This window comes from Lepus europaeus, chromosome 3 (genome assembly GCF_033115175.1).
Source record: "Lepus europaeus isolate LE1 chromosome 3, mLepTim1.pri, whole genome shotgun sequence".
Classification (NCBI taxonomy): Eukaryota; Metazoa; Chordata; class Mammalia; order Lagomorpha; family Leporidae; genus Lepus; species Lepus europaeus.
The window spans coordinates 71,602,621-71,674,709 of NC_084829.1; the positions used below are offsets into that span (position 1 = coordinate 71,602,621).

The 72,089-nt window shown below is 38.0% G+C and overlaps 1 long non-coding RNA gene across 1 annotated transcript; it reads left to right on the top strand.

Moving 5' to 3' along the window:
• Positions 1-696: 696 nt before the first annotated feature.
• On the top strand, positions 697-41,584 carry LOC133756962 (uncharacterized). The gene is made up of 3 exons (XR_009865552.1): positions 697-753; positions 1,222-1,275; positions 41,510-41,584. It is a non-coding gene; the product is annotated as an uncharacterized LOC133756962 (long non-coding RNA).
• The last annotated feature ends 30,505 nt before the right edge of the window (positions 41,585-72,089 follow it).

Genomic DNA, 72,089 nt, shown 5'->3' on the forward strand with positions numbered 1-72,089 from the left:
CATGGTGTGTCATGACAATTGCAGTTTTTTTGGCCAAGGTGCATGTAAATTTTTTAGATATCTGGTCTCAATATGAGAGACTTCTGAATTTTATATATCTTCTATACACCACCAGCTGACATAATTTTTTTGATCTGAACCTAGGATTGGCAATGTTTCTACTCTATGTCACTCATAAAAAAATCTCATCAGGGGATAAATGTATTTCCTGAGGCCATTCACTGTGTAGTTGTGTAAATCAGAGGGAAACAAAAACACCTGGATAGATTAATCTAGAAACCAAATCTACTAATATGAATTGGCAGGAAAAATTCTCAGTTTCCCTCAGAACACTAGCTCCATGGCAAAAGGCATTTAGCCCAAAGCTGCGGTCCTGTAAGTTTGAAAGAGTACAGCTTTAACTAAATGGGAGGTACTTCCATGATTGCTTATAAGACAGTAATGTGTTTTGTGATTTTTTAAAGTTTTATGATTTCGCAAGCTGTTCTGACCACAAAATCCATTTTAAAAGAAGACACATTTCTATGGAACTGTACTTTGATACCAGGCGGCTTCACTATCATTTGGGAAATAATAAGATACATAAATTCCTGTACACTATCCTAGATGTCCTGAGTCATGGCCTCTTGTGAAACAAATTGGTTTTAAAAGCCTTCCAGCTGCTTCTGATGCATGCTACAGCTTACCAACCCAGCTGTGGGTCCCATGGTATATTCCTATGCTTCTTTGCTGTAATCTCATTTTGGGATATGGGTAATAAAGTCAGCCACTAATGGTAGCACTAAACTATGTCTCACAGTCCTCAGATTCTGTACCCTTTTGAGGGCCCATGCCACGTCCTTGTGAGTCTGGCTCTGGTGCATGTTGAGACATGTGGTAGGGGATTGCAGATCTTCACCTGCTGCTGGGGCAAGTCTAGAGGCTCCATTGACTAGCGCTGGCCTGAGGACCAAGGCCTTTGTACTTTAACACGTTCTTATCACACTGGTGAGCCCTACCCTGAGCTCCAAGTCAGAGGCTTAAATTCTATTTTTTGTCCAACTACCTAGCTCTGTTTAGCTCAGTCAGAGGCTGGAGGAAGGGTGGTAGAGGCACAAGGGTAGGATTGTGGGGGCCCTATCCAGCTCTGGCCTTTATCATGGCAGGCCTGCTATTGGGAGTCAAGTCTGAAGTTTGTACCTAATTCTCTCTCACCCTCATCTCTCCCCAACCCCCTAACAGGAGGTGAGGCATCTTTACACACTTTGCTTTTGGAACTGAGCAGAGATGACCCAGGTAACTCTTTCATTCCTGTTTTCTTCAATTCATGTTTTCTTCTTATTAGAACAAAGCTTGGTACTATGATCTTTTCTCTGGCTTCCTTAGCTCTTGTGAAAGACCTTAGTATGTGAATAGCTGTTCAAATCAGTATTTTTCTGGGGAGATGATTGCTGAACATCTTATTTAACTGCCATTTTGATGTTGATCTTCTTCCTTATTTTTTAAGAAATAAAAGAATGTAACAAAAGTGATTTGTGGATGTTTTGTCCAGTTTTGACTTTGGGTTATGTATTCCTTCTTAATTCTTCACTGTTTGTAGCTAGATCTCGAGTTCTATTTCAACTCTTCAGTTCTCAGTGTTGCATTCTCACCAATATCTTTCCTCTTCAAAATATAATGGTTAGCATTCCTTGGAATATTGTCTTGCAGTGTCACTTAATTGTTTTGGATATGCACGCCTTACTGGCAAATGTGTTAGTCTTTAGAAAGGCAGAGTTAATGATAGGTAGACAGTCTGTGCTAGTCTATTCTGTAGAATGAATGAACTACACTCGGGTTTATTTTCCTTCATTTTCAAAAATTTCACTTATTTTCCATCCCCCCTTAATTCACTCCCCCCAAATACCTACAGTGGCTGGGACTGGTGTGGGCCTGGGACAAGGTGATGGGAATGAAATCCAGTTCTCCTGCACTGGGGGCAGGAATCCAGGTACTCAGGTTGTTCTGGCTGCCTCCTAGAGTCTGTATTGGCAGGAACAGGAGCCAGTGGCTGGAGCCAGGAATTGAGCTCAGGGACTCCATATGTGATGAAGGTGTCCTAACAGCTATGGTAGACACCCAGTTTTCTCAACATTTTAAAATTACAGATGAAAAACAAGACAAAGCCCTTGGGAGCCAACATATTTTTATTTACTTAACAATGTGTTGTTTAATGTCTATTATTACCAGCAAAGTGCCTTATAAACATTAACTTTTTAAAAAAATATTTATTTTAATTATTTGAAAGTCAAAGTTACAGAGAGAGGGAGAGGGAGGGGGAGCAGGAAAGAGAGAATCTTCCATCCACTGGTTCATTCCCCAGATGGCCACAACAGACAAGTCAAGGCCAAGCTGAAGCTAGGAGCCAGGCATTTGTTCCAGCTTCCCTATGTGGGTGCGGGAGCCCAAGGACATGAGCCATCTTCGGTGCTTTCCCAGGCCATTAGCAGGGAGCTGGATTGGAAATGGAGCAGCTAGGACTTCAGCACCCATATGGGATGCTGGCATTGCAGGTGGAGGCTTTACCAGCCATGCCATAGTGCCGGCCCCTAAACACATTAACTTTTTTTTTCATATTTAAAAAGAAATTTTATTTGCAGCTGAGTTTAATGACCCGACATGAAAAAAAAAATTGCCATCTGGTGGAACTTTTTTTTAAAAAATGTATTAATATAGAGAGAACAGATTTTATGCATTTCATAGGTACAGTTCCAAGATACCCAAGATTTTTCTCATAAGTCAACTAGGGGGTCAGAATCTCATTTTCCTATTTACTACCTATAGAACCTTGAGCAAGTTCTTCCTCAGTGTCAGCATTCTCAACTACACTGTGTTGGCAAAAATAACCTCTTCAAGTTGTTTTGTGAGGACTAAATAAAATGTCATTTGTAAGCTCCCTGGTCTAGAGCAGTCCTTTTTTCTTTACACTATAAATTTTGATAGAAACCATCAGATAGTTAAGTGGCAATGCAGAGTATTTTTTTAGCACGTGTAATTCACTTTATTTTTCTTGAGTAAAATCCTCTGTTGCAGACACAGCTGGAGCCTCAGTCCTCCACAGAGACACTCTGCTGTGGGCCTTCACACCTTGGTGAACACAGTCTCTTTACAGAATTCAGGGGTCAGAGAGCTGTAGGTCTGGAGATGGCATCAAAAGTGGCCTTGGTAAACTTGTCCAGCTTGGCAGGGCACCTGTGGCAGAGGTCTGGCAGACATCAATGCCAGCCATCAGCAGCAGCTTCTTGGGGAGAGGGACTGAGCTGATGCCAGTGTCCTTTGAGGGTGGGGACAAGGAGCACCAGCACAGAGCCACAGCATGCAGTAACCTCGTAAGGCATGCTGAGGAGCTTGCTGACTTTGTTCCCCCAGTCGCTTCTTCTCATGGGCGGAACAGAGAGCTCGACCAGGATGATGGCCGCTTGGATGGTGGTGGCTACCCTAGTGGGACATTTCACACCCAGGCCGACACAGCCATTGTAGTCACTGATAGCAACAAATTTTTTTTTCAAGATTTATTTATTTGAAAGTCAGAGTTACACAGAGAGAGAAGGAGAGGCAGAGAGAGAGAGAGAGAGAGAGAGAGAGAGGTCTTCCATCCACTGGTTCACTCTCCAGATGACCACAACTGCCGGAGCTGCACCAATCTAAAATCAGGAGCCAGAGGTTCTTCCTGGTCTCCCACACGGGTGCAGGGCTCCAAAGACATGGGCCATTTTCTACTGCTTTCCCAGGCCATAGCAGAGAGCTGGATGGGAAGTGGAGCAGCTGGGACTCAAACCGGTGCCCATATGGGATGCCAGCAGTACAGGTGGTGACTTTACCCACCATGCCACAGAGCTGGCCCTACAAATGTTTTGAACCCGGTTTGCTGGCCAGCCGGAACCTGCTTTTGTACAGGCACTAGCTTCAAAACCTCATCTTTTTCTTTTTTTTTTTCTTTTTTATTTTTTATTTCATAAATGTGAATCTACAAAGTGCAACTTTTGTATTGTTGTGGTCCCCCCCAACCTCCCTCCCTCCTGTGGCCCTCCCCTCTCCCTCTCCCATCCCACCCTTTATCGAGTTTCATTTTCAATTACCTTCATATACTGAAGATCAACTTAGTATATACTAAGCAAGGGTTTCAACAGGCTGCACTCACACAACCGCACAAGGTATAGGGTATTGTTCGACTAGTAGGGTTTTTACGTTTCATAGTAAAACACATTAAGGACAGAGATCCTACATGGGGAGCATGTACCCAGTGACTCCCGTTGTTGGTTTAATAATTGGCGCTCTTATTTATGACGTCAGCAATCACCCGAGACTCTTGCTATGAGCTGTCTAGGCTATGGAAGCCCCTTGAAAACCTCATCTTTTTCCACCAGGATAAAGGCATTGATCTCAGACTCCTTGATGGGCAGGTAGAACCATCTCCAGGGACTTCATTTTCTTGTCGTTGGCCAGGGTATGCAAATTGGTGACATGGAGCCACTGCTTGTCCTTGGCATTGCCTCTTCGAGCTCCATGGCTTGGGCCCTACCATTGTGGGGACACAGGCCCCATGTGTCACTTCCAATGCCTTTGCAGAATTGCATGGCCTCTGACTCTAGGGACCTGATCTTCCTGGGGCACCAGCATTATCTGCCATTTGGTATTCTCTTAGAGATGTAAGTGTACTTTTACCGCCTCCAAATCCTTCAATTATGCACATTTTGTGGGAGCCTGGTGATTTGCATAACGGAATGTCAGTCAAGGGTGGTAATAATCTAATCAGAAAATATGAAATAAAAATACTGGTGCACAAATAGGAAAGCCACAAGTGGTCTATCAAAGGAAAGATTGCTAACAGACATATCAGGGGCAAGGTCTAAGCATATAAGCACGTTGCAAGAGAAGGAATTAGCATGCAGACTATGTCCCCCTCAGAGGTCACAGCCCTAGATGACAACTACATCAGTTACGAACAGCATTTCCACCTCTGCTTTGGTTAAACCCTGCCGAGGTCTAACACAGCAGCTGGAGATTTGGGGAGTTGGTCAAACAGAAATGTCAACACTGTGGTCCTCTTCTTTTTTTTTTTTTTTTAACTTTTATTTAATGAATATAAATTTCCAAAGTATAGCCCATGGGTTACAATGGCTTCCCCCCTCCCATAACTTCCCTCCCGCCCGCAATCCTCCCCCTTCCCGCTCCCTTTCCCCTTCCATTCATGTAAAGATTCTTTTTCAATTCTCTTTGTATACAGAAGATCAGTTTAGTATATATTAGGTAAAGATTTCAACATTTTGCCCATATAGCAACACAAAGTGAAAAAACTACCATTGGATTACTAATTATAGCATTAAATAGCAATGTACAGCACATTAAAGACAGAGATCCTACATAATTTTTTTTCAAATTAATTAATTTTCTATGCCATTTCCATTTTAACACCAGGTTGTTTTTTTTTTTCATTTCCAATTCTCTTTATATACAGAAGATCAATTCAGTACATAATTAGTAAAGACCTCATCAGTTTGTGCCCACACAGAAACGCAAAGTATAAAAATACTGTTTCAGTACTAGTTATAGCATCACTTCGCTTTAGACGACACATTAGGGACAGATCCCACATGGGGTGTAAGTACACAGTGACTCCTGTTGCTGATTTAACAATTTGACACTCCTGTTCATGGCGTCAGCAATCTCCCTAGGCTCTAGTCATGAGTTGCCAGGGCTATGGAAGCCTTTAGAGTTCGCTGACTTCGATCTTATTCCGATAGGGTCATAGTCAAAGTGGAAGTTCTCTCCTCCCTTCGGAGAAGGGTACCTCCTTCTTTCATGGCCCCGTTCTTTTGTGGTCCTCTTCTCTACCACTAGCTTATAAGAAAGAAGTCAGCCAGAGCATGGGATGACAAGGCAATTTAAATAAACTCTAGAATTCTAACATTATGTGGGGATGAACTTTTTACTACCTTAGAAAAAAAAGAGGTTTGAGTGCCAGAAGAGCTATCAATATTGCTCCAAATTCTGTCTGAATGTGAGAGCAGATCTTGGGACAGGTTGACAATGTTACTGAAAGGAAAGAGTATAATTGCTTTCTTTTATACCATATGGATGTAACTCCTTCAACACAGTATTACAATTGAATTAATCAAATCTTGATTTGATTTTAACTTCTTTATAGTCAGATAATAAAATGAGATAATTATTATTTCTCATAAGTTTTGCAGTGTTATAGGGGAGACCTGTCCAAACCTGGAGCAAGGTCCAAACCTGGTACACAGAAGGAATCAGAAGTCTGAGAGCAGACATTCTTCTTTCTTTGGTACCAGGCTTTGAAATGTATTCCCTTGTACATTGGGTCACTACTAAATACATTACTGATGCATTTATGCTAAAACTGTAAAGCCTAAGAGCAAGCTAGCTTTTCTGAACTTAATAGAAAACTCCTGCTTTATTTCATTTTAAGATTTTATGGGTACTTATGTTACATAAGTGCCAGTTTTAGTCTATAAATTTATGTACAAAAATAATTTTCTTTCCCTAACAATTTATACATTCTGACATATTGCTTTTCTGGAGGGGTTTCCAGTTCCAGAGGTTTCAGGGTTAGGTGTTGTAAAAAGAAAGATCTGGTCCTTGGTCATCATGTATTGATGATAGCATCTGCAAGACAGTAAGTTTCCATCCTTTGCTCGGTCACTGTTAATCCCATTTTTTTTTTCTGTGCAAAAGGGCACCAGTACTAACAGGGCTAATTGCAATGTCCAAACTGCCCTTAGTGACTTAATAAACTGCATTTTTCTGCTGCTGGAAAGCATGGTAGAATTTATAAGCATGCATAAAATTCTGTGTTCATAGGGGTCTCTACAAGAAACTATGGCACACTCAAATTAATGTACTTTAGGGAACGTTTATTTACACAATGGCTAATTACAGAGATATGGGTAATTTTTAGGGTTCCACAATGGGTAATGCTGCATACAGAGCTAGCAGCACACCCTGAAATTGAGGGAAGTTGGAAACAGGGGTAAGAGAAAAAAATGTAGACAGGAGTGTAAATTTGTAGCAAAAAATACAAGCTATTTGGCAAGGGTTATTGGATATGTCTTCTTAAATACCATATCTGGTGATTTAATATCTGATGCTTTATTATTTCACTGAGCCCAGAATTTTGTTTGCTTGTTTCTTCAATTTCATCAAATATTCCATGGTTTTTTTTTTGGGGGGGGGCATTATTGGAGATGATAATTCCATTTCCTTTCATTGTAGATCCTTCAAAACTATCTGAGGTTTGCCCTCCTTGGTGTATCAAGAGTAGCTCACGTCTTTTTTGGAACACATACCTAAAGCACTTTCACTCCGCTCTTCTTTCTTCACTCCCTCCCCTTAAAAGCTTTTATTTATTTATTTATTTTTGACAGGCAGAGTGGACAGTGAGAGAGAGAGACAGAGAGAAAGGACTTCCTTTTTGCTGTTGGTTCACCCTCCAATGGCCGCCGCGGCCCGCGCTGCGGCCGGTGCACCGCGCTGATCCGATGACAGGAGCCAGGTGCTTCTCCTGGTCTCCCATGGGGTGCAGGGCCCAAGCACATGGGCTATCCTCCACTGCACTCCCGGGCCATAGCAGAGAGCTGGCCTGGAAGAGGGGCAACCAGGACAGAATCTGGCGCCCTCACTGGGACTAGAACCCGGTGTGCCGGCGCCACAAGGTGGAGGACTAGCCTGTTGATCCATGGCGCCGGCTAAAAAGCTTTTATTTTTAATAGTTGTTATTACTCACATCTGATGATTGCCAAAAATTAAGCAAGGATAAATTATCTCCAGATATATACATTAAAAATCCAACAGAGAACATGACAGGGTCGAACAAAATAAACCCAAGTGGTAACAGAATTGGGACTCTAAATAAAGACTTTGTGGGATGTATGCTCCGCAAGTCAAAACAGTTGAGGATAACTGGTGTTGGGTCTGGTATTTGAACAACCCTCCAGATTCAGAGATTCATGGAACTAGACCTTGGGCTACATACATTGGACTTGTGCTGAATTAAAGAAAATGCCTAAGTCTGTGCTCATATTTTCTACCTCTCTTTTTCCCATAAAGAACTCTTCAAAACCACATGTTGTCTAAATGTGGAATCCAGAGGATTCTGACACAAGTTTGTATTTCAATGTCCAATAGAAAAAATTGATGAGAAATTGTAGTAATAAACAATAATAAAAAAAGGAAGAGGCTAATGAAAACTTAAAAACTTCAGACTTAAGATATGTACCATTCAACTGGATGAAGAATTTGTTCCAACTGATTTCTGGATGGAAGAGAAAAATAAATATCATAGGAGGAAATTAGCAATACCAACTGTAGCTTTGCCAATATTTACGCTTCACTGAACATTAGTGAAGTGTTGACTAGAAGTGATGTTAGTACTAATGCTTGTCTCCTTTTCCTGATCTTGGGGGACAGATATCACTGTTTCAGCATTAAACATGTTTGGTGTAGGTTGTTTTTAAGAAGGCCTTGTCAGATTAAGGACGTTCCCTTCTCTTCCTAGTGTGCTAAGAGATTTTAGAGTGAATGGGAGTTAAATTTGTCTATTTTTAATTAAGGACTGACATGATCACATACCTTTTTCTTTTAATGTTTATGTAGAGAATTATATCAAGTGATTTTTGATTGTTGATCCAATATTGCATTCCTGGGCTAATCCTTGCATAGTTCTAGCCTGATAAATTTATGGTTTGTTCTTTTAATCAGCCAGTGTTTTTGAGTTGCTCATATTTTGTTTAGTACTTTAATGTTTATATTCATGTGAGATATGGGTCTCAAATTTTTCTAACAAAGTCCATGTTATATTTTGGTGCCAAGGGTATGATAGTCTCATTAAAATAGTGAAAATATTTGCATCTTTTTCTGTTCCCTGGAAGACAATGTGCAAGATTAATATAATTTTTTCTTTAAATGAGAGTTATGTATTCAAATTCACCACTGATGCCACATAATTAATGCTTTCTTTGTAGAGAGGTTCTTAAACACTGATTCTATTTCTTTAATCAACATTGGACTATTCAAATATTTTGATTTTTGTTTTGGTAACTTTAATTTCTCAAGAATTTTGTCCAATAAATATAAATTTTACTTTGTCATAAAGTGTTAATAATATATGCTATTGCTAAATAATTTTTACCCAAGAGGTTCTATAAAATGCTTAAGTGTGCTTAAAATTCTATAAAATGCTTAAAGTGCTTAAAATCTTCATTATTTGACAGGATAGATACATCAGGTTTCCTTTAGTTAGTATATGTATGGTACATGTTTTCCCCTATTCTGCTTTAAACATTTCTTGGTCTTCATATTTAATATATATCTCTCACATGAATCAGATAATTTAATTTAATCTAGTCCAAATATTAACATGTGCAATATTTAGGCCATTTTCATTTAACATAATTATTGATACAAGTGAATTTTTATTTATCATATTATTATTTGTTTTCTATTTGATGTACCTGTTTTATGATCTGTTTTCTTTATTTTCTTTTTTTGGATGAGTGGAATATATTTTATTTCTCCTATTAATGTTTTAGTGATAATTTTAAAGCTAGTTTTTATTTTTACTGAAGTGTAAAATATCCATCTTTGCCTTTTAGTAGTTTAGTGCAAATGATCAAATCTCTTTTTCTTCTTTTTTTAATGATTTATTTACTTATTTGAAAGGCAGAGTTACAGAGAGGCACTGGGCAGAAAGAGAGATTGAGAGAGAGAGAGAGAGAGGTCTTCCATCTGATGGTTCACTCCCCACGTGGCTGCATTGGCTGGAGCTGAGAGGATCTGAAGCCAGGAGCCTGGAGCTTTCTCAGGGTCTCCTGTGCTGGTGCAGGGGCCCAAGGACTTGGGCCATCTTCTGCTGCTTTCCCAGGCCACAGCAGAGAGCTGGATAGGAAGTGGAGCAGCTGGGACTCGAACCACTGCCTATATTTGATGCCGGCAAGGAAGGAGGCAGCTTTACCCACTAAGCCACAGCGCCAGCCCTGCAAATGATCAAATTTCTATTGGTACAATAATACATTAACTCTAGAACACTTTAATTCCTTTCACTCCCATTCTGATCTTCATGTCATTGTTGGGATACATTTTATTTCTGGATATATTTTTAAACTACATTAGACATTACTATTACTATTGTTAATAAACTGCTTATTTTTATCCACATATTTATGCCTTCTTATTTATCTTTAGAATTAATTGAATTCTAACTGAAGAGTTTTTTTTGTTTGTTTGTTTTTGTTTTTTGTTTTTTGTTTTTTTTGACAGGCAGAGTGGACAGTGAGAGAGAGAGACAGAGAGAAAGGTCTTCCTTTTTGCTGTTGGTTCACCCTCCAATGGCCGCCGCGGTTGGTGCGCTGGGGCCGGTGCACCACGCTGATCCAATGGCAGGAGCCAGGTGCTTCTCCTGGTCTCCCATGGGGTGCAGGGCCCAAGGACTTGGGCCATCCTCCACTGCACTCCCGGGCCATAGCAGAGAGCTGGCCTGGAAGAGGGGCAACCAGGACAGAATCTGGCGCCCTGAATGGGAGTAGAACCCGGTGTGCTGGCGCCGCAAGGCGGAGGGTTAGCCTAGTGAGCCGCGGCACCGGCCAACTGAAGAGCTTTTAATATATATTTCAATATATGTATGCTGGAAACAAATTCTATCTGTTTTTGTTTGAAAGTGTGACTGGACTTCAGTTTTCAAGGATATTTTTACTATAAATATAATTAAATATATCATTTTGTTTTTGTACCTAAAAATATTATTTAACTTCATGCTTGTTTTATTGTCTCTATTCAGAATAATTTGCAATTTATATAATTTATTTTTCTTTGTATATTTCTCCTTAATATCACCCTCTTTTCTTTGTGTTCTTGCAGTTTTATTATTATAGAACCTGTAATATTCTTTTTTTTTTGCCTATGATTTATAGAACCTCTGGGGTTAAACAGCTTAATATCCTTCAGCAATTTGAAAATTCTCATGCATTGTTTCTTCAAATATTGTTCTTTTCAAATACTCTGCTTTTTATTTCCTTCCCTTGAGCACAATTATAGTCATACTAGATCATTTTATTGTGACCATTTAATTTTTCCATATTTTCTATTTTATAGTTCTCTGTGACACATTTTGAGTTGTTACATTGACTTGACTTCTAGTTCACTGATCTTTTTATTTGCTATGTATAATCACTGTTAATGCATATCTTGTGGTCTTAATTTCAAATATTTTATTTCTCAGTTTTAAAATTTTAATTAATTAATTAATTAATTTGACAGGTAAAGTTGTAGACAGTGAGAGAGAAAGAGACAGAGAGAAAGGTCTTCCTTCTGTTGGTTCACTCTCCAAATGGCTGCTACGGCCGGAGCTGCACCGACCCGAAGCCAGGAGCCAGGTGCTTCTTCCTGTTTTCCCATGTGGGTGCAGGGCCCAAGCACTTGGGCCATCCTCCACTGCCTTCCTGGGCCACAGCAGAGAGCTGGACTGGAAGAGGAGTAACCAGGACTAGAAGCCGGTGCCCATATGGGATGCCAGATTAATCAAGTGAGCCACGGTGCTGGCCCCCCAAAATTTTAATTTTTTATAGATTTCAATATTAAATGTAATTATGAACATTCGCTGGTCTTCCACATTGCTTTCTCCATATTTAAACTAAACTAATCAGAACTTTTTTTCAGCTCCTTGCCACTTAACTTGAAAATCTAGTTCAGTTACTGAATCTGCTTTTATTGTCTTTTTTCTTGTTGATTAGTCTTCTGATCCTGTTTTTTGCCATCTTTATTATTTTTGATTGATTACACACATTGCAGGTGATGTTTTTGTTCAACAGAGAGGATCACCATCTCTGTTGGGCCAAGGGAGTAGGTGTTTGTAGCGACCTCTGTTTCACCTTGGTTATTCTTTTCTTGAGCTTGCAACTGAGATCCTAGCTGATCTTGTTTTTCTCAGTATCAGGAGACTGAAGGAGATTCCCCTCTCCACTGTACAGTTTTTCAGCTTTGATCTTTGGCTTCCTATTCTGTGCGACTTTACCATTCACTGAGAGTGTGTCAGGGGATACGGGCCAAGTGTTTGAGACTTCCGGATGTTCCAATTTGGTTACACCCATCCCAAGTGAATCACAAATGTCTGTTTGCTTCCTTGTGCTTCATGAAATCTTTCCTTCAGGGGACAAGACTGGATTCTCACTATCTGGATATCTAGAATCTGCAAGTGGCCCTAGAGCAAAAACTAGATGCAGCTGCCAATTGATTGTTCTCCCTCAAGACTTTTATATTTATCTTGCTCTGCACACTGGGACCTCTTCCACTGGAAGGTCTTCCTCTGAAAAGACTACTGAGGTTTCCGCTTTGAGCATCAGACATCTTTTATGTCAGTTCTTTATCTTCTCATCCTACACAGCCTTACTCATGGCAAGTATTTTGTAGGAAGAACTTCCTTTGTGTTAAGTTCCATCAAGTCTCTAATACTCTTATTCTGACATTTTAGGAACATAAAAAAAAAATCCCACAAATTTTCTCTATTCTCCATCTAAATTTTTTCCTAAGAGGCTCAGTCTAAATACTTCTATTGAGTCTTTGCCCCAAATTGGCACATGGTATCATGAGAGAGTGGTTGAAAATCCTCAGATCACCTCTGAATGTGCTCTCTTCTCTGAACTGTAGTTCTCCCAATGTTCAGTGATTTTATGTTTTTCAGTTGGCTTTCAGCACACGGATTTTATATTTCACCTATCTTTTAGTTCTTCATTGGGCACGTTGATCTTCTATCAGCTACCATGTAACTCACAGAGGAATTTTCCTTCACTGGAGTCTTATCTCCCCATAGTAGAAAATCTGTGAACATCTTTAGAATGACTTTTATTCTGTCTGCCACTATCTGATTTTGGCCCTCAGTGTGTCCTGTGTGCAAATACATTCATCCTAACCCAAAGTTATCAAAAGTTTTAATCTATTACAGTACAAATTCAAGTGCAAAATGCTATCTAAGCCTCATTTGTCCCAAATCACAAAATCTTGTACTCTTTAACATCAAAATGAGCTCTAAATGGGACTGTAGTTAAAAGAAATCCTGGGAAAACACTTTCTATTGGTGGACCTGCTCCTTCTGGGTCTCCCACACGGGTTCAGGGACCCAAGGACTTGGGCGATCTTCTACTACTTTCTCAGGCCACAGCAGAGAGCTGGATCGGAAGAGGAACATCCGTGACTAGAACAGGCACCCATATGGAATGCCAGTGCTTCAGGCCTGGACATTAACCCGCTGTGACAGTGCCGGCCCCAAAAGTGACACTTTCTACACACACACACACACACACTTTTCTCAAGAATTTTGTGGGTTTCCTATGTATATTACAGAGATTCATTCATTTGACAAAAGATTTTCCCATGGCTTTTTTCCTGGCTCCTCCCATCTCTATCCTTCACTTCTGCTGAGGTGGCTGATCGGACCTGGGAATCATATCCCTAAGCTTTGCACAGAATTCTCTGGGAGAATGAATATTCTGATTTTTTTTATTCTTCCGTGGCACCAGCAAAGGACTTCACACCTTGGTTTGTTTTTTTTTCTTCACAGAACACTTTCCTAAGAACAATATAATTTTATCATCTTTGCAATCTGGACTTCCCAAATTATAAGGTCCAGTTTCCTTTTTTTTTTTTTTTTGCCAGCTAGAGTAGACAGTGAGAGAGAGACAGAGAGAAAGGTCTTCCTTTGCCGTTGGTTCACCCTCCAATGGCCGCTGTAGCCAGCGCGCTGCGGCCGGCGCACTGCGCCGATCCGAAGCAAGGAGCCAGGAGCTTCTCCTGGTCTCCCATGCAGCTTTTTTCTTGTCTTAAATAATAAAGTATAAGAGCAAAGAGATTGCAGGAAGAACTATTAATTAAAAAGGAAACTGGGGCCGGCACTGCAGCTCACTAGGCTAATCCTCTGCCTGTGGCACCGGCACACCAGGTTCTAGTCCCGGTCAGGGCACCAGATTATGTCCTGGTTGCCCCTCTTCCAGTCCAGCTCTCTGCTGTGGCCTGGGAGTACAATGGAGGATGGCCCAAGTGCTTGGGCCCTGCACTCCATGGGAGACCAGGAGAAGCACCTGGCTCCTGGCTTCAGATCAGCGCGGTGTGCTGGCTGCAGCGCGCCAGCCGCGGCGGCCATTGGAGGGTGAACCAACGGCAAAGGAAGACCTTTCTCTCGGTCTCTCTCTCTCACTGTCCACTCTGCCTGGCTATATATATATATATATACATATATATATATATATATATATCTTTGGATAAACTTTATTCTGTTTAGTGCATAAACCTTTAAAGAGTCATAGCATCTTCACCCAAATCCTATAGGATTTGGGGTTTTTAAATGTAAAATTCATTTTTCTCGCTTAAGCTATTATTTAAATTCTAAATTATTATTTCTCGATTGACTTTTTCTTAGAATTTCTGCTGTGACCTCTGTTCCTTTAGGCAGAAGTAGTAGGACGCCCTGGAGGTTGGGCACAGAGCATAATGGGAAAGGGAATCAGACACTTCTTCTGATACCCCAACATATCCCACCAAATCTGCATGTTTTAAAGCTATACTCTCCTAATATTCTTTTCAGTGTATGTATCATTTACTCTTTAGAATCAAGAATTTGACTACTTCTCCGGTACAATATTTGCCAAATTAATAGAATCACATGCGAGAAGATCCCAGTTATCTACTGAACAAAATGAAAAGAAAGAATGTGTTTATTAAAAGATATCTGGAATGTGTTACCTCTTAAGACTAAACGATAGGGCAAAAACAACAACCTAATGTTTTCTTATAATATTCTTGTGACATTATCATCAAACTGTTGAAATCTTTACCTAATATATACTAAACTGATCTTCTGTATAGAAAGAGAATTGAAAATGAATCTTGATTTGAATGGAATGGGAGAGGGAGCAGGAGTTGGGAGGATTGCAGGTGGGAGGGAAGTTATGGGGGGGAAATGCCATTGTAATCCATAAGTTGTACTTTGGAAATTTATATTTACTAAATAAAAGTTAAAAAATAAAGGATATCATTGATAGTTGATATAGTGAAGAAGTTGTGCTACTGATTGAATAATCTCATCCTTTGATTTGGGCTTTGGCATGCACAGCTAGTTAAGATGCAGTAGGGTACTGGTACTCAGTTAACAGCAGTATCTGGGCACCCCCATTTTAGTATCAAAGTCCCTCTCTGGAAGGACTTTTTTAGATTAAAAAAAGTGAACTTGGAATAAAATTAAAATAAAATTTTGACATCTTTGTGCAATCAAACGATCTAAAAAATTGCTTTAGAATGCCTTGAGGAGAAAATAAACTGTAAGCCTATTTAGAAAACAATGTGTCTTAAGCCTTCTTGAGATTAAGAAATTGGACACAGATAGGAAGCAGAGATGTGGAATGAGTAGGTTCTTTGGTTCCGTAATCCACGGAGCTCTGGAGATTTCATGGATGGACACCAGAAGCTGCAGCGAGGACTGAGCGGGCCTCAGTCTCAGGCAAGTCTTCACCCAGAGCACTCGATCTGATTTATGAGTTGGGTCTGGATACCCTATGTTTGAACAGAGGCTTTTTTTTGGATAGAAATTGCATCAAAAAACTTGACCTAACTCCTAGTTAGTCAGTGGCAAAGCCAGTACTAGATTTTAGTCATTTCATTCCTTTGCTTAAACCCCTTCAATGGCTCCCCGTCAACTTAAAAAAAAAATCTGTATTCTTTCACTACAGCATGCACATTCTTCTTAACTTGATCTTTGGCTGGCTGTTTAGCTTGTGTCTGGTCTACAGTCCTCGCAATGTTCTGAAGATTCTTTTTCACATTATGCATTGTACCTGAAATGCTCATATCCCTACATACTTGGCTATCTTCTTAAATTTCTTTTGAACTACAAGATCAAAGAAAAATTTTAGAGTGAACACTGACATACATCACTTACCTCATCCCTCAAAATCTTTAAATTTACTTTTCTGCTATCTTTGATTGCAGATGCATGTTATTTTGTAAGGAAAATGATAAAACAAGTTTGATCTTAAAAAAAAAAACTATCATTGTGACTTTTCATGTTCTGTACTGTAAAAGAAACCCTTAGCAATGAACATAATGGGAGATAACATTTGCAAACAATGCAACTGACAAAAGGTTAATTTCTAGAATCTATAAAGTGTTCAAGAAACTAAACAACAAAAAAGCAAATAACTTAGTCAAAAACTGGGAAAAGGACCTGAACAGACAATTTTTAAGAAAGGGAATTCAAATGCCCAACAGACACATGAAAAAATGCTCAGGATCACTAGTCATCAGGAAAATGCAAACCAAAACCACAATGAGATTTTGCCTCACTCCTCATACAGAAATCAACAAACAACAAATGCTGGCAAGGATGTGGGGAGAAGGGTGCCTTCAGCCACTGTTGGGAATGTAAAGTGGTACAGCTACTGTGGAAGACAATATAGAGATATCTCAGAAAGCTGAATATAGACTTACCTTGTGACCCAGTCATCCCACTCCTGGGAATTTACCCCAAGGAAATGAAATCAGCATATGAAAGAGTGATCTGTTTCCCCATGTTCATCCCAACTCAATTCACAATAGCTAAGATGTGGAATCAATCCAGATATCCATCAACTGAGGACTGGATAAAGAAATTATGTTATGTATACACTGTGGAATACTACACAGTGGTAAAAAAAAAAAAAAGAAATCCTTTCATTTGCAAGAAAATGGATGCAACTGGAAACCATTATATTTAGTGAAATAAGTCAGTCACAAAAAGACAAATACCATATAGTCTCTCTGATGTGTGGTAACTAATAGAGTACCTCAAATGTAATCCATAGGAGCAAAACTGTCACTTTGAGATGCATTGATTTTGAATAGCCCTTGTGTTGTCTGTCAAGGAACAATATATTTTTTTTGATTGTTTGTTTGGTTTTGTTTATTTCTTCATACCTACTAATTGGTTAATTTAATGAGTATAAAATTAACTGAAAAATTGATATCTGTAAAAATTAAGAATGGTAAAGGGAGAGGGAGGAGAAAGAAAGGGGGGAGTATGAGTGGGAGGGAGTTGGGGAGAGGGAAGAATCATCATGTTCCCAAATCTGTATATATTAAATGCATGAAATTGCAGTCTTTAAACAAAATAAAATAATAAAAAAGACATATCCACTAAATTACCATGATCAATGTAGAGTAAGCATTTTTAAACTTTAGATTCTGTACTTAGCTTTGGAGATGTTTCACTTTGATTTACAAATTTCCTCTGAAACATACAAGTTCATTATACATAAATTTTATCAATGCTTCTTAAATCTTGATGCTGGCCCATTTGAATGAGGAAAATAACTCATTAGCTACCTATCTTCCATGTTCCTATTTTCCACTCCGAAAATCCTGATGGTGACACAAAGTTAAATACAAGAAGAAATAACACAGTGCACAGTGATTAATGAAGAGTGGTCTAACAGTAATAACTTAATTACCTAGCAGCAATTGATAACTGCTAACAATGGGATAAAACGCTGAGAAATAATGGAGAGATATCCAAGATATAGGTTATGAGCACATCTGGAGGTCTGTAGTAGGCCTTGCTTTTTATTTAGTCCCATACTTGTATACAGCACATCACTTGTGTGTGGCTCCTGGGCCTTGAAGACTGAGGTGGTCAACTCAGACCATATTTTGGTGTCTAGATCAAACCCTCTGACATATCTCTTTATATTTGTACATTAGCTGAGTAAAATCCAAAAGCTGATTTTTGTCTCCCTATTTTATTTCCCCCCACAAAATTAGATATGAATATGTATTATCTATAGGAAACTTCCATACAAAGCTTAAAATTGTACGATCTCAGAATGACACTATATTCCAATACAGTGTGTGTAGATGAAACGATTGAGTGGAATTGGTAATATCTTTGTTTCTTTAGCTTAGAAAACACAGAGATTATTCTATGAAGTAATTTCCCTTTCCTCTTCCTGCCCACACTCCCCTATTCTCTTTCCTGTTCCCCACCTTTCCTTTGATTTCTCTTCTTTTTATAGTTTTTTAATATGTAAATTACAACTACTGGTTTTTGGGCGATTGTACATTCTCCAGTTTTATTTTGATTTGCCACAAACACCATGTAAACTATTGCTGTGAATGGTGAGAGAGAACAACTCTTGAATGTGGTCATAAAAATGTTGAAAATCCTTTTCCAAGAAACATTCTTCAGAGAAACTGTCTGTTCCTTTTTCTTTGAAATTGCCACCCAAAGAATTCTGATTTTAATATATGCCAAAACCCATTGACAGGGCCCATACCTGAGGACCTAAAGAATAAACCTAATTAACCTGTGTTAAGAAAGTCTCAATGTGGTAATTTTTTTTTCATTTATTAAACTTTTATTTAATGAATACAAATTTCCAAAGTACAGCTTATGGGTTACAATGGCTTCCCCCCTCCCATAACTTCCCTCCCACCTGCAACCCTCCCCGTTCCCGCTCCCTCTCCCCTTCCATTCACATCAAGATTCATTTTCAATTCTCTTTATATACAGAAGATCAGTTTAGTATATATTAGGTAAAGATTTCAACAGTTTGCCCCCATATAGCAACACAAAGTGAAAAAAATACTGTTGGAGTAGTAGTTATAGCATTAAATAACAGTGTACAGCATATTAAAGACAGAGATCCTACATAATATTTTTTTAAAAAAATTAATTAATTTTCTATGCCATTTCCAATTTAACACCAGGGTTTTTTTTTTTTTCATTTCCAATTATCTTTATATACAGAAGATCAATTCAGCATATAATTAGTAAAGATCTCATCAGTTTGTACCCACGCAGAAACACAAAGTGTAAAAATACTGTTTCAGTACTAGTTATAGCATCACTGCACATTAGACAACACGTTAAGGACAGTTCCCACATGGGATGTAAGTACACAGTGACTCCTGCTGCTGACTTAACAATTTGACACTCTTGTTTATGGCGTCAGTAATCTCCCTAGGCTCTAGTCATGAGTTACCAGGGCTATGGAAGCCTTTAGAGTTCACTGACTTTGGTCTTATTCCGATAGGGTCATAGTCAAAGTGGAAGTTCTCTCCTCCCTTCAGAGAAAGGTACCTCCTTCTTTGATTGCCCCATTCTTTCCACTGGGATCTCACTCCCAGAGATCTTGCATTTAGGTCTTCTTTTTTTCACTTTTCCATGGTATCTTGGCTTTTCATGCCTACAATACTCTCATGGGCTCTTCAGCCAGATCCGAATGCATTAAGGGCTGATTCTGAGGCCAGAGTGTTGTTTAGGACATCTGCCATTCTATGAGTCTGCTGTGTATTCTGCTTCCCATGTTGGATCATTCTCTCCCTTTTTGATTCTATCTGTTAGTATTAGCAGACACTTGTCTTGTTTGTGTGATCCCTTAGACTCTTAGACCTATCAGAGCCATCAATTGTGAACTGAAATTGATCACTTGGACTAGTGAGATGGCATTGGTACATGCCACCTTGATGGGATTGTATTGGAATTCCCTGGCACATTTCTAACTCCATCATTTGGGGCAACTCTGATTGAGCATGCCCCAAATTGTACATCTCCTCCCTCTCTTTTTCCACTCTTAAATTTAACAGGGATCACTTTTCAGTTAAAATTTAAACACCTAAGAATAATTGTGTGTTAATTACAGAGTTCAACCACTAGTACTAGAACAACAACAACAACAAATACTAAAAAGGATAAAGTATTACATTGTACATCTAGAGTCAGGACAAGAGCTGATCAGGTCATTGTTTCTTATAGTGTCCATTTCATTTAACAGGTTTCCCCTTTGGTGCTCAGTTGTCGCCGATCAGGGAAAACAAATGATATTTGTCTCTTTGGGACTGGCTTAATTCACTCAGCATGATGTTTTCCAGATCCCTCCATCTTGTTGCAAATGACTGGGTTTCATTGTTTCTTACTGCTGTATAGTATTCTATAGAGTACATGACCCATAATTTCTTTATCCAGTCTACTGTTGATGGGCATTTGGGTTGATTCCAGGTCTTAGCTATTGTGAACTGAGCTGCAATAAACATTAATGTGCAGATGGCTTTTTTATTTGCCAAATTAGTTTCCTTTGGGTAAATTCCAAGGAGTGGGATGGTTGGGTTGTATGGTAGGGTTATACTCAGGTTTCTGAGGAATCTCCAGACTGACTTCCATAGTGGCTTAACCAGTTTGCATTCCCACCAACAGTGGGTTAGTGTCCCTTTTTCCCCACATCCTCTCCAGCATCTGTTGTTGGTAGATTTCTGAATGTGAGCCATTCTCACCGGGGTGAGGTGAAACCTCATTGTGGTTTTGATTTGCATTTCTCTGATGGTCAGTGATCTTGAACATTTTTTCATGTGTCTGTTGGCCATTTGGATTTCCTCTTTTGAAAAATGTCTATTGAGTTCCTTGGCCCATCTCTTAAGTGGGTTGTTTGTTTTGTTGTGGATTTTCTTGATTTCTTTGTAGATTCTGGTTATCAACCCTTTATCCGTAGTATAGTTTGCAAATATTTTTTTCCCATTCTTTCAGTTGCCTCTTCACTTTCCTGACTGTTTCTTTTGAAGTACAGAAACTTCTCAATTTGATGCAATCCCAAATGTTAATTTTGGTTTTGACTGCCTGTGCTCCTGGGGTCTTTTCCAAGAAGTCTTTGCCTGCACCTATATCTTGCAGGGTTTCTCCAATGCTCTCTAATAATTTGATGGTTTCAGGTTGTAGATTTAAGTCTTTAATCCATGTTGAGTGAATTTTTGTGTAAGGTGATAGGTATGGGTCTTGCTTCAAGCTTCTGCACGTGGAAATCCAATTTTCCCAGCACCATTTATTGAATAGACTGTCCTTATTCCAGGGATTAGTTTTGGATCTTTGATCAAATATAAGTTGGCTGTAGATGTTTGGATTGATTTCTGGTGTTTCTATTCTGTTCCATTGGTCTATCCATCTGTTTCTGTACCAGTACCATGCTGTTTTGATAACAACTGCCCTGTAGTATGTCCTGAAATCAGGTATTGTGATGCCTCCGGCTTTGTTTTTGTTGTACAAGATTGCTTTGGCTATTCGAGGTCTTCTGTGTCTCCATATGAATTTCAGCATCATTTTTTCCATATCTGAGAAGAAGGTCTTCGGTATCTTGATTGGTATTGCATTGAATGTATAAATTGCTTTTGGGAGAATAGACATTTTGATGATATTGATTCTTCCAATCCATGAGCATGGAAGATTTCTCCATTTTTTGGTATCCTCTTCTATTTCTTTCTTTAAGGTTTTGTAGTTTTCATCGTAGAGATCTTCAACGTCCTTGGGTAAGTTTATTCCAAGGTATTTGATTGTTTTTGTAGCTATTGTGAATGGGATTGATCTTAGCAGTTCTTCCTCAGCCGTGGCATTGCCTGTGTATACAAAGGCTGTTGATGTTTGTGCATTGATTTTATATCCTGCTACTTTGCCAAACTCTTCGATGAGTTCCAGTAGTCTCTTAGTAGAGTTCTTTGGGTCCCCTAAATAAAGAATCATATCATCTGCAAAGAGGGATAGTTTGAGTTCTTCCTTCCCAATTTGTATCCCTTTAATTTCTTTTTCTTGCCTAATACCTCTGGCCAAAACTTCCAGAACTATATTGAAGAGCAGTGGTGAGAGTGGGCATCCCTGTCTGGTACCAGATCTCAGCGGAAATGCTTCCAACTTTTCCCCTCAATGTGGTAATTTTTATAACTATGTAAATAAAGGAAGAAATACATTTTATTGTTTAAAGAAAGGGGGCTAACAAGAGATTGCCCATCTACTAGTTCACTCCCAAATGACTGCAACAGCCATGGTGAGCCGGGGAGAAAGCACAAACTAGGAACTCAATCTGGTTCTCACAAAGGAGTTGTAGAGACCCAACTCAATTCTTTATGTCATCACCTCATACCTCCCAGGCTCCTCATTAGCAGGAGGTGAGGATCAGGGAAGAGCTTAAACTTGAACCCAGTCACTCTGATATGGGATGCATGCATCCCAAGCAGTATCTCAACTGCTGCCCTTCGAAGTAAATTTTATTGACTTCTCTTTTAAAAAGGTTTTAAAATAATTATTTTAAGTGGAAACTTGTTCTTTTCGTAACATTTAATATTTTGGTTTTTAAGATTCATTTGAAAGGCAGAATGATGGGGGTTGGAGCAGGAGGGAGACAGAGATAGAGACACAGAGTTCATATCCCACTGGTTCACATCCCAAATAACCACAGCCGGAGTTGGGCTAGGCTAAATTCAGTCAAGAACCAGGGACTGCATCTGGGTCTCCCACAATGGCAGGAACTCAAGTGCTTGATCCATCATTGGCTGCTTCCCAAAGTGCCTTAGCAGGGAGCTGGGTTGAAGCAAGGCAGCTGGGACTGGAATAGGCCCTCCGATGAGGGATGTGGGCATCAAACATTGGCTTAACCTACTCATGTTTTAAAGTAATGCGATTTTTATAAGGGAACATTTTAAACATTAAATCCTAAGTAAATATCATAAAGTTTACATTTTGCACACTAATATAGTACTACAGTAAATTAAGAAAGTATATTCCTTAGTAATGTCTTCAGTAGAATATTAGCTGTGTATTTAGGAATACTTTTCTTGAAGTTATTTAAGTTATTTAGCTCAATTATATCCCCAAGGACAATTACTTTCATCCTGCTGTGTTTCATTTAAAAGCAATTGTTTGTGATAGACATTTTATGAAAAACCACATTAGATATATATTATAAGCAAATTTTTTTCCTAATAAAGTTTGTGTTCAATGAATAAGTGATACCTATTTCTTTTAGGCTATATTTTTCTGGATCCCTGTAAGCAAGGAATACTCAAGATAATACAGATGGTTTCACTCCAAATTTTGAACGTTTAGTTTACTTGAAAGTTTTCTCACCAGCTATTATAAGAACTTTGATTGGGGGAGGGGGGATGAACTTTTTTATTATATACTATAAGACCATTAAAATATTAAAAGAGAATATCACTGTTGATTTCTTAGTATAATTCAGATGTAACAAATTAATTAAAAGCTCATGGAATATTGATTAAGCAAGGAACAAAAGGTAAATGACTAATGTAGGCTATTCTGTTCTTCAGCTTGTCTTCATGAGTGGTGAGGTTTTTGGCAAGCTAGTAGTAGTAGTAGTTCTGCATCACAGTTATTAGAAATCCTACCAACAAAGTGCTAGATCAAACTTGATCAAGGTCTTATAGACAGGTACAATCATTTTGCTTTCTGGGGTCAGACTCTGGGCTGGACATACTGAAATACAATTGAGGTAGAACCAGAGGCATTTTCCATCCTTTGTCTTCTGACTGGTATGACTTTTGGTTTCAATGGTTACACCATACCTTACAATGTATTAACACCATAATAATAATCTCTTAAAATTACTTGTCAGGAACAAGGTAGCTATAACTTATCAGTTAAAAATCAGGAAAATGTATCTTATGTGTTAAAATAATAGTAATAAAGATAATAGCTAAACTCTATACCTCTTTTCATCTTTTCCTGTAGGAACTTTTCCGAAGAGAGTACTGTTCAAGTGCTATGTCTTGCACATGGCCGAGGATAAATGATACATGTGGTATGAATAAATAGGATTTAGATTAGCAAATGCTGGGGAGGTTTGCCTGGCATAAAAGCAAGTGTGGAGAAAAGACCATTAGCAATAAAGATCAAGAGATCAGGGTCCTGGCCCAGATCCTGCCACTAACCAGCTGTGTCCTAGAGACATTCACGTAAATCTCTGGGCCCAAATGACTTACAAAATTCTTTGCAAGTGTACCAGTTTGGGGTTTCTAAATTTTTTAGAAAACAAATTTTATGTCTGTCAGGATACTGAAGTTGTGGAAATAAATCAGATTAATAGTCATTTAGCCTCTCCCTTTCATTAAATGGTTTCTTCAGATTTGATGGTGATGGGGAGTACAGGAAAGCTATTCAAGTGACTGCCTTTGAAGCGATTTGACAAATATATAATGACACAGTGCATGAAAATCCTACAAAAGTTGTAATAAGGGACTTGAAGTCAAATCACGGATTTTTAAGTTCAAATACCAAAATATTTCTTTAAAATATATGACCATCTATATATAGTAGGAGAAATAGTTGTATACAGAACCAAAGTCAAAATCAGTTTTTCGCACTAACGAGTTGGATGAAAGCATGGAAAAGATGGAAAATCTAACCTAGTTATTGAGACTGAAAAATGCCTATGTACTTGATATTACTTATTTTTACCTAAACATTTAAATGCTTATTTGAGAATTCAAAGGGTATTAAAAGCTCACAGAGGGGGCCAATACTGTGGCATAGTAGGCTAAGCCTCTGTCTGAGGTGCTGGTGACCCATATGGGTACCTTATCATAGCCAGGCTGCTCCTCTTCCTATCCAGCTCTTTGCTGATGCCCTGGGAAGGCAGGGGAGGATGGCCCAAGTGTGGGCCTCTGCACTCATGTGGGAGACCCTGAAGACGCTCCTGACTCCTGGTTAACTTTATGTCTTTGAGAATTTCATTTTCTGATGTAATTTATAAATCTGATGACATTAAGAGTGAAATAAAATAAGGCCAAATATAGCATTACATACCCCAGAGATAATGATCTGAAAAGAAATATTATATATATGTACATATATACACATACACACACTGTACATATCATATTTATTGTTACTAAGAGAGGGAATAGCTGAAAACATAACACCCATTGCATTGTTTTCATCTTAGGAAATTACTAATCATTTTTGAAAACTGCTAGCATCTTGCAAATTTTTGTCAGAGGCCGTGAGAGATCCCTATAATCTTAACCCTTAGAGAAAGAATCTCCTAGCATACTAGCAGATCCATACACGCTTCTGGGAATTTTCTCCTATGCGTATAGCAACATGTATAGACTGTTACCTGATCATTTGCATTCTAGATCATGGAAAAAAGTGACATAATTATTGTGAGAAGCTGAGCAACTTGAATCCTAATTAAAATTCACTGGATATGCCAACAAAATTCAGCTAATTATATGTTATCTTTCCCATAAATAATGATATTAATAACCGTTAACTCTTACATTGGGCTAATATGACATTGGCCTAAAGGGACAGCCCCAAAACTAAGTAATTTACTAAGCATTATTTTTTTACCATCTTTTATTATTCAGTTGAGAGCAGAGAGACAGAGAGAGTGAGGGTGAAAGAAGGAGAGCACACACGAACTTTCATCTGCTTTTGCTCCCTAAATGCACGTGGCAGCTGGGGCTGGACCAGGTTGGGATCAGGTACTGAGGAAACAGTCCAGGTCTCCTATGTGAGTGACAGGTCCCAAATTACTTGAGCCATCACCTGGGGCTTTCCAGGGTTTACACTGGTAGGAAGACGTAGTCAAGTGCTTGAGATGAGCATAGAATCCAGGCTCTCTGTTTTGGAATGTGAGCCTATTAACCACTTTGTTAAAGTCTGCCCCTAATAAGCATTCTTGGCTCATCTTGGAGGTCATAGATTCTCTTTCCAGACTCCAACAGCAGTGTTCTTCGGCTCTCCTATGATATATACCACATATGATCTTGTTTTAGGATAATGTATATGTGCCTCATCCTCACTCTACTTTCTACAACCTCGTCAAAAAAATCGTGTGTTGGTCTACCATGGCTACTTCCTATAAGATGAGGTTATTGTAGGACACATTCAGGCCAATGAGACAAAAGTAAAGAGGAATAATCTTGTATTAGAGTTTATTTTGTGGCACATAAGGAAAATTGAATAGAGGTGAAGCTAAAGGCGGACATGTGTAGGTAAATTATTCCTCGCAAGGTTTACCACTGTAAGGTATTCTGTATTGGCTCAGAGACAACTATCACTTGTCCCAAAACAGACACTGACCTTAGCTACTGACCTTAGCCTTAGAAGACTTTGGTGTCTCTTCCAAGTGTAAAACTCTGTGATCTTAATCATTTACTCCCCTCCATTGAGAAGCTATTCATCCTATAGACACATTATTCATACTAGGATTGAGACAGTCCTAGTCATTCCAACTCAATCAGGCCACACTTGACATCATTTAGAGTACATTTTGATCAGCAATGCTATAGTGCTCCTCTGATTCAACATGGCCAGGCTAGAGCTCCTAGTCTCTCTATACAACTCATCTGGGCCTGTAAGTGTGGTCATCACCTATCAGTGTCTGTGTCCTGCCAACCTCTTGCATATAATGTGGGGGAAAATCACATTATCTCATGTTTCAACCCATTATTATTTATGCCTCCACTGCAGATACTGTGCATATAAAGACAAAGCAAATTCTATATTTTTCTTACATGTGAGACAGGAATATTTTTTAAAAGGTTTTATTATTTATTTGAGAGGTAGAGTTACAGACAGAAAGAGGGAGAGATCGTCCATCTGCTGGTTCACTCCGCAAACGGCCACAACTGCAGGCCAGGTTTTGTAGATGCTTTGTTGCTTTCCCCCTCTCTAACTTACTTCCTTTGTAGTTTGACCCTTTTCTCTGGGGTAAATGTTTTTTAAATCACAAAGAAGTAAAAGCAGCCTGACCCCTCCTGCAGCTATGTTTTCTTTGGCCTGTGCACTGGTGTATGTGTCTGTGTGTGTGTGTGTGTATGTATTACATTTGTTAATTTTATAAGTTGAGAGAATTTATATAAAATGTGGATTTTAGATCTGCTTGAAAACACAGTATGATTCAGTGTCACAGAGATTGGATATTGTCTCATGGCTGAAATTGAATAGCTACTCCTGTCTCCCCTGGGTTTGTGTTTGCTGGGTCACTCTGGCTGCAGCCAGACTGAGCTCCCTGATCTATGCATCTTATCCATCTGGCCTCTGAGGTTCTGCTTAACTTAAGTCCCAAGGTGTCTTGTTCCCTAAAAAATGACAGCTATTCAACCTGAATGTATCTCTCTAAAGAATACTAATCCAGTTTCTTGAAGTTTTTATTGCCTTCAGGAAGGGTACCTATAGAGTCATTTCAAGAATACAAGAGTAGTTTCAATATTAGAAATATGTGTTTTTTAAGCATCACAATTGCTTTTCTGTTACTTTAAGCCTAAAATGCTCCTAACCATAACACGTATCAACAGGATATTTTTGAAACCATGATGTGAATTATCATTGAGAAGAAGGTACAGTAATATTGAGGGAATTTCTAAAAATATAGACAGGCTGGCGCTGTGGCTCACCTGGCTGCGGCACCGGCATCCCGGGTTCTAGTCCCGGTTGGGGCAGCAGATTCTGTCCCGGTTGCTCCTCTTCCAGTCCAGCTCTCTACTGTGGCCTGGGAAGGCAGTGGAGGATTGCCCAAGTACTTGGACCCTGAACCCTTGTGGGAGCCCAGGAGGAGGCACCTGGCTCTTGGCTTTGGATCCGTGCAATGCGCCGGCCATGGCGGCCGTTTGGGGGGATGGACCAATGGAGGGAGGACCTTTCTCTCTGTCTCTCTCTCTCTCACTGTCTAACTCTGCCTGTCAAAAAAAATAAATATTCAAAAATATAGACAAACTAGTCCTAAAAATAATAAAATATGGTATAAAGTTGCAGAAATTGACACAATATATAATTATTTGTAATAAAACAGAGCCCCATAGGGGGAAAATACAATCCAAACATTCATGAAAAAATGGTTCTTAAATATATGGTAAAATGGTCCATTTCATAATTTGAAAGAATAAAAGTTATGTAATGGATTGTGCTATTACCTATCAGTTCATAAAACAGTATGATATGCATTGTTTTCTTGAGGTTGAGAGAAACATCTTTCATGTATTTTCATTGGGTTTTGATGAGAATATAAAGTGGTACAGCATCTATAAAAATGAGTTTGGCAACATCTACCAAAACTAAAATAATAGAAATTGACATTTTATTTGTAATAATTTATGCTAAATAGATACTTTAAATACACATGAGATGACTTTGTAGAGAAGTGTAGTTCCATGTGCACATATGTCTGTATATATACCTGTATACACACACTTATATGCAATGTAACAAAGTACAACCGATTGTCTACAGAGTGGTTCAGTTACTCTACCAGGAGGAAGTGAGGCAAAAAGACTGTCCTGTGGTCCCTCAGCCTTGACTGGAGCAAAGCACAGCTTGTTAACAGCATTTCTTTTGAGGGGAAAACAATCTTCAGCACCTTCTTAAACCAGCATTTATTGCAATGCTTATTTCCAACTTGTAGAGGGGAACGCTTCTAATTACTGTTGCCACCTGAATTATGAAGTTTTACATATAGCTAATGAAAACAATAGGTGAAAAAATTCCTTATGAAGGGAAGCTCCTTGGATCTCATCTCAGACAGAAAAATATATGGGAAAGAGGAACGTAAAAATTGAAACCGTCCTTTATGGATTTTGCTTGGAAAGTCCTCAGGTATCCCAGGACTACATGTAGCTAAGTTTGAAGACCTTAAAGTCAAATAATATTTTCTATATACTATTTTGTGCTAAATAGCAGAAGTTAGAGAGTACATCTTGGCGGGAGACAGCACTGTGGCACAGCGGGTAAAGCCGCCACCTGCATTGCTGGCAATCCATATGGTGCCGGTTCAGGTCCTGGCTGCACCCCTTCTGATCCACCTCTCTGTTGTGGCCCAGGAAAGCAGTAGAAGATGGCCCGAGTCCCTGGACCCCTATACCCATGTGGGAGACCTGTAGGAAGCTCCTGGCTCCTGGCTTTGGATGGGCGCAGCTCCAGCTGTTGCAGCCAATTGGGGGGTGAACCAGTGGATGGAAAGGAAGACCTCTCTCTCTCTCTCTCTCTCTCTCTCTCTCTGCCTCTCCTCTCTCTGTGTAACTCTCTTTCTTTTTTTTTAAGATTTATTTATTTATTTGAAAGGCAGAGTTACACAGAAAGAGGAGAGGCAGGGAGAGAGAGAGAGAGAGAGGTCTTCCATCCGACGGTTCACTCCCCAACTGGCTGCAAAGGCCACAGCTGTGCTGATCCGAAGCCAGGAACTAGAAGCTTCTTCCAGGTCTCCCATGTGGCTGCAGGAGCCCAAGCATTTGGGCCATCTTCTGTTTTCCTAGGCCATAGCAGAAAGCTGGATCAGAAGTGGAGCAGTTGGGTCTCGAACTGGCGCCCATCCCATAGGGGATGCCGGTGCTTCAGCCCAGGGCGTTAACCCACTGCGCCACTGTGTCAGCCCCTTCTCTCTGACTTTCAAGTAAATAAATAAATCTTTTAAAAAAGAGAGTACATCTTGGGAATGTCTGGAAAAGGCTTAATATTTTTTGTATTTCCCAATCAACTGTCTCCTGACAGGTGTGCAGCTATGACAGCCATGCTTGGAATGAGCAATGCCCTTCATCAAGAAGGCATCATGACCTTTTCTTTTCCTATGATGATAGTGCTCCAGTGGTGTCCTGTTTCCTTTCCAAAGCTCTAATTTCTAGGTTGTTGGTTTCAAAATTGAAGTCTGATTGTTGTGTTAGCTTTAAAACCAGAAAAAATAAGAGCATTGCTAGTATCCCATGAATGTATATGGGGATGGGAGAGGGAGAAGGGGAAGGAGAGAGAGAGGACTCCTTTTTAATAACAACACTAAAATATTGTTGATTGAACATTGAGTAGTATTCATATATATGTTGAAATAAATTATAATATAAAATGCCTTTTGTTGGAAGTGACTTGGCAATAAGCTTGGGAGGAAGGACTTTTTAAATAATAAATCATTGTATAGCTATCATCTTGAAATATTCTGGAATTCAGGATGTAACATACATTCATTTTGCATATAAAAAGTAGAATCAGGAAGTAGAGTCTTTGGCTCCCTTAATATGGGGAAAGAAATAAAATAAAAACAGTGTGTTTACTCTCTTTAGAAATACTAATGCACTTGAGATTATCTATTATATTTTCTATCCAGCAGGGAGCAGTCGAAGTCCATCATGCCTTCCTTATACCCAGGCCTCGTGGCTGTACCCTGAGCCATCTCAGGCAGGTCCTAGCTGAGGAGACTTTCTAGGTTACTGGCTTGATGCTATTTCCTGCATAGAATATTCTTTCTCATCCCTGTTCTTTATTTTAAATTATTTATATATCAATTTATTTGGAAGTTTATTTAGCCACAAATATGCAATTAGCTGGCTGGTGGTCATTGGCCACACTTTAAAAAAAAAAAACTACAGGAACACAAACTATGGTGTTGAATAAAGTTGATGATAAAGGAGCAAAACACAGAGTCTGAAAGTGGTGTAAACTTGTCATTCCTGGAATAAATGCACTAAGAACCACCAGAAAGGTCAAGCTCATAGTTACTAGTAGCTAATATATGACACTCTCCTGGGAAAATTGGTGAAAAACAAGGATCTTTCAATGATAGACAGACTAAGAAATAATTACAATAAGAATCATCAAGAGACAGATGATATAAAGGAATAAGTGTCAGTATGTGGGGACCATCAAACTCATCCGTTATCTTTCCCTTTTCTTTCATGGTGTCAGAGGAGAGCAAGATATGGAGGGCTTTCATCTACGTGTATAGTGAAAAGCGTATCTTGCCATTCTTTCCTAGTGAACTGTGGCTTTGATGGTTCTGATACAAAATCTTCGCGTGTGGGTCACTTCTGCTGTTCTGCTGCAACCACTCACCAGGTTCTGAAGCAGGATTATAAGCAGGCAGCTTCTTGAAAATACTGTTTCCTATTTCCCTGTTTAGCCTCATGGACTGAACCCAGTCTCCCACCGAATAAGTGTGACTGGAAGTAAAGGATGAGATGTAGTAGCAAACTGGCAAAATGAAGAGTTTATTACATATACTTTTGCAGGCTTTTGAAAACACTTTAACCTGTTTATAACATCTATGTGTGCCATGGGTAGATTCATTTATTACTGACAGTGCTGTCTTCACTTTACATCAGTAGCACTGTTGATTCGCCGTCAGTAAGGCACAGAGTTTAAGGTGGCTTTTCCCGGTAGTGATGCTGTCAGAAGCCAGCCACATTCCTTGACTTGTCTATCCTCACAACCAAAGGCATACACTTTAATTGAGAGATGACAATTAGGTATATAATTTGTGGCCATGGAGCAGACGGGAACTAACCATCCCACATGTGGTGAGCTTGAATGTCAGCCTGCTTAGCTCTCCTCTCGCCAGCTGAGCTAGCATTTTACAGGAGTCACTGTTAAGAATGTGCACATTCAAAGGTTCAAATTTTTTGTTACTGAGGAATTAGCAATAAATTTGATTTTGACCATAAAATTTTCCTAAGAACCAATATTCTTCAACAAATAAAGTAAGACTGATTTTTCATAATTTCGCAAATGTTTTCCATCTATTATGAAATTTACTAAAAATGTTATTTTTCTGAGAAGTATTTACTAATTGGAAGCAATGATTAATTTTTTAAAAAATTATAATTTATGGGGCCAGCACTGTGGCGCAGCTGGTTAACGCCCTGGCCTGAAGCGCCGGCATCCCATATGGGCACCGGTTCTAGCCCTGGCTGCTCTTCTTCCGATCAAACTCTCTGCTATGGCCTGGGAAAGCAGTGGAAGATTGTCCAAGTCCTTGGGCCCCTGCACCCGTGTGGGAGACCTGGAAGAAGCTCCTGGCCCCTGGCTTCAGATCAGCGCAGCTCTGGCCATTGCGGCCATCTGGGGAGTGAACCAGTGGATGGAAGACCTTTCTCTCTCTCTCTGTGTAACTCTGACTTTCAAATAAATAAATAAATCTTTAAAAAATGGGGTGAAGGGCCAGGGGGTTGCAGAGGGGCACTTTTGAATGGGCTGGTCAGGGAGTTCATCCCTGAGGAGGAGGACCCTTTTATTCATATGAAAGTCAGAATTATAGAAAGAGAAGGAGAGGCAGAGAGTGAAAGAGAGAGAGAGAGAGAGAGAGAGAGAGAGAGAGAGAGGTCTTCCATTTGCTGGTTCACTCTCCAATTGGTCACCACAGCTGGAGCTGCACTGATCCGAAGCTAGGAGCTTCCTCCAGGTCCCCTACGCAGGTGCAGGGACCCAAGGACTTGGGCCATCTTCTACTGCTTTCCCAGGCCATAGCAGAGAGCTGGTTCAGAAGTGGAGCAGCCAGGACTTGAACCGGCACTCATATGGGATGCTTGCACTGCAGGTGGTGGCTTTACCTGCTGCACCACAGCACTGGCCCCCCATCATCCTTTCAACCTACTCCTGAATTTGGATAATGGATTAATTGCCTTGATTTTATTTAAAATATTATCACATGCAGCATCAAAACAACTGCATAGACACTCCCCACCTCCATTGCAGTTGTCCCCCTAAGGAGAGCTGCAACTATAGAATTCTATAGGCAAGGTCACCTTCTGAAACTTTGAAGGATTTAAGAGTCAGGCTTTGGGGAGGTCAGCTAATCTGAGGCCAGGATGAGAATACTGCCTTGATGTGAGATAATTTGGAGCTGGGCCAGGTGAGCTCTCTGCGAATCTGTTCTCAGTTAAGGTCTAGAGCCACATTCCAAGGAGGCAGGGTGAATGGGATTTCATAAGAGACAGCATATGGCATGGTCAGAAGAAAACGTGAGAGAGGGCTGCACGTTTTCTGGCCTATGAAGGCGGTCATTTTGTGGAGGCGAAAGATAAATCCAACTGTAGACATATCGAGGCCTAAGAGGCCTAATGATCTCTGAGACAGAATGTTCTTTAGGTATCTTCAAACATGGGTTGAAATTCAGGTCAGTGATTACAGTTGAAAGATGACATTGCTTGTCTTTATCTTCTCTCTCATTACTATATTTCAGTTCTCTTTGCTCCTTTGACAAAAACGAGGATTGGATATTTTTGCCGTTATGTCTAGTTCAATCTATTGCATTGTTTCAACAGTTAACAATATGACCTTTAGCTTAAGCTAAACAGGTATATAGTGACAGATTCTCTTCTTTCTCCAACCAAGCCACCAAAACTCTTTCAAAGCTTCGTGGCAGGTCTGGCTACTACTGGAAATTTGAGGAGCATAAAATCTGAAAAAGAAAAACAAAAACAAAATTAATCTCTCTTGTATATGAAATAAGCAAAACAACCAGATACAGAAGGAATTTTAAGATTTTTTTTAACAGCAATTTACACCACCATCCAGATGTGATTATGTTTAATCCCTCCTGCGAGTCTATATTTTGAATCATTTGATTATTTTTTCCAGCAACTATTTGATGAGCTGTATTATGTTCTAGGCAGTTTTCTAGCATAACAGTGAAGAATAAATGGACAGGATCACAATCTACATCCCTTGGGAGTAGAAAGGCAAAATTAATGTGAACCAATAAGTCAAAGGTGATTTGTACACGAAGTTAATGCTATGAATACTGTAAGATGGGGTATTATAATGGAGAGCTTCAGGACGATGAGTTTGATAGGGAAGGGGCAGTCATTATGAAAGTGAGTTTTGAATTGACAGTTGAAAGACAAGAATGTTTTAGTAATGTGAGGACATGAAGTTATCATACCAAGGGGAGTAACGAGAATTATAACTCCAAGGCAAAACAAAGTTGGCTATTCACGGAACACAAGGATAATGTGGCTGAAGTGTAGTGGGATGAGGAAAAGGCAGGTGCGGTTGGAGAGGGAGTTGGAAGGGGGTGAGACAAGACCTGATGAACCATGAAAGATTAGATGGATTTTATTCCCAGTACAGTGGGAATTTATGCAGAAGTGAAAGATTGCATGCTTTGTTGGCCCAGGAAGACTGTATAAAGAATGTTCGCTTTTGCCAGGTGAACAGAGACTGAAGACAGAGAAGATGGAGATAAATAGGCTTTTATTGATTTGATGTGTTGTTGCCTAATCTCTCTCACACATTCAAAGCCATAAAATGGGTGTTTTTGAAACTGTGGCCTGCACCTGAATTTGAATTAAAATATATTTTTGAAGTGGGTGCCTAAAATGTGTAGGACTATTTTAAGTGTTGGGGAAAAATCATTTCAGTATTTTTATTTGATTTCAGGAAGAACTCCAATATGATTTCCACAAATGAATTGGCAATGCCTTTCCCTTAACAATCTGCCCATCAGCAAAACATAATTTTTCTTTTTTGTTGGGTTGGAGCTGACATCTTCCAATCTGGACTTGAGGAATAATGCTTTTCTATTAGAAAACCAAACTGCACTGAGGACATATTCTCTTTTTGGAAATGCAGAGAGGATTTTGTATGTCCATGGTTTTGGTGAGGGTATATGGGGTTCATGCAGATGGTCTGAAACCCTCCAGCTTGGACAGGGAAACCTCATTTGGGTGTATGTGTGTTCATATGTGTTCATAAAGTCTTTTTTTTCTCTCTCTCTGGTGAGTTCCATTATATAAAATTGCTGCAGATACTGAAGATACTCCCCCCACTACACTTCAGCCACATTATTCTTGTGTTCCGTGAGTAGCCAACTTTGTTTTGCCTAAAGCATGGCTCCCAGGGAAAATGCAGGTTTAGGGTCTCACCACACTCTGGTTAGAGCATTTTCTTTAGCTGATCAATACATAACTACACTATATGTGTTAAACTGTTTAAACAAGTTATTTCTATATATTAATCATACATTAAAACTAAGTGCAAGGCTAGCAGCAGTAAAACTATGTTTGGATGAAAGTTTCTTGACCCATATATTTTCTCTGTATGGTACACCACAAATGTCTCATATTTGTGAGTACCAGACAGCAATTCAGCACTATTCTTGGGGTCTTTTTGGAACAGCAAAATCACCAACAAAAATCCCTCAAATACAAAAAAAATAAAATGTGGCACTAAATAGGCCATTAGACACTTGCTTGTACTCTGAGAGCTAATTAGAGAGGCAGACCATAATTTTGTTCAATCTTGGCTGGAAATGTGTGGAGAGACACATTTTTTCATTGCTGTACATGTCTGTGAATGACCACAGAGTGCCTCTACTATTGATTTTGGAGTTGCAATGAATTTTATTGAGTAGGTGAATTTACAAGAACAGAATCTGTGAATAATGAGGTTTGATTATATATACATATACAAATATGCTTTTTTTTGCTATTATATCCAAAGTTTACATCAGGACTAGTGGGAAAATCTTTTCTTTTTTTGCTTTCTCTGCATCATTTTCCAAGAGTAGTAAAATAATTGAAATTTGTGAACTCTGTCCGAATGAAACCTTTCCATCTTCACATGGAAATTAGATTTTTACTCTTTCTAACCAAGATAAATTGTATAAAACTGTGAAAGACCAGTCAGAAAGTATCAGTTCTCATCAGCGAATTCATAAAGTGTTATAAGGTTTTTTTCTTGATAACTTGGGAGAAAAAATTTAGACATATCTCAGATGTTTCAGCAGAAAATTGAAACACTAATTTTTGAGTCATCACTCATACTATTGGCATGTAATGCAACTGAAAGCAACTTGATTTTCAAAAATTTCTTTTCACTTATTTGAAAGCTAGAAAATCAGGACATGGTGGGTATGTAGATAGAGAGGGAGACAGAGACCTTTCATGTTCTGGTTCACTTTCCAAATACCAGTAACAACCAGGGTAGGGCCAAGCTGAAATCAGTAGGCTGGAGTCATTTTAAGTTTCCCACAAGGGTGACAGGGATCCAAGTAATTGAGCCATCACCTGCTGGCTTTCAGAGAGGGAATTAACAGGAAACTGGACGTGGCTATAGAGTGAGACTTAAACTCAAGCACTGTGATATGGGTTGCTGGTGTCCCAAATGGTCTCTTAACTTTTGCTCCAAACATCCAACCCAAACTTGGTTTTTAACTTGGTGATTATTTTTCCTCTTGAAACACAAATATGATTTCATCCTCTATAAATCAATAAAATCTTGAGTTGGTTGTGTATTTATGCTTTGTAGAAAGGAAATTACATCATAATAGTAGTCTGCAGATAAATAAGAACTCCTCATTCCTTAAGGTCAGCATTTAAACCACAAATTGAATGTCAAGAACGTAGCCTGTTATTTTCATTTAATTTTAAAGTTATGAAAAAAATCAAAATGATCCAAACTGAAAACAAAAAAAAAATAATTTAAAAAACAGAAACATATATTCAATTTTTTAACAGGAAATCAAATGGAAAAATGCTTAGGAGGGAGAAAACTGACTTTAAATTTGTAAATTTAAACGAACAGCATAATAGCAAAATATAAGTCACATTAGTTGAAAAAGACTGTCACTTAGGACACCCTGAGTAGACAGCTTGTACCTGGAGCATGATATCCTGAAAGGAATATTGAATTGACTATTAGGAAACAGATTTCAAACCCATCGCTGCAACCAATCAGTCACACAGATTTAGCTGTCAGGTTTGGGGCACTGAGGTTGAACTTCTCAACAATACAGTCTGGAATTGGGATTTCCTGATCTTTAATATCTTTCAGCTCTAAAATTTCCAGAGGTTCCAACACAAAACACCTATGTTAGGCATTTATTTTGAATTCCAGGACTTTCTTCAAATGCCTGCATATATTCCTAGGTACTGTTTTTTTGTTTAAAATTTTATTCAGGTACCCCAACAAACACTTTTAGAAGAAAAACAATTAAATTAGTTGGCCTTTTTACTTTTACTAAATTCAGACACTGCAAAAATTACAGGAATATTCATTTATCGAGTTGAATATAGAAATGTATTAAAAAGAACCCTCTCTCTTGCCAATATGCTTCAAAGAAAAATTAAGAAATTTCAAACTTAAATTTTGTGGACTTATGAGTTTGTCATCATCATTTAATTGATACAATTCCTCCTGTACTTTTGTAGGGATAAATTTTGGTGTCATCTCCATTTCCAGTTTGATTTTTGATAAATACTTAAAACATTTTCTGGTACTCCATTTGATGAATATTTTGATTATGGATTTCCAGCTGATTTTGAAAACTACAGTACATAATATAAAGGAGTTATGGAAAAATGCTTCATCTGAGGAGTAGAATACTACTACTGTTTTACAAAATAATTCTTCAAAGTTTGAAGCATTTCAAAATCTGATTACACCAGAGAGTAAAAGTGTTTTTTGCCATGCTGAGGACATTTTTTATATCTAACAACTGCTTTGTGACAAAATTTTGAAGTAAAGTAATCTGAAAAATGTTGCCAGAATATTTCAATTTTTTGGAGCATAATTGTTAGTGTGTATTTTTACAATCAATTTCACATACATTTCTGTTGTTTTTATTTCTTAGTGAAAGAATAGTGTTCATACCATAATGTTTTGCTTCAAGAAAGTTAATATATATTATCATTACAAAAAAGTCATTTTGTCTTCTGTGTTAAACTTTTAAGCTACAATTACTATAGCACTTATAATACTGTAGATATTTCACTTTGAAGAAAATGGATTTCGAAGTTTTTGTTTTGCTCATGGCTAATTGTTATTGAAATTAAATGATTTTTTAAAAAGACCTTTCATGATTTATATGTCTATTGAAGGTTTTTCCTTTGCTAATGGAGTCAAGAGACATTAAAATAAAATTATTTCTTCCTTCTATGTGTACAAATAAAATTTGGAATCCAAAATGAACAAAATTAAGTTAGATGCATAGTCCATTTGGTGTGAAAGAAGTTCTTCTTCTACAGAAATATGTAATCATACATTCTACAACCACAAATATTACATTGTGACCTTTTGAAACAATCATCTTGAAAAAGAAAATAAAACAGGGGTATGCATTTGACACAGATACATTGCCACTTGAGAAGTCCATAACCCAGTGCCAGGAATCGAGCCCTGGCTTTGTTCCCCATTTCAGCTTCCTGTTAATGCACACTCTGGGGTGCTGTGGTGACATCTCAAAGAGTTAGATCTTTGCCACCTACATGGGAGACCTGAATTCATTTCCTGGCTCTTGGTTTCAGCCTGGGCTAGTACTTGCCTTGCAGGCATTTGAGAGTGAACCAGTAGAATGGAGATTTTTGTGTATGTCTCTCTCTCTCTGCCTTTCACATTAATAAAATGCATAATATAGAATTCTTTTAAAAAGATATTGCTGCTTCTTCAACTTATTTTTATATGTTGCTTTGCTGATGTGATATTGCTGTGGCCTTTGGGGTCGATAGTAATGGTCCGCAAAGATGTGCATTAAATGATCATCATAAACTGTCTTGAGAACTAAGGACTTGAATTTAATTTTTCATTTAATGTTTTCTTGCCTTATGTTTAGTTCCTTGTAGAACGAATATATTAAATAAGCAATGAAATGTTAGCAAACAGTGAAATAAATTGTTTTAGATTTACATATTATAATGAAGCACAGGAAAAAAAAAGCCTTCAGATTATTCTATGTTCTATGCAAATCCTTAGCTTCTGTTTCTTGTATATATTTTGTTTCAATCCTCTCTATAATTACCCTACAGACTCCCATTGATTATGCCAACTAGTGGCCTGAGTAAGGTTATAGAAGAAGTTAAGTTGAGTTCCTAACCTTTCTTTTTTTTTTAATTAAACTTTTATTTAATGAATATAAATTTCCAAAGTACAGCTCATGGGTTACAATGGCTTCCCCCTCCCAAAACTTCCCTCCCACCCACAACCCTCCCCTTTCCCGCTCCCTCTCCCCTTCCAATCACATCATGATTCATTTTCAATTCTCTTTATATACAGATCAGTTTAGTATATATTAGGTAAAGATTTCAACAGTTTGCCCCCATATAGCAACACAAAGTGAAAAAAAAAATACTGTTGGAGTACTAGTTATAGCATTAAATAACAGTGTACAGCACATTAAAGACACATGACATAAAAAGGAGTGAGCAGTCATGCCTAGCAATGCCTGTTGAAGGCATTGTTAGCATTTTGTCAGTGAATGTCCTATAAACTATCCTGGAAAGTGAAGTGTTAGTTACTTACATTAGAAAATAGTTAAGAAAACAAAGATGGCAGACATAGGTGGTTTTATTTATTTATTTATATATTTTTTATTTGATAGGTAGAGTTATAGACAGTGAGAGAGAGAGAGACAGAGAGAAAGGTCTTCCTTCCGTTGGTTTACTCCCCAAATGGCCACTACAGCTGGTACTGCGCTGATCCGAAGCCAGGAGCCAGGTGCTTCTTCCTGGTCTCACATGCAGATGCAGGGACCCAAGCACCTGGGCCATCCTCCTTTGCCCTCCCGGGCCACAGCAGAGAGCTGGACTGGAAGAGGAGCAACTGGGACAGAATCCGGCACCCCAATTAGGACTGGAACCCAGGGTGCCGGTGCAGCAGGCAGAGGATTAGCCAAGTGAGCCAGGGCGCCGGCCAGACATAGGTGGTTTTAAAAACTGTTTTTCATGTGTTTCACACAGCTATAGAATGAAAGACCTTGGTAGAAATTAGAATTATCAAGTGGAAGGCCATTAAACTCATTGAAGTTCATTTTAATGCAATTGTTGACAAAATGTCTCCACAATTTTACATTTGTTAAAGACTGATGTCTTCAGAAATAGAAAAAGCAATTCTCTAATTTGTATGTAATTACAAATGACCATAAATAACATAAACAATTCTGAGAAACAAAAATAAACCTGGTGACATCATGTTTCCTAATTTCAAAATATATTATAAAACTATAGTAATTAGAACACTGACATGAGGACGATGTAGAGACTATTAGAACAGAACAAAAAGCCCTCAACAAGGGTGTCAAGCATACACAGTGGAAAAGGATAGACTTTTCAACAAATGATGTTGGAAAAATTGCATATCAACATGTAAAAGAATGAAATTAATCTCTCCTAGCACACACAAAAATCAACTCAGAATGAATTTTAAAAAGTTAAATGTAAGATTTGAAAGTGCATGATTCCTTAGCATAGTCACAGGCAGTAGAAATTACAGTAAATACATTACAGAATTATGTTTTTATAAAGTTTATATGAAAATCATGTATGTAGGAAATTAGGATGGTTTCTTATGTTTAAAATTGTTAGCAACTAATTTATTTATCCAAATCACATTAAATGATCATAGCCTAAATTTAACACTGTATGTTTAAGCATAGTAGTTAAGACCAAAATTAATCAAAAAAATTTCTCTTTGAATATCCTACATTATGGGAAGGAGACATAAAAATGTTTGTATTGACAAAAAAAAAATCCCACAATACTTCAGTACCTGGCTCATTGATTTTCTTTTTATTACAACTCCTATCATAATTTCTGCTGATGGTTACCCCCCTTATGGACTACTCAAATTCTTAGTCTCTCCATATTTGACTTCCTGTTCTACAATGGCATTTTTTCTTCAATCATTTCAGTTTCCCACTCTTATGGTCTTTTACTAAATTCTTAATAGATAATGACTATGAGTCCCTGGCCGCAGTCTCCTGTCCATTGGCTTACTTAATCTATTACCCCTACACCCACAATTCTTCAACTCTTCCCGGAACCCCAACTCTGACTCTTTTTATTACACAGAGTTATAGTTCATGATTTCATGGTCCATCCTATAAAAACTTCCTTTTAAATAATATTTATTCTATCTTGTGTTACTATATTAACCCAGAAAAGCCCCAACCCTAGGCTCAACTCACTGGAGAAAACAATTCTTCTAAATATTCTCACATTCAACTATGGCCATAAGTTTTAGATGATACACAGCACTGATTAGTGATTCTCCAATTTTTCTAGTAAATTCCTTTTACACATTCTAAGAAATACTCATTCTCCTTCATATTGTCCTCCCAACTCTGGCCTATGGTCTCAGACTATACATAATTATCAGTAAACACACTATATATTGTAAGTTGTAGACACACTGATAAGACGGGCCTCATAGCCTCACCAATTTTCAAACTGATGTTCACTTACTCCAAGCTGGTTTGCTTCAGCTCAGCTGAGATGAGAAACAACTCTGAGATGCTATCTGAAGGCAAACTGTCCACTTTCATGCACTCAGAACCTTTGCTCATGTAATTATCCTGTAGTTTTCTCTGTCTCTTGTGGCTTCAATTTCTCCCTGTACCAAATGGTTTCTGATGGCATATAAACATTCTCTCTAACATCTTGCATAAAAGGGCACTTATTTTAAAACCACAGGTACACTTCATTAAAACAGCTTCTTAAAAATTTCACCCATCCTTTTGTTTCCTTGTATTCTCTCTCTTCTTTATTATGCTCTAAGCAGAGTTTCTTCAACACCACCACCAACAACAAAGCAAAACTACACACCTTTAAGGGAACCGATGATTTCTATCTATCCTGTCAAGTCCAGTGGTCATGTTCTGTCGTCCTACTTGATTGTGTAACCACATTTGACACAAACCAACAATCTGATCTCTCCACATTCATCTTTGACTACCTATGCAACCCTGTGCGTATTATCTAAACTTCTTGTTCTCCAGTACATTCATTTGTGAAATAAAGACAATACGAATTCGCTGCTCAGGTATGTTGAGAATTAAATACGGTAACCACACCAGTACAAAAATCATGCAAAAGCTATTCTTCCTGCTTTTACTCTGGACTCACTAAATTCCATTTTCTGAAAAATTGCAAGGATATGCTTTTTAAAATAATTTTTTAAAGATTTTATTTATTTATTTATCAGGCAGTTACAGAGCTGGGCTGGAAGAGGAGCAACCAGGACTAGACTATCCCACATAGGATGCTGGCGCTGCAGGTGGAGGATTAATCTAATGTGCCATGGCACTGGCCCCAATGATATGCTTTTAAATGTGTATAACTGATTAAAGTCATCATCTCTCTCATTTCATTATTCATGTGCACCCAGAATGAAATATCTGGCCTTATCCTAGACCAGGGCCTTTTTTGTGCATCATGCTGCTAGCTTATTGGTCTCTTTCTGCCAGAGGATGTCTTAGTTACACCCTTTCCTGAATGTCCAGCCTCTCCAAAATGCAGTGACTTAAACCGATTTCTGTTACGTTTGTGAGTCAAGAATTTCAGTATTCCTTGATGGAGTGATTCTTTCTCTATACATCATGCATTCTATTGGCCTTTGGATTAGGGATCCAGAATAGATTCTCTTGTGTGACTGGAGCCCTGAGTAGGTTTGAAGAAAGACTGTACTCAGTGAGATCTCTCTCATTTGCATCTGCTTGAGTCTGCTTTAGTCTCAGACCTTCCCATGTTTTCTCCCCAGAGGTTAATGGAGGTTACAAGTTCATTCAATGTTCTAAGAAATCAGGCAGACACTACCAGTCCTCTGAGAGATTAGCCCAGGTCTGGCACAGGCTTAATTCTAACCCTTTTGTGGGCATTAGAGTTGCAACCCAGCCCCGACGTTGGGAAGGTGTCTAATAATCTACCACAAGAGTAAACCAAGATCATTCCTGCTAAATGCCTTTTACACTTCTTTCTGCCAAATGAAATTCTGCCTTCAAATCTTCTCATGGCGGATACATTGAAATCTCAGATCAGTTACCACCTCCTCATTAGGCAAGAGCTAAGTGGACCTTCTCCCATCATAACTATGTACTCCATTGTTTGTTTTATTTTCTTCTGAGATAATTTTATTAATGGCTGGCTGCTTTCCACTGTAATGTCAACTATACAAGAGCAGAAACTTCCTTTCTGCCAATTCCATGGTTCTAAAGTCCATAGTTTTTGATATGTAGAATTCGTTCAAAAATGGTTTTCTGAATCAATGAGTCAAGTGGGAATAGATAGTTCATTCAAGGACTTATAAAGAAAACAATTTATAACTACCATAAGCCCAGTTTTGGTATTACTATCTGAATTAAATTTTTTCAGTGCAAAATGTTTATGTATATACAGAACTGTATTTCTCAGAAATCTATTTTCTTTTGATTAGAGTTAAATTAAGCTCTCAAGTGATAAGGTAGTATTTTATAGTTTCATAATGGGTACATTTTTCCCTGTTAAAATTTTTAAATAAATTCATTTGAATGAGATTTTTACCCAGACTTACTTCTTGCTTGAGGAAGATAGGGGTCTTTGAGAAAATTATATGAATATTTTACTCCCTTACCAGAAAAATTTTATAAATTTTATAAATTAACTTGAAATTAACACAAACATATATATACTATATAAATATTAAATACTATATATACTGTTCTTCAAATTCTTCCTTGCTGTGTTAAACAAAAACTTCTTAGTTTCAGTAAAGAAACTAAGTCTCTTAGTACAATAATAGGTTCTTAAAAAACAATATAAATTAAATAAAAGACATTGGAAACATGGCTTCATGTTTGTTTTTCTTTGTAGTATAAACAAGCATTTGATGTTTTCTAAGAAAATAATTTTAGATTTTATAGAACCAAAAACGTTTGGGGAAAGTTTTAAATTGCTTAGTGCAACATGCATATGATTTCACCATTCCTTTAGTACATCCAACACATTTAAGATTTTCTAAACAATGAAACAATAATTTTGAGAGTAAATTTATCAATAGGAACTTTTTAAAAGTTCAAGCCAAAATCTTGTAAGCAGATAGTTTTTCAATTTGTGATATAGCCAAAGTCGTGGCAAAGCACTCACCTTTTGTAAATTTGTTAAAGAAACAGATTCAGTTTTTTTTTTCTTTTTATGTCTCATCTATTGAATTCTTGCCAGCCTTTCTTTAGTGTATACTCCATTATAAGTGTTCACAATATTCTGCCTTGCTAATTAGACTGACTTGCACACAGTTGAGGCACGTTACACAAGAATTTATTGAATAATTATTAAAGTACCGGATCTTTCTGTTCACATCATTTGCTTTCGTAGGTTGATGTGGGAGTATCACATGCCCTGCTAAATCAGCCATCAGCCTGGATTGGAGCCATAGATAGATTCACATTAATGTATCTGAAGCTTGGATCAGCCCCTATCTCCAATTTTATGAATTTCCTCTGACTCATTTCACTTTTCTCTTCACCTCCTCATTATACTTTTTTATCCCACATTGTACATTTTTGCTTTCTTTTTGACTGGCCCTTCTTAAGTTATTTTGGGGTTTAACTTTAGATTTAACATTAAATCCTCCTTTTGGTAAGTCTGTGAGAGAGATTCTGAAACATGACATAAAATATTCCAAAAAAGAGATGAGCTCATTAATGTCCAAGTACATGCTAGAAATATAATCAGGCAATAACTTCGTTTGTTTTAATGAGAAAAACAACCTGGAGCTTAGTAAAATTCACCCCATACATGTTGTACTAATTGGATAAGGGAAATATATATAGCATGTGTAAAGACATATCTTTATAATTTTTGGTTGACAAAATGTGTTTAAGGTTAGTAAACGTAATCGGATTCCTTTTATCCATCATGAACTTGACAATAGTTGCATAATTATTGAAACCAAGAATGGTCACTTCTAGTGGATGTGTGAGATCTAAATAAAATGTTCTTACCTCCTGAGAAAGGGAAAATAACTAATATTTTAATCACATGTTTTAAGCTATCTCTAAGGTAGTACGTTTGTAACATTGTGTATTTTTCACATCATTGTAGTAGTATTCCATATCTCACATGAAGAGATGCCTAAACCCTTTAAGTAACCAACGAAGCTTGGATAACTTCCCTAAACCCTAAAAGTAGTCAAAGGCCAGATGAAGACTAAATTTTGGTCTCTAGTTCCAAAGCCAGACAACTTTCCATAAAACCATTCATCTTCTATTTACCTTATACAAATAAATCATTTTCTTATTCCTGTGCATGAATGTCTACACAATTTTTTGTCAGCATAGATAATGCCAAAAATTCAAAAATAGGCGAGTTCTATTTAAAAGAGATGACTGAGATGATTTTAATGCAAAGATAGTTATATTCTTTGAAGTCCAGGATGCCTGGAAGTGAAGGCCACATTTATAATAATATGTAATGCAGTTGTGCAAAATGGTACTAAATTGCAGAGGAAAAATAAATAATCAAGTTATATGTACTAGTATTCTATGAACAGATATCATTCAAAAATGTTTGTTTAACTGAATATTTTCTTTCTTTTTTAAAATTTTTCCCAAAGAGAACTTTTATTTAAGGAATACAGCTTCATGAATTTCATAAATACAACTTAATCTTTCTTCAGACTGCAGCCACCCTCCAACGCACACTCCCACCCCTCCTCATCCTCCCTTTCCTATTTCCAGTCTTATTTTTTTTACTAAGATCTATTTTCAATCAACTCAATATACAGAAGATTAACTCTATACTAAGTAAAGAGTTCAACAAATTTTACAAAAAAAAATAAAATACTGTTCCTCAACAGTCAAGACAAAGGCTCTTCAAAGTCATTGCATCTCCAAGTTGATTTCACTTCTTTTTTCTTATGTATTTTTTTTAGAACCTTAATTAACTTTAAAGAAGAAACCAAAAATGATACATCTTTTGCAAGCATTTAGATATAACTATAACTTATGAGACATAAGAACACTGGATATTTTCTTAATGCAGAAAATGGTCTAACTTCTGCCCAAGTAGCATTTGTTAAATAAGGAACTGAGGCAAGACGATTTAACAAAGAGATAGGAGTCTGCAGTGGTTTTGAGGATAGCTTATTTATGTGAAAGACTCATCATGCCAAAAATGATTCCTTCTAAATGCTGGGTCAGCCAGGTCTTGGACAGACTTTCCTGTCCTTGAGCTAATTGATATGATGTAATTGATTTCTTAGCCAGGAGCCAAGATCATTTCCAAGGCAAGACAGAGAATCATGGTCTCCTTAAAACTGATTTTAAATCAAGGGTCTAACTTTCTCAGTGTACTAAGTTTTGGGAGTTTAGGGCTTCCATGCTAGATTTGTAACTATCTTCATACGTAAGATTAGAATACTCATAGCTTCCCTGTTGGGGAGACAGCACCTCCATCTCTAAAGCAAGCACAGTTACCTAAGGAATGCCTTTCTGATCTTTAAAACAGTTGAATGTAGAAGTGCTGGAGGAGCCATTTGGAACAATTACCTGGCGATGAAATACAGGACGGGAGTAGGAGGAGAGGCAAGGAGAGAGGAAAGGGTAACAATGCATTTCAGGAGGGATTTATCTACGGAAATAGGATTTCCTCTACTAAAACAAGGATTTACACATTTCACTGAGGTATTATCTATGAAATCAAAATACTTTGCTACTTTTCACTGTCCTTAGAATATAAAATAATTGGATGAAGTGACTTAAAATCCATTAAAAACATTTATGGGAGCAGGAGGTGGGGAATACAGAGGTCAGTTTAATACCCAGGATTAATCCAAAGTCTTCCAGTCAGTTTCAAAGGCATATCTCAGAGGACTCTCACTCTTCCATTTTCAGTCAGGCTGGACCCAGCCCCAAGAAGCTACCTAAAAGCAGTTTCCATAAGCTGAGAGTGATGTGGGTCTGGAAGGGTGTTTTGAAAGCATACAGGCGTGACGTACTTGAAGCATCAGAACTAGAAATTACTTGAATCTAATTTTCAGGTGTCCTAGAGGCCAATGTAATATGAGGATTACAAGAAATGGAAAAAATGAGATGTGCTGCAGAATTTTGGATGGACTTTACCCGTGTGATGGATGAACAGAGAAAGGCAGCCAAGGAGCTGTTAAGTGAGGACCATAGCAAGAGCTACAATCTTGGCAGCCAACAAATAAAAACACCGGTAGATTTTGAAATGATTGAACAAATGACAACAAAAGATAATTCTGGTGATAAAATTTCACTGATAACAGGTAATAAACTACAACATTGAAAGTCTGAATTTTTAAATAAATACTCAGAAGGAGACTAACAATCTCTTATTTTTATTATTTGCTTATGTTAAACATTGTAACGTTGTCATCCATACAGACCTTTTCACTACACTGCTGAGGATCAGTTTTCTTGGCTCTCCTTTGCCTTTGAAACTGAAATGAATTTCTTATCATGCAACGACAAGCCCTCTGAGACCTGGCTGGCTCTGGTCTGCCTTCCCAGTGCTCTGCCTAACAGCCCAGCGTCCCATCCGTTGCCCACTGTTTTCCACCACACTGATGGAGCAGTCACTGTTCTGTGAAGTCCTGCTTTTGTCTGCCTCTGTGCTCTTCCTTGCTCATAGCATCTCCTTCATTTCCATACATTCCTTAGTTTCTTTCTGTCTAAATCCTACTCACCATTTGAGATGAGTATATTACATGCCATTCCCTTGATTCTTCCAAGGGAAATGACCCTACCTCCTTTGTTTGGTTTCAAGACTTTAATTTCATATTATGGCAGTTTAGAAATGATCCTAGCATATTTCCCTCTGGCAGACTTGAGTAGCTGTCAGTTTCTCCAAATGGACTGTATTATGCTTATGGCATGAATGCTCATGTTTGTCTCTCCATCCTCAAATGGAGGACAAGCGTGTCTGCTAATTTTTACTTCACTTGATGTGGAAGACTTTTGGTTTAGGAGATGACAATTTAAATTGGAAGAACAAGAAGCTAAGGTTACTATTATGGCTTTGATTTGTCATGCAGCAGTCTTAGCATGTGGCAAAATATTAAGCATTCATGATGATATCAATGTTTCCAAGACCTTAGGAGACAGAATGAGGCTTATGTATGCTTGTGTAATTTGAAAAAATTATCTTTGCCTTTTTATTGTGCTTCACATGATAAAAATGTTTATTTAAGGCATCAAGTGATATGAATAATAGATTTTCAGTATTATTTCCATGTCAATTTCTACCCTGATATTGTGAATTTGGTTAAGCTCTTAATGTTTTTCAGATTCAGTTTTCCCAGCTATGGAAGAAATTGTTGCAGCAGAGTTAATTTCCAACTTACAGCTCAGCTGTATAACTCATGTTTCCATTATATTCCATACTAAAATAAGTAGGACCTGAAGATTCATATTCTTTTTTTTTTTTTGGTTTGTGCATCATATGTAACAGGCATCCCTGATTAGAGGGGACTGGTGATGAGATGGAATGTCTTGGATACTTGGAAGCCTCATCTGGTAGTTACTGGGAAAATAAAGGTCATTCCTTGGCCCTCAAAGCACTGACTACAAGGCTCAAAACTGGGAGAAAGGGAACGCTCTTGGCTGGCACTAGGAGAGTCTAATGATTGCGCTCTGGCTGCTATAACAAACCCCATAGAACAGGTGGCTTAAACAACAGGTTTATTTCTCACCGTTCTGAAGGCCAGATGTCTGAAGTCAAGGTACTGACAGAGTCAGCTCCTGATTCTTGACTTGGCTGTCTTCTCACTGTGTCCTCACGCAGCAGAGAGAGAGAGAGAGAGAGAGAGAGAGAGAAACAGCACAGGCATTGGCCGTGGTGGAGAGGAGGGAGATAGATGGATAGAAGAGACAACGAGAAGGAGAGAGAACTAGAAAGAGAGGCGGAGAGCTAAAGGTAGGAAGAGGGAGGAGAGTATGCTCTGGTCTTTCTTCCTCTTATAAGGATATGCATCTAAACCTTATAACCTCCCAGTTACCTCCCTCCAGTTACAATAACATTGAGGGTTTGGGGAGACAAACATTCTGTCCATAACATTCATTCCATGGTTGTGTCTTCCTGAGTGTAATAGTCTCAGGGCCAGAGGGCTCTGACTGAGACAAATAGCCAGGTTGCGAAAAGCTAACAGCCCAGAGTGAAGTACAACAGTAGAGATGGCTGTGGCATGTAGACTTTTCAAATGATCAGTCCTCAGTGACATGGGGATTGGTTGCTTAAGAGCAGTGACCAGGATATGAAGAAAGTTGTCATTTAAAAATTATTTATTGGCCGGCGCCGTGGCTCAACAGGCTAATCCTCCGCCTTGCGGCGCCGGCACACCGGGTTCTAGTCCCGGTCGGGGCACCGATCCTGTCCCGGTTGCCCCTCTTCCAGGCCAGCTCTCTGCTGTGGCTAGGGAGTGCAGTGGAGGATGGCCCAAGTCCTTGGGCCCTGCACCCCATGGGAGACCAGGAGAAGTACCTGGCTCCTGCCATCGGATCAGCGCGGTGCGCCGGCCGCAGCGCGCTACCGCGGCGGCCATTGGAGGGTGAACCAACGGCAAAAGGAAGACCTTTCTCTCTGTCTCTCTCTCTCACTGTCCACTCTGCCTGTCAAAAAAAAAAAAAATAATAAAAGAAAAAAAAATAAAATAAAAAAAATAAAAATTATTTATTTATGTATTTATTTAGAGCACACATACCAGCAATGACTGATGCTGGGCCATACCAGAACCAGGAACACAATCCAGATCTACCATGTGAGTGGCAGGAACCCAATAACTTGAGCCATTATCCGGGCCTCCCAGCGTCTGTGTATTGGTGGGAAACTGCAGTCAGGAGATGGAGCCAAAAATTGAGCCTAAACATTCCTGGGTGGGATGCAGGTGTCTTAACTGCTGAGCTAAATGCGTGTTCTCCAAACTGTCACTCTGAGACTCCCCTTTCACTTTCCCCATTTTGAACTAGAAAAGGGCAACAGAAGAAATGCTCAACTCTCCAAAAAGTGTTTAGCATTAATGAGCAAAGCAAGAGGAAAATCAACATATTTATCAGTGTTTAAATCAACTTATTTGATTCTTCTTGGACTCAATTCATTTGTTCCACTAGCATTTAGAGACCCTTGATGATAAAACATCATTGAGACAATTTCATGGATACCTCCAGCTCTAATTTCCTATATCTTCAGATACAAATCTAATTTATTAGGAGTGAAGAGGAAACAGATGGGCTTTGGTCAGCATCACTAAATTTACTACAATGGTGAATTTTTGTTTTTGTAGATGGGGCAGAGTAACAAGGGACATGAGTGACACATTCAGACTGTGAATAACAGGAGCCTTGCATAAACTACTCTACGACAGCTGATAGCACTTTACTTCTAACCGTGGCAAAATATATTTACTTAAAATGTGAGTTTTAAAAGACTTTTTGAAAAGAAAATGTCGATTTATGTCATTGGAACACGAAAGTCTTCACTTTGGAGGAGAAAAGTCTGCATAATCAACCTTGCCTCTGATGTGTATCCTGACTTAGGAAAGTAGTCTGTCAGGAGCTTAAAGATTTAAGAAAAATCTCACACTTTTTCTATAAAAATACATTGTATTTTTACTCTTGGTCCCATGTTTGACTTGATTTGTGATTTACCATTTGCTAAAGTCTTTAGATGTCCTGCCTGGACACCCAGAAATTGTTTCCGTTTTTTTGTAGTCAGCACGGGAAATGTTATTTAAAGCCCACATTTTGCTTTTAAATATTACCCAGTGGTTTCAGTTCTACAAAGGTCAAGTTTCAACCCAACTTCTTGGACTTTCAGGCTTGGAAACCTCTTAGTAAGCTCTGTTTCTTTCTGCTGAAAAAGTTGTCTCTGCAGACAGAGGTTTGGCATCTGTCTAGCTCCTTTATAAATTATATATTACTTATGGAACCCCTGAAAACTTGAAATGCCTCACAGATGGAAAACATGGGATGTCTGTATTTGGAAGTTTAATATTTATCTATTCATAAAAATGTTTAGAAATGAAAACTTTTAAGTAAATATTTAAAAAGAGCACCATGTATTTGAATGGCTAAAGAATTCATTGTGGAACTTGAAAACTAATCTTGAAACTTGTTTTACTGTAGTATATTTCAAAATATGTTTCAGAATAATCAGATTTTTTTCTGGTCATCCCAAGGCTCTTTTAGATATGACACAGTCTAATTATTTTTTACACATTAGGTCAAAACTAAATTTATTATTGCTGTATTGGCTCTCAACTGGCAAAACACTGGGTAAAACTTCTCAGAGTCCAGATCTACTTGTGGCTGAATATGTACCTCAGTAGTGATTTTTCGCATTCAGAGTTGTTCACTGTATGGTATGGTCACCTAAGGGTGAACTCTGAGAAACTCAAATGTATCTATGATTATAAATAGTGTGAAAATATTTAAGGCTTATATGGAATTTTAAAAGGCATAATACCATTTTTTTTGTTTCACTAAGTTTTACTACTATTTTAAACATCATTTATCTTCAGAATCCTTAACTTGAAAAAGATTTCAGAAATACTATGATTTCTATTTCAGGGGGAAAATGCACAAATAATTTCATTACTTTTTTTTTGTTTCATTCTTCAGTATAATACTCTCTTAAGGGTCTTTGAAATATTAAAATCTCTACTTTCTGTCTATTTTATTTTTACTATTATTGCCTGCAATGTTACAATAAGAGTTAGGGTGGCTACTAAAATGAAGAAGGAAAATCTGTTTTTAACTGTGATTTAATGGATTGCTTTAATGATTTAATGACATATAATGATCAATGATTAATGATTTATATAATGCATTTCTACCTCACTATCTATCTATCTATAGTGTTTTGTAATGATTTTGAATTCTCCATGCCTGTATTTTTTTTTAACTTTTATTTAATGAATATAAATTTCCAAAGTACAGCTTATGGATTACAATGGCTCCCCCCCACCACAACTTCCCTCCCACCCACAACCCTCCCCTTTCCCACTGCCTCTCCCCTTCCATTCACATCAAGATTCATTTTCAATTCTCTTTATATACAGAAGATCAGTTTAGTATATATTAGGTAAAGATTTCAACAGTTTACCCCCACATAGCAACACAAATTGAAAAAATACTGTTGGAGTACTAGTTATAGCATTAAATAACAGTGTACAGCACATTAAAGACAGAGATCCTACATGATATTTTTAAAAAATTAATTAATTTTCTATGCAATTTCCAATTTAACACCAGGTGTTTTTTTTTTTTTCATTTTCAATTATCTTTATATACAGAAGATCCATTCAGTATATACTAAGTAAAGATTTCATCAGTTTGCACCCACACAGAAGCACAAAGTGTAAAAATACTGTTTCAGTACTAGTTATAGCTTCACTGCACATTGGACAACACATTAAGGACAGATCCCACATGAGAAGTAAATACACAGTGACTCCTATTGTTGATTTAACAATTTGACACTCTTGTTTATGGCGTCAGTAATCTCCCTAGGCTCTAGTCATGAGTTGCCAAGGCTATGGAAGCCTTTAGTGTTCGCCGACTTTGATCTTATTCCGATAGGGTCATAGTCAGAGTGGAAGTTCTCTCCTCCCTTCAGAGAAAGGTACCTCCTTCTTTGATGGCCCCGTTCTTTCCACTGGGATCTCACTTGCAGAGATCTTTCAATTTGGTCTTCTTTTCTTTTCTTTCTTTTCCATGGTATCTTGGCTTTCCATGCCTAAAATATTCTCATGGGCTCTTGAGCCAGATCTGAATGCCTTAAGGGCTGATTCTGAGGCCAGAGTGCTATTTAGGACATCTGCCATTCTATGAGTCTGCTGTGTCTCCCGCTTCCCATGTTGGATCATTTTTTTTCCCTTTTTGATTCTATCAGTTAGTATTAGCAGACACTTGTCTTGTTTGTGTGATCCTTTTTACTCTTAGACCTATCAGAGTGATCAATTGTGAACTGAAATTGATCACTTGGACTAGTGAGATGGCATTGGTACATTCCACCTTGATGGGATTGTATGGGAATCCCCTGGCACATTTCTAACTCCACCATTTGGGGCAAGTCTGATTGAGCATGTCCCCAGTTGTACATCTCCTCCCTCTCTTTTTCCCACTCTCATATTTAACAGGGATCACTTTTCAGTTAAAATTTAAACACCTAAGAATAATTGTGTGTTAATTACAGAGTTCAACCACTAGTACTAGAACAACAACAACAACAAAATACTAAAAAGGATAAAGTATTACATTGTACATCTAGAGTCAGGACAAGAGCTGATCAGGTCATTGTTTCTTACAGTGTCCATTTCACTTCAACAGGTTTCCCCTTTGGTGCTCAGTTAGTTGTTGCCGATGAGGGAAAATAAATGATATTTGCCTCTTTGGGACTGGCTTAATTCACTCAGCATGATGTTTTCCAGATTCCTCCATCTTGTTGCAAATGACTGGGTTTCATTGTTTTTGACTGCTGTATAGTATTCTATGGAGTACATGTCCCATAATTTCTTTATCCAGTCTACTGTTGATGGGCATTTGGGTTGATTAAAGCAAATAACATTTTGAAATTTTTCTGGTGTAGATACCAATATTTTTATTTGACTTGAAATAATACATTTTTTAAAATTTTAAACATTTATTTAATAAATATAAATTTCCAAATTACAACTTATGGATTATAGCGGCTTTTCTCCCCATAACCTCCCTCCCACTCACAACCATCCCATCTCCTACTCCCTCTCCCATTCCATTCTTCATCAAGATTCATTTCAGTTATCTTTATATACAGAAGATCAACTTAGTACTTACTAAGATTTCAACAGACTTCACCCACACAGACACACAGAGACACAATGTATAGAGTACTGTTTGAGCAGTAGTTTTACCATTAATTTGCATAATACAACACATTAAGAACAGAGATCCTACCTGGGGAGTAATGCACAGTGACTTCTCTCTGTCTGTCCCTCTCTGTAACTCTACCTTGCAAATAAATAAATAAAATCTTTAGAAAACATGCATGATTTAGGAATGGGGCATCAAACAGCCTATAAGCCCTAAGTATTGATAGGAAATCAAGTTATTCTCATTCCAGTTGTTGGATCTTACACTAAATAAAAAAATGACAAGTCAAAAACAAGGGAATGTTCAAGTAGAATTGTACATAGCCAGATGACACTTATTGCGAGCATGAAAATGTATGAATTTAAACAGAGGAAAGTGTTCCTTGGGGAGATGAGAAAAATAACAAATCTGGATCATTTTTCATGGTTTATTTCTGCAATCTTGAGTGCAACAAATATTAAATAATATGTACTAGAGTATGTGCTGGATGCTAGGTACATCTACAGTACTTACAGACATGTATAAAATACAAGGCCTTATCAATGTGATAAGAAAAGCCTACCAGGCTGGCGCCGCGACTCAATAGGCTAATCCTCCGCCTAGCGGCACCGCCACCCCAAGTTCTAGTCCCAGTTGGGGCGCCGGATTCTGTCCTGGTTGCTCCTCTTCCAGTCCAGCTCTCTGCTGTGGCCCTGGAGTACAGTGGAGGATGGCCCAAATCCTTGGGACCTGCACCCACATGGGAGACCAGGAGAAGCACCTGGCTCCTGGCTTTGGATCAGTGCAGTGTGCTGGCCACAGCGGCCATTGAGGAGGTGAACCTACGGAAAAGGAAGACCTTTCTCTCTGTCTCTCTCTCTCACTGTCCAGTCCGCCTGTCAAAAAAAAAAAAAAAAGCCTACCATAGATATTATTATGCCAAAAAGGGAAGACCACAGTAATATTTAAACTAGCAGGTCTCATGGAAACTAGGAAGTGTGTGTGTGTGATGCTTAGGTAGCCTTAAGGGCTGTGTTGTTGTTGACAAAGACAACAGCTTCAAAAATGATGCCCAGCAATATCTGTTCTCTGCTAGTAAAATTAATCCAATACCATGGCAAGTGGTTGGTGACACATTGTTTTCCTTTTTTGTTGACAACAAATTGGACCCAGATTTCAAAAGGTACCAATGGCAGAAAGAAGACTAGTGCTCACCATATGAGGCAACAAATAAAATAACAAAAAATTTCATTTTGCAGTAACTTTTTGCTATCTTATTTTTTGTTATAAAAATCTGCCAATTAAACAAAAATATCTATGTGAATTATTATTGAGAGAAGATGTCACTTTTAAGAATTTATCAGTTGAGGCCGGAGCTGTGGGGAAGTGAGTTAACGCCCTGGCCTGAGGCACCAGTATCCCATATGGACCAGGCTGCTCCACTTCTAATCCAGCTCTCTGCTGTGGCCTGGGAGAGCAGTAGAAGATGGCCCAAGTCCTTGAGCCCCTGCACCCACATGGGAGACCCAGAGGAGGCTCCTGGCTTTGGATTTGCGCAGCTCCTGCCATTGTGGCCAATTGGGGAGTGAACCATTGGATGGAAGACCCCTCTCTCTCTCTCTCTCTGCCTCTCTTCTCTCCGCGGCATAGCTCTGACTTTCAAATAGATAAATAAATAAATATCTTATCAGTAAAAAAGGAGCTCAACTGGATGTGAACAGGATGACTACATAAAAGAAAAGGTGAGAATACTGATTAACACATTGGGGTACTGATTAACACTTTATGGGAATGTTGAGACCGGCTCCTTCACACACTGCTGTTAAGAGGACAAAGATTACTTTTTGGGAAAGGGATATGAATGATGATCATATAATTTTATCAATATTCTTTCTAGCATGTAGTTCTTTCTGCTATTATTACTTTTACCACTACCGTTTCATTACAGACTGTGAAGGGCTATTAAGTTACATGACATTAGGTGTTTGTTTTTTCTTTTTGTTGTTGTTGTTGGTTTTTTTTTTTCCCCCTGGAAGAGCTTATACCTATGAGGGCATAAATCTGAAAAGCCCCTATTATATGAGGAGTCTTCAAAAATTCCTGGAAATTGCATATTATGAAACAACTATATATAGACTTGAAAAATTTTTGCACCAAAATGCATTTGTCTTTTTGAAGGTATTTTTAAAAATTTATTCCAGAGACAGGTGGTAACCAAAAGAGACACAGACAGATAGAGCTTCCATTCATTGATTCATTCCCCAGATGACTACAACAGGTAGACTGGGAACAGTTGATGCTGGGAGCCAGGATCTCAGTCCAGCTCTCCTATATGGGTGATTCCTTGAGTGAGCCATCACTGCTGCTTCCCAGGGTCTGTAGTGCGTATTATATATCCAAAAGGCAGCGCCAGTAATTGAACCCCGGCACTCTGATATGAGACATGAGCATCTGAACTGGTGTCTTAGAAATTCTAAAACCTGTTTAATCATAAAGATGGGATTTGTTATACTTAGGAAATGAATACAATTTTACTTCTTTATTCTCTTCTGAGTAATGTCCTGGTACATGTTTCACAGTATTTTCCATCTTCCTTGGGCTGCACTGAACACGTTTTCTTACTTTCTAGCTTTACTGGAACACAATTAATTGATAAAAGCAAGTATATATATTGAGGTGTACAACTGGATACTAATATATTAATAAACTTGATTTTAACTTATGTACACATTGGATAACAGTACTGCAATCAAGCTAATTGACATTTCCATCACTTCATGTGCTATTTTTCCTTTTCTTTTTGGTATGGTGAGGACTCAAGCACAAAATGCAAGATTATTACCTGTAATCACCACACTGTGCATTAGATTTCCAGAACTCATTCATCTTGCGTAACTGAAACTTCATACCGATAAAGCCGCTGCCTGCGGTGCTGGCTGGAGACCCATCTGCCCTACTTCTGATCCAGCTCTCTGCTATGGCCTGGGAAAGCAGTAGAAGATGGCCCAAGTCCTTGGGTCCCTGCACCCACGTAGGAGACCCAGAAGAAGCTCCTGGCTCCTGCAAATAGGTGTAGCTCCAACCATTGCAGCCATTTGGGGAGTGAACCAGTGAATGGAAGACCTCTCTCTTTCTCTCTACCTTGGCCGCTATGTAACTCTGTCTTTCAAATAAATAAATACATTTTAAAAATAAATAAACCCTATTTGTTGCAATGTAAATGAAATAGATTTATCTTTTCTGTCCACTGAGACCAAATTTGTTTAACAAATACAGCAATGAAAATTGTATATCCATAAGAAAGCTCCCTCAAGCTCAGTCCTAATTGTGCCTATTTGGAAGCTAAGCAACCACATGATATGTGAAAAGTGCAGAAGTTACAATGTAAAATCACCTAAGGTAGATAAATGCTAATATTTATTGCCTATTTGACATATGCACAATAACATTTTCATAATATTTATTTATCAAAATAAATATTCCACTTTCCAGGTGAGGAAGCAGTTTCACGGAATAAGTTTGTCAAGTTTAAACCACATATTAGCATAAAATAAAGTCGGAATATTTTGGGGATTTTCACAGATGATAAAAAACATGCTCCATTTCTTGTAATATACCTTCTCCCTACATAAACAAGCAAGCATAGGAAGGATTCATGGAGGAGACAGGTGGTGATATGGAAGACTGAACTGACAAATTGCTATTTTCTCTAGACTTGATTACAGATGCAGAATCATTTTCCATCAAAGTGGAACTTTAAATGCAGATACAAAACTTCGAGAAAAATCAATTAAATTACATTGATGATCGCTTTCTGCAAATGATAAGATAACAGCATTTCTGGTTTTTTATACTCCATTTAGAATGTGTTACAGACACTAGGAATACACGTTTGGATTTTTAATTGTGGACTATCCTACTCGCACAGAGGCACCAATTCTATTCCCTAGTGTTTAAGTGCCACATCAGTCCCTTCTAATGGAATCTTTGGCTAAGGTTACAAATTGCTAATTAGTTTTATACAAATTACGCTAGTTTTCCACTGCAATGCAACTTAATAAAACAAAAAGGACGTTATGTTTAATCACTTTGCAAAACTCACTGTATGCATATATATATATATATATATATATCTGTTTCAAACTTACTTTAATTCTAATCTTTAAAGATTTAAAATTTTAAAGCACTTCTTTTATTATTTCTCTGGTCAAATATCTTTTATCCTTCTGCCATAATTTAAAGATGAATAACTATGTGTTTTCAATATTAACCACTGTTTGAAAAGAATAGTTTGGTTCTTTTCAAGTCACATGCCACAATGTTTGATATTCTGAAAACATTAAATTATAAGAAGGACTACTGAAATGAGAGTATATTAACTGCACCAAACATTTTTAAGGAAAATTCAAATATACAACATGCCAACATGTAAAAAAGTACATTTTAAAATGTAGAAAATGTTTTATGTTTCCTTTGAGGGCTTTTAATAACTGGGTTATATTAATGGGCAAAACTTCAGGAGACTGACTAATTTTTAGGGACATTGAGTCTACAATTCTAGTTGCAGTCATCAAATATCTTTAAACTTGACTAAATAATCCAGATGCCTTTGTGTGAGAAACATAGCATTATATAATTCTATCTGTTAGTTTTCTAGCAAACAAAACCTTTCAAGTAAATGCCCAGTTAATATTGTAGAAATGTGTGATTGCTGATAAAAAGAAATTCCCTTAACAAAAAAAGAGCTCTAAACTCTGAATCAAGTCAAATCTCTGTTGAGCTACATACTTCCTTGCATTTCAGGATGACTATTTGAATTGTAATCTTGACTTAGTACAATTGTTGAAACTTTTAAATCTGATAATGCGAGTCACTGACATAAAAATGCCTCAAATGTGGCTCCTTCAGAAGGGACTGTCACTCACTTGGAGACCCCCAAAATGTGTTAAAGAGCATTGTTGCTTTCTGTCTCAATCAGCCAAGTGAACACATGGAAACCTTCTTCACAATCCTTTTAAAACTCTATTTTCTCTTTCTTAAACAGTATACACAAGCTGTAACGCTCAGCCTTCCGATCCCTAACTCCAAAGACTTGGTACCTCATCAGGGAAGCTTATCTTCATTTTAAAAAGGTGTTTTTCATAGATAATAAACAATATTTTAAAATACTTTATTTATTTATTTGAGAGGCAGAGTTACAACAGAGAGAGGGAGAGACAGAAACATAGATCTTCCATTCGCTGTTTCACTCCCCAAATGGTTGCAACGGCTAGAGACGGGCTGATCTGAAGCCAGGAGCTTTTTCTGGGTCTCCTACGTGGGTGCAAGGCCCAATCACTTGTGCCATCCTCTGCTGCTTTTCCAGGCTCATGAGCTAGGAGCCGGATCAGAAATGGAGCAGCCAGGATTCAAACCAGCAGCCATATGGGAAGCCAGTGCCACAAATGTAGCTTAATCTACTATGCCACAGCACCAGCCCCAATAAAGAATATTATATTATATTATAATTATCTCAGAACAAAGCTTTGTGAAGGAATGAGCTCTGTGTTAACAATTCTCTTGCCAGGATTCAATGCTGATCTGACAGCTAGTAGGTGTTTATTAAATATTTATTGAACTAATAAAAAGGATCAATTCTCTTTTAGAATACACATATTAATATTTTGACTGTAAGCTTGAGAGAAATGAGTACAAAATGGGAATAGTGATGTTTTTATTTATCTTTTTCAAGTGGGGAAGGGGGATGGGCAAAGATTGATAAACAAGAACTTGGTTATAGTTAGGAGTAGGAAGTAAGAGCTTCTATGCTTCTATTGCACAGTATGGAGACTTTAGCTAATGCTCATGTACTGTGTATTTCTCTATAAAAAGAAACAAGAAGAGATAAGTATATACTTACCCTGATGGGACACTACAAAATGTATATACATTCTTAAGCACCTCATTGTAACCTATGAAGATGGACATTTTATATGTGTCTGCTAACATATATTCTAAATGAAAATTTTAAATGGGCATATATAACTTATAACATGATTTTGTCTTCCCATGTCTCATTCTGTGATTTGAAACCACCATTGCTATATTTTTCCTTTTTTAATATTTCAAATTCTGATGTTTATTATTTGATAATGTTTTGTTTTTTGCAAGCTTTATAAGTATTTCATATTCATGCCAACCCTTTGGACTTTGTGTAATAAAGCAATCTCATATGCACCTGTGTTCTAAGTATTGATGGTATTTAAGCCTGACTCCAGGAATAATGAAAATTACAATGGGATTCTTCAAATTTCCCTCTCTTTCCAAACCAGAGATAATGTATTTCCATGTGCTAAGTTAGGAGCAATTTCATTTTCCTCTAAAAATTTAACATTGCAAAAGTTCTAATGGTGCTTCCTAGCCTCTGAGGTGCAGCAAAGAAGAAGAGAGTGAAAAGCTCCAATCTCCTTCCTCTCTAGGCAAGGTTTGGAGGCTGAGGGCTAAAGGAATGATCTAAGTCACTTCAAATCTCTGCAGATCTGCAGGACCCTGGGTCTTTTTCTTCTGGTCATAGTAGAATCAGTTCTTCTGTCAACACCTTCTGTTGTCCAGATACTATGGTAAGCAGAAGACTTAGTCACAGGTTCTTCCTAGAAGAAACTAGAGAAGTTTCAAAACAACTAGAATATGTAGTGGAAGGTGATACACAGAAGAGAGAAACAGAATGCTATGGAAGTTCCCAGAAGGAACAAAAAGATTTTTGTTTTATAATTTAGGAGTTGGTACCACGGTGCTAAATAAGAATTATGGGAAATATATAGTCATGGAAAAATGCAAGAAAAGGAAAGTTCAGTCCAAAACTATAATCTGAACAAAAACATTAAGTCTTCCATTTGGTTGGAGTCAGTTAAGTAAATAGTATGTATGTATTTATTTATTTTTTACTTGAAAAGCAGAGTGAGAGTGAGAGCGAGAAAGAGAAAGAGAGAGAGAGAGAATGAGAGTATCTTTCATTTAGTGGTTCATTTCCCAAATGACCAAAATATCCAGGGTTGGGCCACGCCAAAGCCAGGAGCCCAAAATTAGATCTGTGTCTCTCACATTGGTGGCGTGGACCCAAGTACTTGGACCATCATCTGCTGCCTCCCAGGATGCATTAGCAGGGAGCTGGATTGGAAGAGAAGGATCCAGGACTTAACCTGCATTCTGACATGGAATGTGCTGTCTTAAGTGGTGCCTCAATTCACAGTGTCATGACACCTGCTAAAGTGAATTTTAAACACTGTCATTAATAGGTGTGTTTTGAATGAGTTAAGTTCCACTTATGAAATTACTGTGTCAACCTCTAACTCACCCTTCTACACTGCTTTCTGGTGCTAGAGCTTGCTCCCTGTGAGGTTCCGCCAGCAGCATTAGTGAGCCCCAAACGCCACTCCTGGAGAAGGAGTTGGGGGCTTGTTTTGCTCTTTTTGCTTTCTGGCTGCTTGTCATTACCATGAGAAGCATCCGATCCTAGTGTCCTCCCTTTGCACATGGCGATTCGCTTTGAAGCAGTAGCAGAATCCAGTTTGCAGTTTATTCTACACCTGCAGAATCAGCCTTTCCCTTCTTCCCCCTAACACCAGCTAGGCCATGCCCAGTACTCAGGGTTCTGAGTCACAGGCATATGACATTCCTCTGGGCTCGGACACATCAGAGCAGAACGCCCCTTCCACTCCACCTTTCAAGTCCTGGGGTCCTTCTCCAACCTCTTCCGTATGTTCCTCCAGCCGGAGAAGTACTACCTACCTCCTTGAGTACTGCCTCCATGATTTGTTACGCTGCTTTTTTTTTTTTTTTTTTTTGACAGGCAGAGTGGACAGTGAGAGAGAGAGACAGAGAGAAAGGTCTTCCTTTGCCATTGGTTCACCCTCCAATGGCCGCTGTGGCCGGCGCACCGTGCTGATCCGAAGCCAGGAGCCAGGTGTTTCCTCCTGGTCTCCCATGGGGTGCAGGGCCCAAGCACTTGGGCCATCCTCCACTGCACTCCCGGGCCACAGCAGAGAGCTGGCCTGGAAGAGGGGCAACCGGGACAGAATCCAGCGCCCCGACCGGGACTAGAACCCGGTGTGCCGGCACCGCGAGGTGGAGGATTAGCCTATTGAGCGGCGGCGCCGGCTGCTGCTTTTTTCTTATACCATCTCAATCACCTACTCAACAACTCTACATGAGCAAATTATTTAAATCCTCCCTGTCCAAAATTGATACAAATTGTCCAAAAAGGATAACAGTGAGCCTCCTCTACCTCAATGTTCCCAGCACCATCAGCTGAGTCCTATGTCCCTGGGTGGTGAGCAAATGTGTCTGAAGAGACTGCCTAGCAGAGAGATGGCACACTTCCTGCGGAGGGAGCTTCCTCTAGGCCAAAATTAAGGAATATATTTCCCAAATAATATTGCATGGGCCAGCTTTTTGTTATCCCAATGAAATTACTAAGGAAGCTAACTTTATAAAAAGGAGAGACATTTTTATCTCACAATCCAAGTTCAGGTGGCCCCACTGGTTTGACCTGTGACAGGAATGACAGGTGGTGATGACAGTGTGTGTGTGAAAGAAAGACCATGTGACAACCTAGGAAGCAGATAGAGTGGTGGGCCCTAATTCAGGCTTTTATAACATCTCTCCCTGGGGAAGTACATTCTCCGGGAGTACTGCCAATGACCTAAAGGTCTCCTCCCAGGCCCCATCTCGTAAATGTTCTGCCTCCTTCCAATAGCAGCACTCTGAGGACCAAGCTTATGGCACACAGAATAATAGGAAGGAATCTATATTCAACTAAGAATTGTTTGCCATGTTTCAACTTTTCAAAATTATCTAAATAAATATTTTCAAATCTTGAAAGTCTTATGACGGTTTGCTAATGTGTTCCTTTATTTTGTTTAGTCTCTTTAGGCAAGCCAAAAGCACTGACGTTTGTTTTACTAAAAGCCATTTTTTAAAGTTTAACAAGCTGCTTTTAATTGTTTGTCTGAACTAAAGCATGAGAGGCTGGTCATTTGCAGATAATCGGGCTAATGAAAGAATGGGAAAATTTTTAGAAAGTGCTCTATAATTCAACATGATGGGATTTCCAGAAGCACTTGGATTAGACAACATACACACTGGTTTAGAAGTAAAGCTGTGGGAAATATTGGTGCTAAATTTGAAACTATTAATAATGTATCTCGTTAAACAAGCTTTCTTTGTCAATCTGGAAGAATTTGGTTCTAACAATAAATTTGTAGTAAAAGCTTTCCTTGCTTTAAAATAAGAACTTCTAAGTTAGAGGTAACTTAAACCAGATGATATGGGGGAGAAAATATTTTCAGAAAATTTCTTTATAGAGTTTCAGAGAAAACAGAGGCCATTTTGACAGAGATAGCAAGTATCTTCATGATTACTAAATAAACATAGCCAACTGAAATTCTGTCTTATAACTGAGACTTATTGGGATACAATTTCTTGATCAACACTGTCTATAAAGAAATATATTTTTTAAACAGTGATACCAGATGTCACAGAGCTGTAGGGAGCCATCAGTTTATGTTTGGGGAATGGATTAATGATCGCATGAGTATGACAACTATTTCATATTAAGCAACAATTAAAGTCCAGGAATCTTATTTTTTCACTGGCATCTCTCCTAATATAACTTCTTTTTCCCACTTGATGAAATTACTTGTAATTTTTACAGATTGGTCTCCTTATTTTGAAATAATGTAGACAGTTACTCATTTGAGTAATGGTAATAATTATTTAGCATTGAAATAATTAATTCAAATACAAAATACTAAAGATGCCTCAAATTCAGAATTGAAAATATGTTAAATATTATGAATTCAAAATACAGTGTGGTGAGTATACAAAGTAGTGACAAATGTTTTCATGAGATTTTTTGCCCAAAAGAAAATTTGATATGTGTTTAGCAATATTCCAGAGAATTAGTTAATACTTAAAAATATAGAGATAATGATGTTAGTATTATTTTCCTTGTTTTTTTTTTTAATTCAATGAACATGCTGATTACTGTGAGTAGTCTATGCTACACAATTTTCCATTGTTAGTAACTAGAATGAAGACTTTTTTTCTAAAGTTATATAATGCAGAAATAAATAAATTAAACACATCATTCTCCTCAAGGTTTTACTTGAGATGTTCTTAATAAAGGAGATTAAGGCCAGCGCCGCAGCTCACTAGGCTAATCCTCCGCCTGTGGCACCGGCACACCGGGTTCTAGTCCCAGTCGGGGCACTGGATTCTGTCCTGGTTGCCCCTCTTCCAGGCCTGCTCTCTGCTGTGGCCAGGGAGTGCAGTGGAGGATGGCCCAAGTGCTTGGGCCCTGCACCCGCATGGGAGACCAGGCGAAGCACCTGGCTCCTGGCTTCGGATCAGCGTGGTGCACCGGCCGCAGCGCGCCAGCCATGGCGGCCATTGGAGGGTGAACCAACGGCAAAAGGAAGACCTTTCTCTCTGTATCTCTCTCTCACTGTCCACTCTGCCTGTCAAAAAAAAATAATAATAAAAAATAAAGGAGATTAATACATATCATGAACTACAATTTCTGGCATTTTTAAAAAAGATCTATTTTATTTATTTGAAAGACAGAGTTACAGAGAGAGGTAGAGACAGAGAGAGATCTTCCATCCACTGGTTCACTCCCCAGATGGCTGCAAGGGTCAGAGCTGCATCGATCTGAAGCCAAGAGCCAGGAGCTTCTTCCTGGTCTCTGTCATAGGTGCAGGACCCCAAGAACTTGGGCCATCTTCTACTGCTTAAGTTTTTTTAAACTTATTTTTTTTTTTCTAAAATGATTTATTTGTTTATGTGAAAGTCAGAATTACAGAGAGAGAGGGAGAGGCAAAGAGAGAGATCTTCCATTTGCTAGTTCACTCCATAAAAGCCAGTGCTGGGCCAGGCTGAAGCCAGGAGCTTCATCCAGGTATCCCATGTGGGTAGCAGGGGCCCAGGCACTTGAGTCATCATTCACTGCTCCTCCTGGAGCAGCCAAGACTCAGACCAAGACCCACATGGGATGGCAATGTCACAGGTGGTGGTTTCACAGCTATGCTACAACACCAATCCCCAAACTTAACTTTTTAGTTATATTAGAACCAAACAAAATTTTTTTATTGTTTCTGGTAAAATTTTTGCTTGGCTCCTTTGTCTGCTAATAGCAACCATACAAGCAAAGGTGGTTGCCTGGGTAAAAAAAGAACCATGATTTGGTTGGAGTGACATCATAGTTACTCCTGGAAACATATGGTCACTGTGGAGAAATGTTTGTCTCCAAAACAAGCAAATTACAGCAAGAGAACAAAAGCATAGTTTCAGAAAAATGGAGGCTACTTTGTAATAAAGAAGATGAAGATTTATTGAGTTAATGAAAAGAATGAATGTTGATGTGTTAATCTAAACACAAATGGACAGAAGTGTACCTTGTGGAAAAGTTAATTAGCACTTACATATGTTACTTTATGCAAGCCACTGTTTTGTTTTTGTTTTCAAATGAAACATAGAAATTGCATTTATTTTTTGGGTACCATGTGATCTTTTGATGCCTGTATAAATTGCAAAATGTCCAAATAAATGTAAACATATTCATCTCCTCAAACAATTATTATTTCTCTATGTTGAAAGCATTTACATCTTTTCTTCTAGTTTTGACTAGAAAACTATAAGGTATAGGTAAGAAAATTCAGGTTCAAAACAGAGTAAGTGTTTTGTTGATAGTTCCATAGCTTAATCTGTAGTTGAACTAGGAGTTGAGCAAATGCACACAGGTTCTGGAATCTAAGCACTTAATGGCTATGAGATACTGAGGTTCAAAAGAATTAGAAGAAATGTTGAGGTCCAAAGCTAGTGTAACCTCTTAAGGATATTTGGCCGGCTAAATTACTTTTACTTGAGATATTTTACCTTTGCTGGTCGTCTAGGCCCCTCTTAAAAGAATTTGGTTTTCCAAATCTTCAATTTTGAAAAAAGGTTCAAGTAAATTCCAACCATACATCTCATCCAGAGGCCTGGCAAATTTTAGCAGACAAAATGAAAATCCACTCAGAATTCAAAAGTTTGGCATTTTGAAGAAAATGCAAATTTTCTATTGTTTTATCCCACTCTTTTTGGAAATGCAGCTTCCATTTTTAAGTTATCTTTGTAAACATTGCATGCAAAAGGCATGTAGAAATTAACAAGAAATTACGAACAAACAGCATTGTTCACATAACTGAAGTGACTGTGGTAAATAACAATTAGCAAATATATTTTTAAAACTAGGTAACATTTAGAATGGTTTTTTTAAAACTTTTCCTTTCATGCTTTTAAATTTAAACCTCAGTTTACAAAAAATTTACAAAGCAATTTGTATTAGAAATAGTTTATCATAGGAAATACAGTACCAGCAAATTATGTATTTATTCTTTATATGACCATGAATACATCAACTCTAAATGGATCAAGGATCTAATTCTATGGCTTGATACCATCAAATTATTATAGAAAAACAACAGAGAAACTCTACAAGACTTTGGCATAGGCAAAGACTTCTTGGAAAAGACCCCAGAATCACAGGCAATCAAAGCAAAAATATACAAACGAGATTACATCAAGCTAAGAAGCTTCTTCACTGCAAAGGAAATATTTAACAAAATAAAGAGGCAACTGACAGAATGGGAAAAAATATTTGCAAACTATGTAAATGATAAAGGACTAATATCCAGAATATATAAAGAGCTCAAGAAACTCAACAACAAAACAAACAACCCATTCAAGAAATAGACAGAAGACATGAACATGCATTTTTCAAATGATAAAATTCAAATATCCAAACACATGAAAAAATGCTCAGAATCACTCACCAGTAGCAAATGCAAATCAAAGCCACAATGAGGTTTCTCCTCACCTCAATTACAATGACTCTCATACAGAAATAAAAAACAATAAACACCAATGAGGATGTGGGGAAAACTGAAGCCTAATGCACTGTTGGTGGGCATGTAAATTAGTACAACCATTAAGGAAGACACTATGGAGTTTCCTCAGAAATCTGAAAAATGGATCTACCATGACCCAGCCATCCCACTCCTGGGAATTTACCCAAAGGAAATGAAATAAAATTAGCATTTGAAAGAATTATTTGTATCCCCATGTTACTGCAGCTCAATTCACAACAGATAAGGTATGGAATCAACCAAGGTATCCATCAACAGATGACTGAATAAAGAAAATGTGGCATATATGCACTATTGGATACTACTTAGCTGTAAAAAAAGAATGAAATCCTGTGTTTTGCAACAACAATCTGTGGAATGCTTTAGATATTATGGATTTTTACAAATATTGATTCTCCTAATTCACAGACACAGGATACCTTTCAAATTTGGTGTGCTCTTCAGTTTCTTTCATCAGTGCTTTATAGTTTTCATTATAGAACTTTATTACTTCCTTGATAAAATTTATTCCTAGGCATTTTATTTTACTTTATTTTTGCACCTATTATAAATGAGAGTGTTTCCTTTACTTTGTTTTCAAATGATGTGCTATTGGCATAGAGAATTGCTACTGATATTTATATGCTGATTTTGTCTCTTGATGCTTTGCCAAATTCCTTATTAGCTCCAGTAGTGTTGGGGATATTGGAGATTTCCTTTATATAAACATGTCATCTGCAAATAGTGATGATCAGACTCTCTTCTTTCTCATTTGGATGTCCTTCTTTCCTTTCTTTTGCCTGATTTCTCTGGTTCTGGCTTCCTGTACTATGTTGAACAACAGTGGTGAGAGTGAGCATCTTTGCCTCATTCCTGATCTTGGAGAGAAAGCTTTCAGGTTTTCTGCATTCAGTATGATGCCCACAGTAGGCTTGTTATATAAGATCTTTTATTATTTTGTTGAGATCCATTATTTCTATATCTAATTTATTCAGAACTTTTACCATGGAGAAGTGTTATCAATTCTCTTTCTACATCTATTGAGAGGATCATATGGTTTTTGTACTTTATTTAGTTCAGTATAATCTTTATTGGTTTGCATATTTTGAACCACCCTTGCATCCCTGGAATAAATCACATCTGATCATGGCAAATAGCCATTTTAATGTGCTGTTGGATTCAGTTTACCAGTATTTTGTTAAGGGTTTCTGCATCTATGTTCCTCAAGGATATTAGCCAGTAGCTTTCCTTTTTTGTGTCCTTATATAGTTTTAGTATCAAGGTAATTCTGGCTTGTGAAATGAGTTTGGTAGAGTTACATTCTCCTCTCTCTTTTCTCACTCCACTTCTCTTCCCCCCACCCCCCATAATCTAAGAATAAATGGTGTTAATTCTTTAAGTATTTGATACAATTTGGCAAAATATTCATCTGATCCCTTTGATCCGTGACTTATTATTATTGATTATTTACTGATTACTGCTCTTTTCATGTTTTTTATTTCTTCATGATTCAAACTTGGTAGAGCCCAGGAATTTTTCCATTTCCTCTAGGTTGTCAAAATTTTTTCATTTAGGCATTTAGAATAATCTCTACTTATCTTTTGTATTTCTGTGGTGTTAGTTGTAATGCTACTATTTTCATTTCTGATTTTATTTACTCAAGTCTTCTTTTTTTCTCTGTCTAGCTACAGTTTGTCCATCTTGCCTATCTTTTGGAAGAGCCAGCCCTTTGTTTAATTGCTCCCTTATATTGTGATTTAGTCTGTGCGTCACTTAGTTCTGCTCTTTATTATTTTGTTCTTTCAGTAATTGTGGGTTTATCTTGTTCTGTAAGGTACAATGAGATATTGATTATTTCAAATGTGTCTGCCTTTTTTTCATGTGGGTAGTGATTGTTACAAATTTCTCTCCTATGAGTCTTTTTGTTTTCCATATGTTTTGGTATGCTGTGCTTCCATTTTCATTTGTTTCAGAAATTTTTAAAATTTCTTAATTGCTTACTTGATCAATTAGTTATTGAGGACTGAGCTGTTTAAGTACCATAAATATTTATAGTTTTCAAAATTTTTATTGTTATTGATTTTAGTTTTTATTCATTGTTATTGGAAAATTACTTGTTATGAATTTCATTTTTAAAAATTTGTAATTGCTTGTTTAGTGACTTAACATATGGTCTATATTGAAGAATATCCCTTGTGCTTGTGAGAAGAATGTATGTTCCATAGATGTTGGATAGTATATTCTGTAACTGTCTGTTAGGACTAGGGTGCCTCTTTGTTGTTTTTCTGTCGAGATGACCTATCCATTATTGAAAATAGGATGTTTACATTCAAAATATAAAACTGTTTAGTGTTTTTCTTGAGTGCATATATATTTAAAACTGTTATTTACTCTTGCTGAATTGATGCCTTTACCATTATAATAACCTTTCTTGTACATTTTATTGCTTTTGATTTAAATATATTTTGTCTGATATAAATATGACTATTCCTGCTTTCTCTTGGATTCCATTTACCTGGACTATCTTTTTATTTCTTAATTTAAACATTTTTATTGTGTATACATAAGAAAATTTACCATTCTAACCATTTTAAAGTATATAATACAGATATTTATTATGTTCACAATATGTACAATCATCACCTTTAACGTATTTCCAAATCATTTTCCTCAATCCAGAATGAAACCCATTATCCATATTTTTAACAATGGAAATAATACATTATCATTTACATTGTATGATTCAGTGAAGCAATATTTATAATATGTGCCAAATGATACCATAGCTGTACAATTGTATGTACTCTATATGTTAAATACCATAAATAAGTCTATCTGGAATTCCAGTGTGGGTGCAGAGGCTCAAACATTTTTGCCAATCTTTCACTGCTTTCCAAGTTGTATTAACAGGGAACTGGATTGGAAGTGGAGCAGCTAAGACTTGAACCAGTGTCCATGAAGGATGTGAGCATTGCAAGTGGTAGGTTAACCCACTGTGCCACAATGCTGGCTCGCAGTTTGTATATTTTATTTGGAGAATTTATTCCATTCAAATTGTTTTACTAAGAGGTTTTATCTCTTCACATTCTTTCATGGTGCTGTTTCTGTATGTTGTAAAACCTTAAGAGTAATTTGTAAGGCATGCTGGGTGGTAGCAAATTCTTTCAATTATTTATTTAAGGAATACATTAATACATTAGCTTCTCAGGGTCACAGCAAAATCAAGATAATTACTACAACACAATTTTCATCAGTTCTTGTGTTAACATGATATTAACACAAAGAGAACAGATTAGAATATAATTTTTGCTTGTCTTGAAGGGTCTTTATTTCACTTTCCTCCAATGCATAAAGTATTCTGAATTGGCAATTTTTTTCTTCAATGACTTGAACTGTATCTCTGCATTCTTTCCTGGAATATAGGGCCTCTTTTGAGAAATTTGTTGACAATTTGATGGGAGTTCCCTTAAAGGTGATCTGGTGTTTCTCTTGTGCACATTTTAGGATATTCTTTTTACATTTTACTTTTCAAAGCAGACCAAAATGTGTTGGTGAAAATCTTTTCTGATCATACCTTTTTGGTGCTCTATGAGATTCTTGTATTTAGATGTCCAAATCTTTCTCCAAATTTGGGAACATTTCTATCATTTCACTGAACAGGCTTTCCAAATCATCTTTCCCTATACTGTCAGGAACACCAAAGTCCATATATTTGGTTGTTTGATACTATCTCATACGCCCTGAGTGCTGTTTAGGTTTTTCTGAAACTTTCTTCTTTTTTTTTCTCTGTCTGATTGGGATATTTCAAAAGTCCTTTCTTCTAGATTGGATATTCTTTCTTCTGCATCACCAAATCTGTTGTAAATGATTTTTTGTTTGAATATTTCCAGTAGCGGTATCTCTTTGCAGAATTTCTCATTCATATCATGTACTGTTTCCTTATTTCATGTAACTGGTTCTCTGTGTTTTTGAGTTATAATAAAATTATTCTTTTTGTGGCCGGCGCCGTGGCTTAACAGGCTAATCTTCTACCTGCGGCACAAGCACACCAGGTTCTAGTCCCGGTTGGGGCGCTGGATTCTATCCCAGTTGCCCCTCTTCCAGGCCAGCTCTCTGCTATGGCCCAGGAAGGCAGTGGAGGATGGCCCAAGTCCTTGGGCCCTGCACCCGCATGGGAGACCAGGAAAAGCACCTGGCTCCTGGCTTCGGATCAGCGAGGTGCGCTGGCCGCAGCGGCCATTGGAGGGTGAACCAACGGCAAAAAGGAAGACCTTTCTCTCTGTCTCTCTATCTCACTATCCACTCTGCCTGTCAAAAAAAAAAAAAGATTCTTTTGAGTTCTTCTTCAGGCATTTCACAAATTTCCCCTTCTTCATAGTCCAATATCAATGTATAATTGTGTTCCACTTGGGGAGTTGTATTGCCTTCCTTGTTCATATTCCTTGCTTCTGTGTTGACTTTTGCACATCTGGAGGATCTCTTGTTTATATATTTTCTGGAATTTTTTTTTTTTACCTGATTGAAGGCTTTATTAATGAATATGTTACTCTGTGGCTTGGTGTAGTGCCTGATGCTTACACTTGAGTTCCAGTGCTCTGTGCTGGGTGGAACCATGGAGCTCTCACCATAGTTTATGTGTGAGGCAAGAATCAGAGTGACATGGAAGATGGGCTTGGGGGCACACGTCTGGCTGCCATCAGTAGGAGGAGGGAATGTTAGAGATGGCTGGTATGTTCAGCATCTCAGTCTTTTTTATGACAGTGTGAATGAACTGATTCACAGCCTAGGGTCACCTCCCCATGCCAGTACACTTCATGCATGGGCACTGTTCAGAGTCCTGGCCTACTCTTTTTATTCCCAGACACCTCCACGAGATCTGTCCCCAGCATGTGGGGTTCTCAGCTCTGTGACGTATAAGAACAACTCCCACAGTCACAGGGTACAAGGGGTCTACTCCCCATCCTGCAAGCTGCTCCATCACTTGTGGAACCAACTCTGAGCTGAATCCAGCTCTATCCCCACCACAGAAAACTGAGTTTGGTGCATTGGTGGGGGAGGTGAGGGAGGCAATGTGGCTCCCTATATGGAGTAATCACCTAGACCTCTGCCAGTTCCTCAGGCCAGACTCAAAGCGGGTGGGGACTGTGGAATTCTCCCTCAGGCAGAGTTGCCAGTGTCAGGGTCCACGGCAGCCTCTTCTTAGTTTATTCTGGTAAGAAGATATTTCCCAGTTGGCAGCCAGCTGTGTAGATGCAGGAGTGGCTGGTGTTGAATGTGTTAGACACACACAGGAGGATTACAATTCAATCCCATCAAGGTGGCATGTACCAATGCCATCTCACTAGTCCAAGTGATCAATTTCTGTTCACAATTGATCATAATGATAGGACTAAGAGTCAAAGGGATCACCTAAACAAGACTAGTGTCTGAAAATACTAACCAATAGAATAAAAAAGGGAAAGAATGATCCAACATGGGAAGCGGGATACACAGCAGACTCATAGAAGGGCAGATGTCCTAAACAGCACTCTGGCCTCGGAATCAGCCCTTAAGGCATTCGGATCTGGCTCAAGAGCCCATGAGAGTATTTTAGGCATGGAAAGCCAAGACACTCTGGCAAAAAAAAAAAAATGACCTAAATGAAAGATCTCTGCGAGTGATATCCCAGTGGAAAGAACAGGTCATCAAAGAAGGAGGTACCTTTCTCTGAAGGGAGGAGAGAACTTCCACTTTGACTATGACCTTGTCTAAATATCATCAGAGTCAGTGAACTCAAAAGGCTTACATAGCTTTGGCAACTCATGACAAGAGCCTAGGGTGATTACTGACGCCATAAACAAGAGTGTCAATTTTTTAAGTCAACAACAGGAGTCACTGTGCACTTACTCCTCATGTAGGATCTCTGTCCTTAATGTGCTGTACATTGTGATTTAACGCTATAACTAGTACTCAAACAGTATTTTTCACTTTGTGTTTCTATGTGGATGCAAACTGTTGAAATCTTTACTTAATATATACTTAACTGATCTTCTATATATAA